The sequence below is a fragment of the Babylonia areolata genome, chromosome 12, assembly GCF_041734735.1.
Source record: "Babylonia areolata isolate BAREFJ2019XMU chromosome 12, ASM4173473v1, whole genome shotgun sequence".
NCBI lineage: Eukaryota > Metazoa > Mollusca > Gastropoda > Neogastropoda > Buccinidae > Babylonia > Babylonia areolata.
Window position 1 is genome coordinate 10227143 of NC_134887.1, and position 66074 is coordinate 10293216.

At 41.2% G+C, this 66074-nt stretch overlaps 2 protein-coding genes across 2 annotated transcripts; both read right to left on the bottom strand.

The window, feature by feature from the left end:
* Nucleotides 1–30245: 30245 nt before the first annotated feature.
* LOC143288281 (uncharacterized) lies at nucleotides 30246–55826 on the bottom strand. The gene is made up of 13 exons (XM_076596629.1): nucleotides 55419–55826; nucleotides 54247–54477; nucleotides 51896–52094; nucleotides 48612–48818; nucleotides 44809–44990; nucleotides 43446–43653; nucleotides 42928–43091; nucleotides 42702–42819; nucleotides 41546–41778; nucleotides 38277–38400; nucleotides 36254–36436; nucleotides 32470–32645; nucleotides 30246–30417 (listed from the first exon to the last, which is right to left on the bottom strand). The coding sequence occupies exons 1-13, from the start codon at nucleotides 55824–55826 to the stop codon at nucleotides 30253–30255; spliced, it is 2598 nt and encodes an 865-aa protein (XP_076452744.1). The 3' UTR covers nucleotides 30246–30252.
* Nucleotides 55827–56013: 187 nt separating this feature from the next.
* LOC143288282 (uncharacterized) lies at nucleotides 56014–56464 on the bottom strand. The gene has a single exon (XM_076596630.1). It carries the CDS (start codon nucleotides 56440–56442, stop codon nucleotides 56014–56016), a length of 429 nt encoding a protein of 142 aa, XP_076452745.1. The 5' UTR covers nucleotides 56443–56464.
* Nucleotides 56465–66074: the final 9610 nt, after the last annotated feature.

Consider the following 66074-nt stretch of genomic DNA (forward strand, 5'->3'; position numbering starts at 1 on the left):
TAAGCCATGATAGTTTTCCAATCATTTTATTGAGCACTGACTATCTGGTCTCTCAGTGTGCTCAATACTCTAAGATGTGTGTAGTATTCTGTTGTAGTGATTACAATATAGTGTTGGATTAATATCAGTTATTGGTTAAAACCATCTGATATGTATCAGTCTGTTAACTAATTTAGCTATCGTGCTTTCTTCTGTATGGCTTACGCCAGTATAGTGCTACATGATAAACTGATTCATTTGAGTCACTTTGACACAGTATGAGCTTTACTTAAATCTATACTGTCAGTGTACTTTCACTAAATCAGCATAGCTTCAATCACTTTAACTACACTATTTAAATGTATTAGAAATGTAATTTGATGCCAGTGTTTGGTCTTCACGCATATGCATCATCTATGTGATGTTACCTACTCCAAATCAAGTGGTAGTCTTTCCATTATATCCATTATATGTGTTTACTATCCACTTGCATTCCTGACGTGTCATACTTATGATATTTTGTTACTTGTGTCTTATCAGTGCACTGTCTTCTTTCTTCTTCGTTTTCTCTCCTTCTTTACTTACTATTGTAATAAAACAATAGAAAAACCCTTCTGTGACTGGCCGTCAACATGACCCTGGGTCGGTGCGTGCATCTTTTCTATCCTTTAGTAGAGTAAATTATTAATTCTTTTGTACCGTCCCCTTTGTGTAATAAAAACCACTTGGGCACACACACACACACACACACACACATATATATATATATATATATATATATATATATACATGTGTGTGTGTGTGTGTGTTTGAGAGAGAGAGAGTGTGTGTGTGTGTATGTGTGTGAGAGAGAGATCGTATATCCATGTATGTGAGTGCACGAGAGTGTGTGTGAGAGAGAGAGAGGGGGGGGGGGAGGTAGTGAGAGAGAGAAAACGGAAGCAAAAATCAACACTGAGCGGTCTTGAAATAACCAGGTGGTGTAATGAAATGAGTTACGTGCATGAAAACAAATGGTATTCTTGAAGAATCACGAAAGCAACAGACTTGTGTGTAGGTATGGTGCCGTTCATGAAAAGAGACTGTAATATTTGCATCTGCACAGACTTTAAGCGTGTGAATGAAAATGTTAAGAGACTGAGATATGATATACTGATGCTTGAAAATACGTTGCATAATGTGTCCAACACAAAAGTTTTTAGTTAACTTGATGCAACACTGGGGTTTCGGCAACTCCTACTTGATGAAATCTGCAAAAATGACGACCTTCAACCCCATTTGGCAGATATTTCTATAAAAGACTGTCATTTGAAATTTCATCTGCACCGGAAAATTTTCAACATACCATGAAGAAGACCCTTGCAGAAGAGCACAATGTGGTTTGTTACTCTGAATATATCCTGGTCTGTGGTCTTTCAGCCATCAAGAGCATACTGCCTGATCCCCAAAGAATTTTGGGAATCATACACTTTCTGGGCTGATACACTTCCAACCTGTAAAAAAAAAACCTCTTCAAGTTCAACCAATGAATGAACTTTTTGAAAACAAGAAAATCTTATCTTGGTATTTATCAGTCAGCAGCGTTGTTGAAAGTCAAAGATTAGTTGTCAAGACTGCCAACACTCGCCTTCTTTGACGAAGCAAAGCCAGCTAACTACTATGAGTTGTGACGCAAGCTCTGATACATCGGAAGCATTCTGCTCCAAGAACATGATGGTGCCATGAAGCCTGTTGCATACCGCTAAAAAAAAATAATAATAATAATAAAAATAAAAATTAAAAAAAGGACAGAACCAGAGCGTAGAAATGCCCAAATCGAAAAAGAATGTTCAGGTGCAGTTTGGACCGGCTAGAAATTCCAAAGGTACTTGATTGGCCGATGTAGTGTCTTCACTTATTGTGTTGTGCGCATTTAAACCTCTCATACCACTGGTCAACTTTCAAAAAGGATCTTCATGAGAGATACCAATCAGATGTCAACGTATCATCAGGTTGATGTGCTTCAACGCAACAACAGCAAAATGTTCCCATGGAAAGAAACCGGTCATTGCCGATGCACTATCAAGGAGTCCACAGCAACACAAAAAAGACAAGAAGAAGTCCAAAGCAAGAAATAGACAAAAAACAAAAGCAGCATCTGATTGATGACGCTGAACCACACATCAACTTAGTCAAATCAACTTGGCCTATGTCTTATTTTGGTTATTTTTCGGTTTCTTCTTCTTCTTTATACAAATATTATCAACTTCTTTTTTTTTAAATATATATAGTATTCTAAACTGCAGGATTACCGTATTATATATATCGTGCACTGCTGCCGCAGGAGTCGGCCCGCTATCAAAACAACCAACCAAAGAACCTGTCATTGCGGTATGTGCGGAAAGCGCTCGCCATGATACAGTGACCTTGGATTTCTTTGACCTCCGATTCAGTAATACTGTAACATATCCTGGATCAGTGGATGATAATAATAATATGAGATTTTGCGTTAAAATCACCCTGTGATTTTACGCCCAGACAATACGATCATAACGCACACCGTTAGATCTAGCATCAAACTAACATTATCAATCAGTTTGGTCGCTTGTGCTATGAAATGTTCCCTCAAGCGGCCGAGTACGTTAAAACACATGATGAAGGAAGCGACAAACAGACCACGTGATGAATTAGAAAAGATGGCGAGCCAAGTCTCAAGTAGTTTTAAAAATTGGTTGGGGGCAATACTAGACTTCGCACTTCCATTGGCTTTAAACACTGTTGAGAATGCACTGCATACTGCATATCATAACGCAAACATCACACACGAAATGTCAAGGATCTTTTTTTCTATCCCAAAATCAGATATTTCTGCCAGGCACATAATAATAAACACCAGAAACCGACAAACGTGAAGCAATATCTTTGAATCCAGCCTACCTTTCAGCGGAATACTGCAACTGAAGAGTGCCGTCGGCGGAAGATTTTCTGATTGCTGGCTGGAGTCACTCCGCGTGACTGGGCGAAGAACACATGAGCTTGAATGGGAATTGTCTGTTCAACTGTCCTGATCCATACGAGTCTATTTACCAGTCTACAGTAAGCTTACAATCAACACAACTGTCACGTTTGCCAACTGGAAGCTGAGAAAATTGACCACGTGACACTGGAGTTCAGTCATTGGCTGGTTGGCTAGTGGGTGTGCGTCTGTGTGTCACTGTGTTTCATGTTCTTGCATGCACACACACTCGTGGGGCAGATCTAGGTAATTTCCTATTTTAGTATCCAGAGTCCAGGGATCTATTATATTGGCAATTGTCGTGCCTGATTGTGACCCAGTCACTGTGATTTTCGACTTTATTTTGAGGATTACTTTTCTTAATTTCATCACACATTTAGCCACCGTGCACTCACGTGCAGCCACCGTGCTAGTTGCTAATCGTCTGCTATGACCTTTCATTTAGTCTTTGCCAATCCGTTTATTGACCCACCCCACCCCCAAACCCACACCATGCAAATTTTTTCTTTTCTTCTTTTAATAATAATAATAATTATTATTATTATTATTATTATATAGCGCTGAATCTTGTGCAGAGACAAATCAAAGCGCTTTCGCACCAGTCATTCACACGCACGCATAACTCTAAAACAGGAAAAAATGAAGACAAGGAAGAGGCAGGGAAGGGAGGCTATTTTGGGAAGAGGTGGGTTTTACGGCCAGACTTGAAAGAGCTGAGTGCGGAGACCTGACGAAGCGAAAGAGGAAGTTCATTCTAGTTGCAATTGGCGCCTTGAGTGTAGATTCGTGTTCATAATGCGAGTAATTTCGCGTAGTTTCTTAGCAGTACTGTTGCTTATAAGGCTGAGTGTCATTTCTGACATGCCTGCACTGCAAGACTCGCGGCAATTTTTGTTCAAATAGAACCAAGAATTCAGGACAGAAAAATTGAAAATTACCCAGATCTAAAATAAACTTCTCAATTCGGCATGATTTGTTTAGAGTGCTTTCGCCTTGGGAAAATTTCCTCGGCTGCATTAGAACATGGGCTCAATGTACACTTTCACATTTTGTGTGCAGTCGCCTTAAGTGTGCTTGTTACGCATGTATGCGTGCGAGTGTGTGTGTGTGTGCGTGTACGCGCACGTACATCTATGCGTCCATGGTACGCTGATATGTCATGTTTGTTTCGATGTGTGTGTCATGTGTGCCTGCATTGTGCATGTGTTGCTATGTCTGTACGTTCTTTTATATATATATATATATATATATATATATATATAGCTTGTCCACGATTGTGATTTTAGATGAAAATCCACCAAAACTCACGCCAAGTGTCATAACTGCTTTCCCTATTCTTCAATTTGCATTATAAAAATAATTATAAACAAAATAAAACGATAAACTAACTACTCAACCACATGAATTACAGCAGAGCCAATGGGGCTCCTAAGTAAACTCTGAACGTAAGTTGATTGTCATGTATAACGTTTACAATGGAAACAGTTGGAATTGCAGATTTTGGAAATAAACGAGGATAAAATGTGTTCAGCAGTTCTACAATAATAGATGATATGCATGGGGGTAATTACATTCCCGCAAATGCTAATCACTTTAGGCGCAAATTTTGTTTTTCTAGCACCCAATCGTAGATATACATTAGACTGGTGAGTGACCTGTTACTGTAATGTCGTTTTGTTTTACTAATTAGAAGAAAACATGTGATCAGTTTTCTGTGAGCTATAGTTAGCATTATATATCCAACAGGGTCAGACCCAGATTTCAGTTTATTGACATGGGTTTGTATGTGTATGTATGTGTGTGTGTGTGTGTGTGTGTGTGTGTGTGTGTGTGTGTGTGTGTGTGTGTGTGTGTGTGTGTGTGTGTGTGCACATGGCTTTGCATATGTATGTGTCATTGAAAACAGCACAGAACTTTTTGGAAAGCAAATTTATCAAATGACATAAATTAACGAGGGTATACTAAATTTCCATCAAAACTGCCTTTCACAAATGGCAACGCTAATTGTACTGTCAAAGATATGCCTGACCAACATCCATATACCTGCAAAACACACACACACACACACACACACATACTGTTTTATACATTATCAATGTGCAAGTGTGGGCCAGAACATGCATGCATGCACACAGGCACTGACACACATCACAAATAAAAGCACACACACACACACAAAGAGAGACAGAGAGAGAGAGAGAGGAAGAGAGCAAAAGAGAGGGAGAAAAAATGATTCACACTCTCACTGTTCCATAAATAGTTCTTTTATTAGTTCTAGGTTACAAAACAAAAGAAGAAAAGAAAACACAGATATCAAACACTGAAACAAAGAAAAGGTATTATTTTCACCCTATTTTCACCTCAGTAGTCAGTGTAAGGTGTGTCTAAGAATGATATGACTGTTGGTGCATACTGGATTTTGGTGTGTGTGTGTGTGTGTGTGTGTGTGTGTGTTTACATATTTAAAAAGTAGAACAGGAAGGGAAAAAAATCAATATCAAAATAAATTTTAAAACAAATATTGCAACAAAACATCGTACTAAAAGCAAACAAACAAACAAGAAAATCAAAACAAAAATTACAACCTTTTGCATCACTGACATGAATCATTCAATTTCTTGGTTGTTTTTTTTATCAATGTTTACAGTCTTTCACAAGGTGTCCATCATGACTATGTCTTGCCTCGCTTAATAAATAACAAGTCTGATGTTTTTCACGACTAAAAACAGATATTGAAAAAACAAAAACAAAAAAAAAACCTAAATAAATAAACTAACTAATAACCACATTCAACACAAAACAAAAACTGCAAAACAATATAGGTCATGACATAATCATCAATTTAATTTATCATCTTTTTACGTTACCTTCAGACTGACATGTTGTCCACTGAATCAACCATCAACCAGCATTGCATCATCATCGTCATCATCATCAACATCACTGCCACCTTGATGACAATGATGAAGATGAAGAAGATGGTGCAAACAATGATGCAGTCATGATATTAACCATTCTTGGTTTGATTCTAAATTCATTTTCGTTTTTGAAAATTCAGGAAACCAACAAAAGTGATTGAAACACACTTAAAACTGGAAGAGCCTTGAACACACATTGTTTAATTTTTATCAATGAAGAGTGTCATCACAAACTGAAGACATGTGCTATATGAAGAAAAGGATGTGGGTTAAACACTAGAAACAAGATGAAAGGAACTTAAGGCATGTACTATTTAAAAACAAAAGAACATAGATAAAACACGAGAAATAAGAAGAAAACTACTGAAGACATGTACGTAGTGCTACACTGAGCAAACGAAGGTAGAGATAAAAACACAAGAAACAAGATGAAAGGAACTGAAGACATGTGCTATTTAAAGCACATAAAGGTAGATAAAACACAAAGAACTGAAGACGTGTTATTTAAAGCAAATAAAGGTAGATAAAACACAAAGAACTGAAGACATGTGTTATTTAAAGCAAATAAAGGTAGATAAAACACAAAGAACTGAAGACATGTGCTATTTAAAGCAAATAAAGGTAGATAAAACACAAGGAACTGAAGACAAGTGTTATTTAAAGCAAATAAAGGTAGATGGAATATAAAAAACAAGAAGAAATTAACTGAAGACAAGTGCTATTTAAAGCAAACGAAGGTAGATAAAACAAAAAAAAAACAAGAAGTAATTAACCGAAGACGTGCTATTTCAAGCAAATGAAGGTAGATAAAACACACAAAAAAAACAAGAAGAAATTATCTGAAGATGTGTTATTTAAAGCAAACGAAGGTAGATGAAACAAACAGAAAACAAGAAGAAATTATCTGAAGATGTGTTATTTAAAGCAAACGAAGGTAGATGAAACAAACAGAAAACAAGAAGAAATTATCTGAAGATGTGTTATTTAAAGCAAACGAAGGTAGATGAAACGAACAAACAAACAACAACAACAAAAAAGAAGAAATTAACAGAAGACATGTGCTATTTAAAGCAAACAAAGGTAGGTAAAACACACAAAAAAACAAGAAGAAAGAAACAAAGCCTTCAAGACACACACATGTGATATTCACTTATTAACCAAAAGCAATTGGTATGAAATCTAAATTTTTAAAAAAAAATCAAATAAAACAAAATAAAGGGCATTTTGTAAAGTTTATCATCTCACAAATAGGACAGTTCTTTAATCACATAATGTTTTAACCTTGACATTTGGCCTCTATAACTTGAAATATATAGTGTGTTTTTTTGTTTCAACCTATCACTGCACCAAGTTCAGTGAAAACTGCATAGAAAACCCAACCTCTGTGAGAACCACTACTCTTGCAATGTCATGACCCTGAACTCTAAGCCCTGACACTGACTCTCCCAAAAGTTTATATGCGAGACTGTATCTCTTTTCTACCTAAATCTTTCCCCTGTGCTCTTTTCCTGTGCCATGTTATGACCTTGATCTCTGAATTGTGACCTTGAATGTTAAAGTTTTAATCATGGGAACACACACACAAACACACAAACACATGGTCATGTGATTACATGTACTCACTTTGTTTACACACATGAGTAAAAACAAAATACCTTGACTTCAAACAGAAAATGGTTGAAATCTAAAGATATATATATGTGTGTGTGTGTGTGTGTGTGTGTAAATGGAGACACAGGTAAAGATACACAAAAACAAAACAAAAAAAACTGGGGAAAAAAATAAACAAACAAAAATGGTGCACACAAAGCTGAAGCCTTGTGGACAAGAAAGCTCTTTACTTACTAAAACTTTTTCATCTGAAATCAAGTTCTTGCATAACATGGTCATGGCCTCTCATACACCTCACCAGCCTCAACACACACATACATAAAGAAATGCAGGAAAACAAAGTCATTATTAAGTGTTAACTTTTCAAAACTTTAAATGACACTTACTTTGCAAAAGAAGACTTTTGAATCTCAAGGATTACAGTACCTTTGAAGATAAAAAAATTGGTCTCCTCTGTGTGTGTGTGTGTGTGTGTGTGTGTGCGTGCGTGTGTGAACATGTGTGTGTGTGTACATGTGCGTGCATGTGCGCATATGTGTGTGTGTGTACATGTATGTGTTATCTGAGTGTATGCGTGCGCATCTGTGTGTGCCTGTGTGTATGTATGTATGACTGCGTACACACATGTGACTGGGTAAGACTAAAACATTTGCTTCATATCTCTCTTAATGTACGCTTCGTAATGGATCACTTGAGTGCTTGGTAAAACACGACAGTTCATAAAGTGTACATACATGCATGTGCCCATATAATGACGCTTCATACGGTGGACCTTTGTGAAAGTTTTCGCACCCTGTAGTTATTCTGCATTTAAATCATACACAAGTCAGTGATTAGTGAACAGCCATCATGTACATCAAATAAACTGTACCTCTCTCTCTCTCCCTCTCTCTCTCTCTCTCTCTCTCTCTCTCAGAAGGAAAATCTGACAAAAGTATCTACGACTGTCCAATTTCTACCTATTAATGGATAAAAATCACATCTGCATTATACATTTTAGTCAAAAGGTTAAGTCATAAATAAATGTGTCACAAGTTGAGCACAACTGAATCATGGGATTTCGCATGCCCATCCCTGCCCCCCCCCCCCCCCCAAAAAAAAATGTGAACAGTGCTTCGACACGATAAGTAAAGTCCCCAGAAATGGTAACGTGTTGAAAATGGTGTGTGCCAGTATGTTGTATGAACTCCACTCTTCTTCTTCTTCTCCTCCATTAACTCAGATGAGGCACTGGGGCGCTACACAGGAGAACTGTTCACCAGGTTCCTGAGCTCATTTAGGTCCATCACCTTTGGTTCTCAGATTTGAGCTCACCTACACACCCACCTAAGCAATGTACCAGCCCATAAAATTTGGGTCACAAGGTTTTGGGTCTAAAGGGATGCTCTAACAATGCGGTAAGTTCAACATAGAGGAGGCTCACGTTTGTGATGATACTATCTCTTCTTCTTCTTTAAATTTTTTCTTCTTCTAACATTATATTTAGGCAGAGTTCAACCCAACTCATCTTAAAAAAAAAATTGGACTTAAGGTTTCAAGAATATGTAAATGAAATGGGGATCGAAAATGTCAGAGTCCTAGTAATGATGAAAAATAATACAAAGCATCAGAAGAGATAACAGAAGAGCAATATGACTAAACCATACGCAATAACTGATGGCAGACAGACAACAAACATAATAAATCAAACAATGACTGCCATCAATATGTAATAACTGATGTTTAATTTTGTTTGACCGTGTGTACATACAACTTCCCACAATAATTTCTGACTGATTATAATTAGTTCACACACATTTGTACTCACTTGTACAATCAACAAACAAAATATGACTGTAGTTCCTTGTGCTTCAATCATTCAGATTATGCTTCATGCCACATGTGAAAGGTCAGTATAGTTTCCGTGATGCTCACTTAATTACCAAGAAATTCATCTAAGAGTACGTGAATACACACGCACACACATGACAGAAAATAACACACAATATCTTTTCAGATAAAACTCTGATTAAAGACATCTATGATTACAAGCAGAAGAGATATGTATATAAACGCTGAAAAAGGATGTTCATTCACATATTATGATATATCATCACTCTTTCACAGCACTGTTGCCGCATGACCTGCAAGCAACACAACGCATTCTGTGACCCCAAGATGGATATGGAATCCACATCGGACATCATGCACAGTCAACGCTACAAACCCACATGCATGTGGGATGTTGGGGGAAAAAACATGAAACCGTCATTTGATTTTAAGAAAATTAAAATAATCAGAGATTATCATAACCCACACACACACACGCACACACACACGCACGCACACGCACGCACGCACGCATGCACACACAATGTGCTATTCAAGATTCCAATGCACAAAACGAACTTTGCATCCAGTATTAGTTATCACGTTTGGGAGTGACTGAGAAGAACACAAGCACTCTCCTCCCTCCTCACCCAGTCTCTTTCCTTCATCTCCTTCAGTCTTTGGGGATTTTTCTGACACACAAACTCTACTGCACTCCAAGACAAAGAAACTTCTGAACACACAACACTGGTGAACCGTATGTACAAATGCATCGCAACTTATCTTCATTGATTTCCTATTAAAACACACACACACACACACACACACACACGCACACACACACACACACACACACACACACACACGCATACATGCACATGCACGCACGCATGCACACACACACGCACGCATGCACACACACACACACACAAAATATTCTTGACTCAAAGACAGTGGATGCAAAACTATCACTCAAACAAGCAAATACAAATGCACAAACATTCACTAGCTCATCCTTACATGTGCCCACGCAGACACACGCACACACACACACACACACACACACACACACAGAAGGGACAAAGAATGGAATAAAGTGATAAACTGTAAAACAAAAAGGTCAAACAAACCTTTTCTCTCACACACACAAGCATGCACACATGCACACACACACAAACACACACACACACACACACACACGTGCGCATCTTTGAAAGATGATATTCATGCGTACGTACTTCAATAAACAACAACAAAACTCAAATCTAAAAATATTATTTCATTATCTTATTTTTTGATAAAAAAAAAAACTAGTATAATTCGTATTTGAACAATGAACAGACAAATGAAGTGACAAAGGATAGAAAAAAAAAAGGCTTTCGCTCTGAAGATCGTTTTCATAGAAACAAACAACTGCACCTTTCTGGAAACCACAAGCGCAAAACAAAATAAAAATTACAACCCATACTATGATCACTAAAAGATAACACTTAACAACAAACAAAGAAGGTTTCTGATCAATCTCCTAGTAACAAAAATCATGATGCACAACACGCTTCCCCCCCCCCCACCCCCCACCCCCCAATCAAATAAATCCAATAAATACACATAAAAGAAAGATCATCATGAACACACTTGAATCACATTTAGTCGCAGTTTTTGTTGCTGTTTTTTAGGGGGGGGGGGGGGGGGGGGGGGGTTGTACCATTTGTAAATCACTTGCAAACAAATTTCAAAAATCAAACTCACTGGTAAAAATTGGGACTCAAACTGTAACTGAAAAGAAATTACCAAGAACTCAAAACGATATCCAACAGTACTGAAAAACAGAAACATACCAATCAAAACACGTAACATTCGGAAATGGGGACTCAAATTCAAGTCTTGAAAAAACAACCATTTTAATTCATCAAAATTCATTCAGAAATGGGACTCAAATGTCTTGCAATACTGTTAACAACGACAACCATTTTTGTTCAACAAAATTTCCATTACTCAGCTGTACAATACTTGAAAGAAAATAACAAGATAAATATAATACAAGAGACGCATGGACCCTGGTTAAACTAAAGCTGTTTTGATAATTGTGTTGGGTTTTGTTTTGTTTTTGTTTTTGATTTTTTACCATGCTAAGCCTTTGGTTGCTTTCAATATCCAATAAACAGACCTAAAGTACTCTTGCAGTTGTGTTTTTATCTTGAGTAAGACTATTCTGACCCTGCCGTGTGACCCTGAACATCATCTGCAAAGTGAATAAGAAAAAGAGAAACAGAGAAACAGAGAGAGAGGGGGTGGGGGAGACAGAGAAGTAGAGAGACAGACAGAGGGAGAAAGAGAGAGAGAGACAGATTGATATATTCCATTTTGTTATGGCATTACTATTGCCCAACAGATATGATAGTCAGTGGTGTCTGACTATGACCATCAGAACAACAGAGGAGGCAACTGCTGTTCCGACTATTTGGGCTAGAATTTGATTATAGTGGAGAGTGTCTTGCCCAAGTTACATCCCCACTCTCTCAGCCAAGAGGCTTTTAGGACAGTCGGCGTTGGGATGGTTCCCAAAGGCCAACTAGCCCACAAGGCTGCAGCGCTAAGAGCCAGTGCAATTTTGCCTCCAAGTTTGAGAGTCATAGTCCTTCACAAAAAGACTAAGCTGTAAATGATTTCACATTGACTGGAAAAACTATTGGTAATACAGCTCTCATTTTGCTGTTGGCCCAAATGTAAACTTATGTCGATCTGTGATATAAGCCGAGTGTTGGGGCCGCATATATCAGGGCTGAAAACTTTCCGGCTAAAAAAAAAAATATATATATATATATATATATACATAACACATCAGTAATGATAATAATTAACCACATCAAACCACAACCCAATCAAAGCTGGAATAACGAATTTAAAAAAAAAAAAAGAAAACACAATGACAGTCACAGTCAAACCCAAACCCAAACCTCTGCCATTAACAAGAGAAAAGGAGAGAATTCAGTCAATCAAAAAGAGAGAGAGAGGGAGAGAGAAGACACACATGTGCTGAAAACAGCATCATTTCATTTCATACTGTTACGAGGAGATGTCAGTTTCCCTTGTAACCTGTCGGCAGTATCATCACAGGTGCTAAACCCCTCCACGTAAACACTGAGGAATGAAATCGAATATATTTCTTGACTCATTCGCTCATTCAAACAGAAATCTAGACTCCCCGTAAAATAATAAAACAAAATACCAAAATGAACATCCAAGTATTCAGCTGTTGTTGCGATGCATGGTGTGTGTATGTAAAAAAAAAAAAAAAGTGTGTGTGTGTGTGTGTGTGTGTGTGTGTGTGTGTGTATGTGTGTGTGTGTGTATGTGTGTGTGTGTGTGTATCTGTGTGTATGTGTGTGTGTGTGTATGTGTGTGTGTGTGTGTGTGTATATGTATGTGTGTGTATATGTATGTGTGTGTGTGTGTGTGTGTGTGTGTGTGTGTGTGGAGTGTTTTCAAAGAGAATGTTGCATGTCAGAAAGATGTACTGGGTACAGAGTATGGTGCATCAATCTAACATTTCATCTGGATTATTTAAAATTTAAAAAAATAAAAAATCAAACATCAAAGTTAAAAAAAAAAAAAAATCAAGCGCCAGTAAGCATCCTTACAAGGAGAAAAAGCACACACACACACACACACACACACACACACACACACACACACACAGAGAGAGAACACAAAGATGTCACAGTCCAAACTGGGTCCATGATCAGTCAGACAAGCATCAACACATCAGACAATATGACCCACAACAAATGTACAACCAGCTGCAAGAAAGAAAAAAAGCGTGTATCTCAAGATCTGAACCTTCCTCGGCCAAGGCAAGAAGAAAAAAACAAACAAAACAAAAAACAAAAACAAAACAGAAAAAATAAAATAGGATAAATAAAAAGTAAATACGAGTAAATAACAACTGACAACTAACAATCATTTTTGTTAACAAATCCCAGAAAGTACGATCTCAAATTACTATCCATCTCAACTCATACATAAAGCAAAACAAAGAATAATGAAAACAACAACAACAACAAAACACGCACACACAAAATTCAGAAATCACTTTCGACTGACACAAAAACAGAAATAAAGAAAATGAAAATAAAATGATGAAAAATCAGATGAAAAAGGCCACCAAAAAATAAAATAAAATAAATAAATAAAGATCTCATCTTGTGTTATCACAAAGAAATTATTTTGGTAATTTGTAAACATCAAAATAAGGCAAATTCTTGACACCATCAAACAGCACCAGTGCTCTTAGAAATAGAAGAAAAGTCACAGAAACAAACCACAGACCCTAATTACTTTCTAACAAAAAAACAAAACAAAAAAAACACAATTTAGATGCCATGGTGAATGAACAAGGTCTATGATGACAGCAGAGATGACGATGATAAATCATCATCATCATCATCATCATCGTCATCATCATCATAACAATACCAGTAATAATATTATAATACTTGTTCAAACTGGCAGTTGCACTGAAGTGGTATCAGAAGGTGTAGTCAGAAAAAAAAAAAGAAAAAAAAAAAAATATATATATATATAAAGAAAATGACAAGAGAAACAAAATGTAAGAAAATGATTAAAAGCAGATTCATCTGATGACACAAATATGTTCTTTTGGGTTTGTTTTGTTTGTTTTTACAACCTGTCCCCAACTAAAGGTAACAAAATATAAATACCCCCCCATCCAATGCCTCCCCCCCCCTTCACCCCCCCACACCCCCCCCCCCCACCCCCCCCCCCAAAAAAAAACAACAACATCCATCTGTACCTGTCCAAATATCATAATACTAAAACACAAGGTCCTGAACTATTCATAAACACACTACCGGTACAAACCAAAGACGAAACATGTGTCCATCAAAAACAAACTTCCAAAATCTGCCCCTTCAAAAAACCCCTCTACCCCAGTGAAAGAGGCATCACAAATGCCACCAATATCCCCAGCACACCAGCGCACAAAAATCGTGAGGAAAATGCTAAACAAAATGATCAAACCATGGGGGGAGGTGTGGGGCAGCATCTGCTGTATAAAAAAAAAATTTTTTTTTTAAATCAACAACAACAAAAAAACAAAAAAAGGGAGCAGATGACTGATCGTCAAATAAATCTGATGTGCTGATCAGCCCTTCTACATTGAAAAGATATCACATTAATGTATCATTATGACATACACACACAAAGCCACAAGGTGTCTCAACAAAAGCCTACACATTTTCACATTCACCATTCTCATCATCATCTTCAGTGTTGACGATCTTCAGCAGGCCACTGCTAATGTATGACTTTTTCAACTCCTTGTTAAATAGTCCACTTGGTTCGCTGTTATAGCTGTTAGTTTTTCATTAGAAATATGTTATATTGTTATGATTTTTTGTTTATTTTTTTTAAACAAAACTTAAATCAATAATTTTCACACACACACACACACACACACACTTTCACTTACTCGTATGCGTACACAGTAATTCCCCGCCCCCCTCTCCCTCCTCCCACTCAATTTTTTTCCTTCCCTCGTCTAATATCACTTACAGTGAAAAGACATTAAACTAAAGAACGAACGAACAACCATTCTCCTAAATCAAACACTAACAGGTTATATATGATTTATGAATATCTACAATAAAGGGGGGTGGGGACATGGGCGTGGGGGGATGGAAAAATCTACACTGTCTGGAAGAACAAAGAAAGGAAGAAGAAGCACAAAAGGCAACTAGTGTCACACCACAAAGCCAGACCAAAAAAAAAAAAAAAAAAAAAGAAAAGAAAAAAACATCACTGATTTTCTTTGCAGCAAGGCCTCTTAGTTAATCACAGTCCTGTCATTTCAACATAAACACAAACAACACAACAACAACAACAACAACAACAACAGCAACAACACACACATACACACACACACACACAAAAAAAAAAACACACACACACACACACATGACTCTGCACAGCTGCGAAACACACACAACCCCACCCCAACCCCCCAAACACCCCGCACCTCCCCAACCCCCACCCCACAAAAAAAACGAATGCAAAACACTGGATTGAACAAAAATCCAAAACGTCTACTTTCAAATTTTGTACTTCAAACGGTCCCACAAAAAACTAATGTCCTTACAGGTAGTGTAATGGAGTAATCTGAGGCGTACGTTGTGTATAAATGACGCTAAAATCATAAAGGTAAGCAAGCATGTCTCTCGTAACGTCACAACTTTTTTTCTTTCTAAAATGTGCTGAAAGATCTACAGACACTTGACACTGAACGCGTGCATAATAAAAGGCTGCATGTATATTCACATTCCATTAAGTCTGGCAATTCATCATTCACAACACTACATACAGAACACTGAAGCCTAGGACGTAAACTCTTGATCTTCAGATACACAGCACTTTTTGTCTCAAACACACTGGCGACAGCTGATATATTCCACAACAGAAGAGATGATACACTGACAAAATTTCAAAACCTATGGACAAATCCTTTTTAAAAGTCTTTTGTCTTCAAGCTAAATGATTCATAAACAATTCGTCTGTCCTCAGCAACTGAGAACATACACAGTATATGTTTTACATACAAACACACACACTCTCTCTCTCTCTGTTTCTCTCTCTCTTTAAAAACAACAACAACTTAAAACAATGATTTGTGATCCATTATTTCACGCCTGGCAATTTTATCATTCACAACACTACAGAATACTGAAGGCGAGGATGTAAGCTCAATCTCTCCCCAAAACACAACACCTTTTCTCTCAAACATACTGGTGGCGGCTGATCTGTTTAAACAGAAAAAGGTACAGATAAAACAGACAAAAATTGTAAAGCCTATCAACAAAAATTTCAAAGCCTTTCTCTTCAAGCTTTTGTAAACACTTCATTGCTGGACATTATGCAGTATAAGCTTCGCACAAGTACACTCACTCACTCTCTCTCTCTCTCTCTCTCTCTCTCTCTTAAAATATACAAAATGATTTGTCTGCAACACAATACAACAGGACCAGTTTCATGTGCACCGAGCTACCATCCAACAAAAAGAAACAAACATCAACAACAAAAAAAGAATCAAACGTAATCGTCAAAGAATAATAAAGAAATCCAAGATTAATTAACTCATAAACCTTTTGGTATTGAAGACTGCAACATGTTCATAGTTATCGATATTTCACAACAAATGACAAGTGAATAAACTACCTCAACACTTTTCAGGAAAAAAAACAAATATATATATATATATATAATGTGGAAGGATGGAAGGGAGGGTGGGGGGAGGAGAGGAGAAGGTGCAGGGGGGGAGGGGTGTGGGGGTTGGACTGGAGACAAAAAGGTGTTATGTACATAAACTTTACAGGATTCCATTTTTCAAAAGGGAGTCGAGTCATGCTTCAATCCTTTGCAACAACACCCAAGTGAATCTTTTATCTAAGAAAAAAAAAAGGGATAACTAAAAATAAGATAAAAAAGAGGCGGGGAGGGGGGTGGGGGGGGGACATAGCACCTAACAGTCCAGAGTCACACTTCAAACCTTTCCAAAACATCCAAGTGAATCTTTTATCTAAAATAATGGCTAAACAACCTAACCAACTGTCCTAGGCCCTTAAAGGCCATGACATCACTATCAGGGACAAGATGAGCACATAAACACACACTTACACATGCACACACACACACACACACAAACACACACAAACAAAAAATATATCACCCACACACACAAACACACACACACACACACAAAATATATCACCGAACAGGCAAACTGCACAACCCTCACAAAGATTTACACCTCCAATATGAAGGCTAAGTGAATCTTTTACCTAAAATAATGGCTAACCAGCATAACCAACAGTCCTAGGCCTTAAAGGTCATGACAGAAATTCAAAAGATAAGTATCAGGGACAAGATGAGCACATGAAACACACACACACACACACACACACACGCACACAAACACACAACACACACACACACTAAAACACACACACACAAATATATCACCGAACAGGCAAACCGCACAACCCCCGCAAAAATTTACACCTCCAATATGAAGGCTAGATAATCGTTATGGTTATCATGAACAGGATGGTTCTATGTACAAAGAGTGTTACTTAAAGGTGCTGATATAGTAACTCCACAAAAAGGAACACACAAAAGGGATGCAGCAAACTCTCCTAGAAACAACAACAACAACAACAACAACAACAAGGATGACCATCACAAAATAACAACAAACCGACCCCCAAAAAACAGCCACCAACAAAACAGTAAGACTTCCTAACAACTGGAATGCTTTCGTACAACCCCTGAAACTGATAAACTTGTGTAAAACAGGTAATGGTGGTATGCAAAAAACAAAAAAAAAAAAAAAAAAAAAAAAAAAAAAAAATCCTGACATTTTAGTAACAACAATGGGGAAAAAAACTGAAATTTAGTAAGGATACATCACCACCAAAAAAAAAAAAACCACAAAAAAATACAAAAAACAACAAACAACAACAACAAAAAAAAGCCCATCTTACAAATCACATAATCATGATAAATATTATTGACCAACATTTTATTCCCTGATGATGCCACGGGATGTGACAACTCTGCTCAAAACCAACAAACAAAAACAAACAAAAAAAAACCCCCAAAATCAAAAAAAAAAAAAAACCCAGCTTTTCTGCCATGTGTTATCTTAGTATGCTTGTTTTTCACAGCTTAAAAAAAAAGAAAAAAAAAAGAAAGAAATGCAACATTGCCATTAACTCTATCCACACCACATTTCTGGGTTGGTGTCGAAACCTCTCTTCCAGTTCTTTCCACAATGGAAGCATAAGCATCCATGAACAGAGCTTTAACCCCTTGACTCCTGCTGACAAATAGGCTTGTCAGTGAAAGGGCTGTTGCCCAGATGTGATAAAAATCGAAGTTAGGGGTCACAATAACGGTCACCATTCTTTGTCAGCACTCCTTCCATTTTACAACTGCATTGCTTTTGTTCCATAAAATCAATTGTATGTATGATAGTCAGTCGTGTCTGACTATGACGATCCGGACAGCAGAGGAGGCAACTGCTGTCCTGACTATCTGTGGGCCTAGAACTTAATCATAGTGATTATAGTGGAGAGTGTATTGCCCAGGTTACATCCCCCACTCTCTCGGCCAAGAGAGTTTTAGGACGAGTCGGCGTTGGGGATAGTTCCCAAAGGCCAACTAGCCCCTCGAGACTGCGACACCAAAAACCAGTGCAGTCTTGCCTCCTATTTTGAGAGAGTCATGGTCCTTCGCAAAAAGACAAAAGCTGTAAATGACTTCCCACTGTAAGGGAGAAACCATTGGTCATACAGAAGCTCTCACTTTGCTGTTGGTCCAACTGTGTAAGTTCATGTCAATCTGTGATGTAAGCTGAGCGTTGGGCAGTGTAAAATTAACTACACTGTGATATAAGCTGAGCTTTGGGCAGTGTAAAATTAATCACGCCATTGACAAGTACGCTACAAGCAGTGACTGCACTTCAAATTCATGACACACTGATTCTGTTCCACCAAGGTTCACCAACCAAGGGGTTAACCTTAAAAAAAAAGAAAAAAAAAAGAAAGAACAATCTCTTTTCTGTCCAGGATACTGAATGCTGAGCAACTCTTCTTCAGTAAAAAGGAAAAAAAATAACAACAAACAAACAACCAAACACAAAAAACCTGATTAAAATGCTTAAGTATAATATTCCTACAACTACTTACCAGGATGACAAACCCTGATTAAAATGCTTAAGTACAATCTTCCCACAACCAGGATGACCCACGGCAATACCTTTGGCCAAAACATTTTGACAACAATTATATGACAAGGATAACATCTCCCCAAACACGCCCCCCCACCCCCTCTCCCTCCCTTACCACCCGTGAAAGTATCAGAGGCCATCATGGTTTAATATAACTTTTGGGTGGGGGTTGGGGTGGTAGAAATCCCAGAAACTGTCTCAGGCCAAAGTACAGTTTGTCTGTAGCATTAATAAATTCTGCACCATGTGTCGAAGGTCAAAACAGTCTGATTTTCCCAATGCCATTTACCTGATCAAATCACAGATCACAAGTGTTCCAATATAGCTGCTGTGTTGGGTTTTATTTTCTCCCTACAGAAGACAACTGCATCTCGCTTCTTCTTTTATCCTTTTCTCCCTTCTCTCCCACTCTACAGGGAGTGAGTTCTACGAAATGGTGGGATCATCGACTACAACACCATCAAAACCCTTAACTGCCGCTCATGAGTATGTTTGTCAGTGAAGGGCTGTCACCTCACTGAGTCAAGACTTGAGCTTGCAGGTCAGGATGTCAGTGAAGGGCTGTCACCTCACTGAGTCAAGACTTGAGCTTACAGGTCAGGATGTCAGTGAAGGGCTGTCACCTCACTGAGTCAAGACTTGAGCTTGCAGGTCAGGATGTCAGTGAAGGGCTGTCACCTCACTGAGTCAAGACTTGAGCTTACAGGTCAGGATGTCAGTGAAGGGCTGTCACCTCACTGAGTCAAGACTTGAGCTTACAGATCAGGATGTCAGTGAAGGGCTGTCACCTCACTGAGTCAAGACTTGAGCTTACAGGTCAGGATGTCAGTGAAGGGCTGTCACCTCACTGAGTCAAGACTTGAGCTTACAGGTAAGGATGTCAGTGAAGGGCTGTCACCTCACTGAGTCAAGACTTGAGCTTACAGGTCAGGATGTCAGTGAAGGGCTGTCACCTCACTGAGTCAAGACTTGAGCTTACAGGTCAGGATGTCAGTGAAGGGCTGTCACCTCACAGAGTCAAGACTAGAGCTTACAGGTCAGGATGTCAGTGAAGGGTTGTCACCTCACTGAGTCAAGACTAAAGCTTACAGGTCAGGATGTCAGTGAAGGGCTATCACCTCACTGAGATAAGACAGAGCTTACAGGTCAGGATGTCAGTGAAGGGCTGTCACCTCACTAAGTCAAGACTAGAGCTTACAGGTCAGGATGTCAGTGAAGGGCTGTCACCTAAAGGAGACAAAACAGAGCTCACAGGTCAGGGTGTCAGTGAAGGACTGTCACCTCACTGAGATAAAAACAGAGCTTACAGGTCAGGGTGTCAGTGAAGGGCTGTCACCTCACTGAGATAAGACAGAACTCATAGGTCATGATGTTAGTGAAGAGCTGCCACCTCACTGAGATAAGAGACAGCTTACAGGTCATGGTGTCAGTGAAGGACTGTCACCTCGCTGAGATCAGACAGAGCTTACAGGTCAGGATGTCAGTGAAGGGCTGTCACCTCACTGAGTCAAGACTAGAGCTTGCAGGTCAGGATGTCAGTCACCATTCTGTATCTGGAACTCTTTGTCCTGGAATTTTGCACTGCTTCTGGTCAGCAAAATCAAAAGCAGTCACTGCGCTTCATAGAACCTGCCACGATGATCTTGTTTCAGCAGCCAAGGTGTTAAGGTTTGGGTCGTAATCACACCCTTTGATGACGCCGATGTCAATGGAAGACCAGGCTGACGGTCTAACCCTAACCCTGATCATGAACCTCTGCTTTCCCCTCTAGGAACGTCTTCTCTGTGGTTCTGTTGCAACAAAATAATTTGAACAGGGACAAAAGTCACCACTGGTGACGAGTGATAAGTTTACAAACCAAAGCCAGAGAATTAAAAAAAAAACAACCAACAGTCCTGTACAAAGCGACATGGCTTACCTCCCACTACAGAAAAGCATACACTTTATCATGAGATGAATCATCAATCAGTTCACCAATACTTTTTCAACAATCAAAACTTTTCCTACAAGTGTTCAGTTTGGGCTTTCTTGAGTGGACATCAATGTTACTGCGCAGCTGGATGTGGCAAAATGTCTGGAATGTGGACAATATATATATATATATATATATATACCTGCACTGAATCTGGAAAAAAAACACACACACCAAAAACAGCTGCCTGGGTTTCCATTTCCACTCTTGAGTCTTTGCACTGTAGCTGTCTGTAGCAGCTACGTTTCCATTTCCACTCTGAATCTTAGTACCGTAACTTAATAGCTGTCTATGTTTCCATTTCCACTCTGAATCTTAGTACCGTAACTTAATAGCTGTCTATGTTTCCATTTCCACTCTGAATCTTAGTACCGTAACTTAATAGCAATGTTTCCATTTTCACTCTGAATCTCAGTACCGTAACTTAATAGCTGTCTATGTTTCCATTTCCACTCTGAAACTCAGTACCGTAACTTAATAGCTGTCTATGTTTCCATTTCCACTCTGAATCTCAGTACTGTAACTTAATAGCTGTCTATGTTTCCATTTCCACTCTGAATCTTAGTACCGTAACTTAATAGCTGTCTATGTTTCCATTTCCACTCTGAATCTTAGTACCGTAACTTAATAGCTGTCTATGTTTCCATTTCCACTCTGAATCTTAGTACCGTAACTTAATAGCTATGTTTCCATTTCCACTCTGAATCTCAGTACCGTAACTTAATAGCTGTCTATGTTTCCATTTCCACTCTGAATCTTAGTACCGTAACTTAATAGCTGTCTATGTTTCCATTTCCACTCTGAATCTTAGTACCGTAACTTAATAGCTGTGTTTCCATTTCCACTCTGAATCTCAGTACCGTAACTTAATAGCTGTCTATGTTTCCATTTCCACTCTGAATCTTAGTACCGTAACTTAATAGCTGTCTATGTTTCCATTTTCACTCTGAATCTCAGTACCGTAACTTAATAGCTGTCTATGTTTCCATTTCCACTCTGAATCTTAGTACCGTAACTTAATAGCTGTCTATGTTTCCATTTCCACTCTGAATCTTAGTACCGTAACTTAATAGCTGTCTATGTTTCCATTTCCACTCTGAATCTTAGTACCGTAACTTAATAGCTGTCTATGTTTCCATTTCCACTCTGAATCTTAGTACCGTAACTTAATAGCTATGTTTCCATTTCCACTCTGAATCTCAGTACCGTAACTTAATAGCTGTCTATGTTTCCATTTCCACTCTGAATCTTAGTACCGTAACTTAATAGCTGTCTATGTTTCCATTTCCACTCTGAATCTTAGTACCGTAACTTAATAGCTATGTTTCCATTTCCACTCTGAATCTTAGTACCGTAACTTAATAGCTATGTTTCCATTTCCACTCTGAATCTTAGTACCGTAACTTAATAGCTGTCTATGTTTCCATTTCCACTCTGAATCTCAGTACCGTAACTTAACTCACTCAGTACGGCCAGTCCTCTCTTCTCCTCTACACAGACCCCTCGGATGTCCAGTGGGTGTCTGAATGACCCCACCTTTAACTTCCGTCGTCAGAATTGTGGTCTTCTTTGTCAACATTCACCTCTTCAGTATAAGAGCCTTCCGCTTGCAATATGTTGATGATGGTAATTGGGGTGAAACGCTGTTAACGTCGTCTTTTTCGCCGTTCGTATGGAGAGAGTTAATAGCTGTCTATGTTTCCATTTCCACTCTGAATCTTTGAACTCCAACTGTTAATAGCTGCCCTATGATTCCATTTCCACTCTGAATCTTTGTGTGGTAACTGATATTAACAGCTGCCTGCCTTTTTTGTTTCCGCTCTGAATGTTTTGTTTGGTAACTTAACAGCCACCATGTGTCTTTGTTTGGTAACTTAACAGCGCTGAATCTTTGTTTGGGTAACTTAACAGCGCTGAATCTTTGTTTGGTAACTTAACAGCCCTGAATCTTTGTTTGGTAACATAACAGCCACCCTGAATGTTTGTTTGGTAACTTAACAGCGCTGAATCTTTGTTTGGGTAACTTAACAGCCCTGAATCTTTGTTTGGTAACTTAACAGCCACCCTGAATCTTTGTTTGGTAACTTAACAGCCCTGAATCTTTGTCTGGTAACTTAACAACCACCCTGAATGTTTGTTTGGTAACTGAACAGCCCTGAATCTTTGTTTGGTAACTGAACAGCCCTGAATCTTTGTTTGGTAACTTAACAGCCACCCTGAATGTTTGTTTGGTAACTTAACAGCCACCCTGAATCTTTGTTTGGTAACTTAACAGCCACCCTGAATGTTTGTTTGGTAACTTAACAGCCCTGAATCTTTGTTTGGTAACTGAACAGCCCTGAATCTTTGTTTGGTAACTTAACAGCCACCCTGAATGTTTGTTTGGTAACTTAACAGCCCTGAATGTTTGTGTGGTAACTTAACAGCCCTGAATCTTTGTTTGGTAACTTAACAGCCCTGAATCTTTGTTTGGTAACTGAACAGCCCTGAATCTTTGTTTGGTAACTTAACAGCCCTGAATCTTTGTTTGGTAACTGAACAGCCCTGAATCTTTGTGTGGTAACTGAACAGCCTGAATGTTTGTTTGGTAACTTAACAGCCACCCTGAATCTTTGTTTGGTAACTTAACAGCCCTCAATCTTACTGCTGTGGCAGTTTTCCATTCAGCTGCCTTGTGTCACTGCACAGCCAAGTGCTGTTGTTGTTTGTATCACTGCATTCTTATGCTCTCTTTTTTTTTCTTTTTTTTTTTAATTCAAAAACGCTTTCTCTCAGAGTTACTCTATGACAGGAATTCAAATAAGCATCTATCTAAAAAGATTGTTTTTAAAAAGCACAACCAAAGAAATGTGACCACCACTTCTGACAAAAAAAGGTTTCTGTTTGCATTCAGAAATAAAAACTTTTTTTTTTAATATTACCCTCCTAAAAAGCACTATTTAAGAAAACAAGTGTATTCTAAAAAAAAAAAAAAGGAAGAGTATGTTTATCAAAAATTTGTGCGTAACTCTCATATGCTCTGTGAAGACAAAAGAATCACTTACCAAAATTTTCAAAACCACATAAAACGCTTTCAATAATTAAATTAACGAACTACAAGAGAGGTGTGAAACTTTTAAATCAGAATCAGTAAAAAAAAACTATCCTTACCCCTTTGAGCCCTGACCACCGCTTTACCGGTGGTGGGGAGGGGTGGCATAATGCCTGGCCGCTGGTTGAGCGGTGCGTAAACACTTGTGTCGTGTTTTGCTATTGGTTGACTTATATTGAAGAGCCAATCAGAAAAACCGTAATATGCCGACGCCAGCAAACGCAGTACCAACATTGCCGCGCCCCCTCACTGTGTTTTGTGCATGTGCTTTGGATAAAAAAGACCGATTTCTGCCATGAAGCATGCAGAGTCTCAACCTGACATGCCTCCTTTGATCAACTGATTCTGCATGCTCAGATTCATTTTCAACATCACTATCTGTAGCAAAATCATCCGATTCGAATTCCAACTCACTATCAGAGTAATCATTGTCATACTCCACTTCCGATAAATCATCAAGCATATCAATTCCTTGCTGCGTTGTGTACAGTTGTTTTCTCGCACATTTTGTCCCTGATTTCTGCCCTGACGGGCCAGACTGAGACTCTGCACGCTTCAAGTGTTTACGCACCGCTAAACCGGTGGCCGGGCATTATGTCATTTTTCGCTGCCACCGGTAAAGCAGTGTTCAGGCTCAAAGAGTTAATTCGTTCACAGCAAAACACTTCACATCCTAGCACAACATCTATTCCACACTAAACTGCGACTAGACCGAACACACACGTTCTGGAAATCCCACCAGTATGTATAATCTGCTACAGCACCGACTGGCTTCGGGACCCAACGCCTCCCAACAGCTGCACTCCCTTCCATGGAGAAGGACCTCGGCCCTCAACAACTTGACACTGAGGGCGTCACGCCAACATGGCGATATAAACTACACCACTACAGCACAGACTCGGGCATCACGCCAACAGGGCGATATAAACTACACCACTACAGCACAGACTCGGGCATCACGCCAACATGGCGATATAAACTACACCACTACAGCACAGACTCGGGCGTCACGCCAACAGGGCGATATAAACTACACCACTACAGCACAGACTCGGGCGTCACGCCAACAGGGCGATATAAACTACACCACTACAGCACAGACTCGGGCATCACGCCAACAGGGCGATATAAACTACACCACTACAGCACAGACTCGGGCATCACGCCAACAGGGCGATATAAACTACACCACTACAGCACAGACTCGGGCATCACGCCAACAGGGCGATATAAACTACACCACTGCTATCTTTCACTAAGAAAAAACAACAACAACAACAACAAACAGAATGAAATAAATGGAATCCAAAGATATCCTTCATTCCCTGAATGGACATAGGATCATTACAACTCGTCCCCTCCGCCCGTCTCCAAAGTCTCACGCTTTGTGGCAACTTTCCTCCGCTGCCTGCACAAACTGTCTCTCCTTACACCGCAGCGCAAACCATGTATTCATCCATTGATTTATCGATTTCCCTTTGCTGCTTAATGCCCAGCCAGCCACAGACAGCCGTCATTATCAGGGCTGAAAAAACAAAGCTGTAAATATTGATCTCATAAAACCTGGAGGGAAAAAGCTAAAAAAAATTTTTTTTTTTTTAAGCTGAAAATATTGATCTCATAGAACCTAGAGAAAAAAAACCAACAACAACAACAAAAAAAAAAAGCACACACACTAGGTCTAGTAAGCCTCCAACCAAAACACCTATGGTTTATACATGTATGCCTGACTGGCTTACTGTTGATGCTGCTCTCCACTTCTATAAAAAAAAATTTAAAAAAAAGAACAACATCATCATCTTTCAGACACAACCGTCAGTATCCATCACACCTAGCACATAAAACTTTTCTTTTCCCCCCAACACAAATGTGATGTGACGTGATGTGACGTGACTGTCCGCTGTACCTCTCTGAGGCAAATCCTCTTCTTCTTCTTCTTGGGTATAGGCAGCCAACATCTACATCAAGACGAATCAGCCGCACTTTTCACTCAGGAAAAAGCTTCCCGCTCCGGTCGGATGAGCGCATGTCATAGTTGTCTAGTCCACAGGGGTATTGCCAGGTCTGTTTCCGAATTGGTGGGGGAGGGGAGAGAGGGGGTGAGGGGGGAGGGGGAGGGAAGGGGTTAGTGGAAGCATGCCATCCTGGCCTGGAAGGCAGCCAGGGATGGCGTCGACACAGTCTCTGCAGGAAGGCTGTTCCACTCCGGTATGGTCCTTGGGAAGAAGGATTTGTGGCGACAGTCTGTGCGGCTCTGTGGGGCGTCGTGGTGGGAGGTGGTGGGAGCGCCTTGAAGAGCAGCAACAAAGAACCACCACTCTTGTCTGCTTTCTGGGTGGGGTGGGGGGGAGGGTGCACTCTCCACACAAAGAATGACAGAGAAATCCTAACCGAAAACTTCCCACCGCACACCAGGACTCCACCCACCTCCCTCCTCCTCCCATCCCAGCCCCCACCCTCAAACAATGCAACCTTCACCGAACCAAAACCTAACCCTTAACAACTTCAACTCAGGGGGCTTTTGACCGATAGGCAGTTCGTTCAACTCAGCTCTAGAGAACTACTACTACACAACACTAATTCAACACTGAGCAATTTGTTGCGACACAAAATAAGACATAATAAACCTGATACATAAGAAATACTCATCTCATCATGTGCTGGGGGGTTGGGGTGGGGGGTGGGGGGGAACAACAATAATGAGGGGTGTGGGTGTGTTTGGGGGTGGGGGGTGGTGGCGGGGCAAGGTAGGGTAGGGAAAGGACTGGGATGGTGTGGTGGTGGTGGTGGTGGTGGTGGTGGAGGGTGCAAGGGGGAAGGGTGAGAACAAGCATCAAGGAAGGGGAGGGGAGGGGGGGTCCACCTGCAGGTTTTACTCTTTCACCCGCGGCCACGCTTCTGTGCTTTGAAAAAACACTCCCCAAGCGCCGATTATTCTGAATACAATGCTCCCAGTCACATGGTTCAGTTCATGTCAAAACAACACACCCTGATTTGTTCACTTTCAAACTTGTTCACGGAGGAAAGGTTTGTCATTGTTCTATTGGGGGTGGGAAGGTGGTAAAGGGGGGGGGGGGGGGGGACTGGCTGCAGCTGTAAAGCTTTGTTACGATATCAAAAATGGTCCTTTTAACATGACCTCTGACGTCTCGACTAAAGCCGCCTGGAGGGGGAGGTGGGAGCAGGGGGGGGGGGGTTGTGTTACTGTCTAGTCGACTGAGGTCGCATATTGGCGGTGAAAAGAGTTTGAAAGGTTAAAAAGTTCAGAGGCTAAAAGTTCTAACGTCCTTTGACAAGTCATGGGGGCGCCGGTACGGGGGATGAGGGGGCGGAGGGTGGGGAGAGCTTGGGGGGTGGGGGGGGCCGGGGGGGACAGTGAGTTCATCACATTCATATTCAGTGTCTAGGGCTTGGTATCTGTCCTCTCTCACTTCGCCAGGTTTTATCAAATCGTCCCCCCCCACCCCCACCCCACCTCCAGACCCCCCACCGTCCCCCCCAACCACCTGAAATCAGGTACCCACCCATTCACACCTGTGGGCAGGGGGATGGGGGGGGGCAAGGAAGCTGGGTGAGCATGGTAAAGCCTTCCCAGGCAGTGGTGGTGAAGGAAGAAAAGTACGAACAGCTGCCTAACTGCCACACACTTAAACATTGCAAAACAATACACACAAAAAAAAACAAAAAAAACACACACACATACAGAGACCAGAAAAACCCCGCTTCCACTACACCAGCATTGAAACGACAGTCTGTATGATTTTCTGAACCTGAACTACCGCCTTAAAGAAAAACAAATTGACAATAATCAATTAAAATGTAAATAACCATTTTTTTTTTCAATAAACAAGCATCATGACTGGCAATGGAGCCCTGACCAACCCCCATCCATCCACCAAAAAAAAAAAAAAAAAAAATTGAGCTGGAGCTGCTCGAGAACAGATACCCTCAACACCCCCCCCCCCCTCCCCCCCCCAACCCCCACCCACCCACCCAAAACAAAACAAACAAAAAAAACACCTTGTTTTGCAGGTAGTTAGTAACCCGTACCACATAACTTCCACCACCACCACCATCATCATCAGTGAGCAAATATATACACACACACACACAACACACACACACACACACACACACACACACTCACACACACACACACACACACACACATGGCACAGAGAGAACAATCACACATCCGTCCACCCCCTCCCTTCCCCTCCCTCTCCTCTCACCAAACAAAATGAGGCCAGCTGTTGTTGTTGTTGCTGCTGTTGCTGTTGTTGTTGTTGTCATCGTTGTCATGTCATTACGGGATGTGGAGGAGGAGAAGAAGAAGAAGAAGACAGTTCCAGTTTCAGTTTCAGTTTCAAGGAGATATCAACGCACGCAGACTGATCCATCAATGAACGCTCACACCACATCTGCTCAAGACAACAACAACACAACAACAACAAAAAAAGAAAAGAAGAAAAAGAAAAAAAAAGGAACAGATGCCTGACTTACACATAAACCCAAAGCACTGGTCAGGCCTTGACATAAAGACACAGAGAGAGAGACAGAGACAGGCTAAGAGAGACACATAGAGAGACACAGAGAAAGAAGAAAGAGAGAGAGAGAGAGGGAGAGAAAGCAAGACAAGACACAGTCACGAAAAGATAGATAGTGAACCAGAGAGAATATAAAACACGTTGACAAGTGACCAACTGACACACAGCCACAGAAAGATAGTGAACCAGAGAGAATATAAAACACGTTGACAAGTGACCAACTGACACACAGCCACAAAAAGATAGTGAACCAGAGAGAATATAAAACACGTTGACAAGTGACCAACTGACACACAGCCACAGAAAGATAGTGAACCAGAGAGAATACAAAACACGTTGACAAGTGACCAACTGACACACAGCCACAAAAAGAGAGACAGTGAAAGAGAGAGAGAATAATAAAAGACGTCTGACAAGTGACCAGAGATTGAGCATACACACACACCAACCACCACCACCACCACCACCACCACCATGGTGTGTTTCTTTGCATCCATACATCTTTGCCCAGGCTTTCCTGCCAGTCTGTAATTAAAAAAAAAAAAAAAAAAAAAAAAAAATTCAAAATAGGTAATAGTATAGGGGGTTGCCGAAAAAAACAACAACAGACAAACCCCCTTGGTCCCCTTTGCTCTTTGTGTGCTGATAGCTCGTTTTGTTTCAGTTTTTACTCTTTATTAACACTTTGTTCCCCCCGAGAACTGGTTTATCCATGTGACACCCAATTGATTCCCCTTGGACCGAGTATGGAGATATTTCTGAACTGCGGTGGGGCACATTCAGTTGTTGGTGGTTTTTGGGGGGGGGTTTGGGGTTTTTTTGTTTTTTTTTTGCTTTATCAATCCGTCATAGTATTCCCCCTCGGTGCTTTTTAAACTCCTTGGCTTTTGTTGGTCTATCTCACACTGGTGTTCGCCGATTGTTTTCAAGGGGGGAGGGCTGAAACATGTTTTAGACGGTGATGCTGTGTGCGGGTTTTTTTTGTTTTGTTTGTTGTTGTTTTTTAAATAATATGGAGTGCAGCTTTGACAGCGCCTTCAGCTGTGTTGCAGGGCTGGCTGGTCCACAGAAGCTGTAGTGCAGCTGCACTGATCGGGTACTTCTTCGTTCGTGGGCTGCAACTCCCCACGTGGTCCACAGAAGCTGTAGTGAAGCTGCACTCATCGGGTACTTCTTCGTTCGTGGGCTGCAACTCCCCACGTTCACTCGTAGGCATGTAACAAGAGTGGGCTTTTATGTGTATGACCGATTTTAACCCCCCCCCACCCCCACCATGTAGGCAGCCATACTTCACGGTGAGGTACAAAAAGTGTTAACTAAAAGAGGTAGAGCACATCTGGTTGGTTTTTTAAAACAAAACCAAAGGTTTGATTTTTTTTAAAATAAAATTCAAATAAAACAAAATAAAGATAAAAAAATATAAATCGAAAAAAAAAAAAAAAAAAAAAAGGCCACCACTCGCTCTTTCCTTGGCAATGAGAGAAGGGGGATGGATGCAGGATGCAGCAAGCAGCAGGGTGTTCAGGTTCTAGTAGAGCACCGTCTCACGCCCAAATGCCTTGATGCACTTCTCAACAATCTCCAAAGTCCTGGAGGCCGCCCCGTTGATGAGGGCCGGGTAGTCCTCAGGGGCCACGTTGGGGATGTTAAGGCCCGACAGCTTGAAGCCAGTCTCCTCCAGTCGTCGCACAACCTGTCAGGGTGGGTGGGTGGGTGTTGGTGTGTGTGTGGGTGTGTGGGAGTGGGTGGGGATGTTGGTGTGGGTGGGTGGGTGGTGAATGGGTGTGGATGGGGGGTTGTGTAGGGGTGTGTAGGTGGGTGCATGGATGTGTGTGTGTGTGTGTGTGTGTGTGTGTGTTGGTGTGTGTATGTGTGTGTGTTGGGCAGTGTGTTTGTTTGGGGTGGGGCGTAGGGGTGGGTGGGGAGGTAGGTGTTGGTGTGTGTGTGTGTAAGTGAGTGTGTGTGTTGGTGTGTGTGTGTGGGGGGGGGGGGGTGTTGGTGTGTGTGTGCGTGTGTGTGTGTGTGTGTGTGTGTGTGTGTGAGTGTGTGTGTGTGTATGCATGCGTGTATGTTGGAGTATGTGTGTGTTGGTGGGGGTGAGGGGGTGGGCAAGAAAGAGACAGAAGAAACAGAGTTTATATTCAATTCAATTCAAGAAGCTGTACTGTCTGCTTTAAACATTCAAAACGGAACATGCTCTTACGGCTTGTCAACATACAAGTAAGTCACATATACATGAATGAATAAATATAACAAACAACCAAATAAATAGACAGATAAATAAATAAATAAATAAATACACACAAAAATTAAATGAATAAGAATGGGTTTTGGGGTTTTTTTGGGGTGTTTTTTTTTTTACAAATTCTCTCCTCAGCAGCTGTATAGTATAAAGCAGACCCTACATTGTACCCTTCAACTTTTGTTTTTGACAACAGGAGTGATGGCCTAAAGGTAATGCGTCCACCTAGGAAGTGAGAGAATCTGAGCGCGCTGGTTCGAATCACGGCTCACCCGCCAATATTTTCTCCCCCTCCACTAGACCTTGAGTGGTGGTCTGGACACTAGTCATTCGGATGAGACAATAAACCGAGGTCCAGTGTGCAGCATGCACTTAGCGCAGGTAAAAGAACCCATGGCAACAAAAGGGTTGTTCCTGGCAAAATTCTGAAGAAAAGTCAACTTCGATAGGAAAAACAAATAAAACTGCACGCAGGAAAAAAATGTTTTTTAATTGGTGGCACTGTAGTGTAGCGCCACGCTCTCCCCTGGGGAGAGCAGCCCGAATTTCACACAGAGAAATCTGCTGTGATAAAAAGAAATACAAATACAAATAACGGCAATGATGACCTAACTCTCCCAACACCTTTTCTGCCTTCCCAACATGTATCATCAAACACCGGTCAACATGAATCATCATCTGCCTTGTTAGACAACGCCTCATCCCCTCACACGCACCCTGTCCCACCCTCCCTAGACAACCCCTACCCAGCTTCAAATGTTCTGATTGTTTTTACAACCCACTTCACTTGTTGATGGGTGATGTTCTCATGTTTAAAAAAAAAAAAAACACACACAAAAACGGTAGAAAATCCGAACCAAATCTGGATAAAAAAAAATTGTTCGTTAAAAAGAACAGTATTTCTTGTGCCAGCTTATAAAGTTATGCCCCCTTGAACAGATAACCTTCTGACACAAGGAAGAGAACTGCTATTCTGGATTGTCAAGATCATTTCAGGATCAGATGGGTTTTTTGGTGTGGTTTTTTTTTGGTTTTTTGTTGTTGTTTTTTTTGTGTTTTTTTTACTTTCATTTTCAAAAGCAGAAGATATCTTTTACTCGGTTGCTTTGACAGAAACCATGGTTTATTTTTCTAATTTTTCCACCCTGTGAAGAGAGCCAAAATTTAGAATTTCATAAATCTGGGTCATTTTTGGAAGACTTTTCAGGTCTTAAAAAAGGCATACCCCCGCACCCCACCCCCACCCCCCTGCCAATAAAATGAACCAAAACTGAGAACTTTTTTTTTTTAAGAAGTCTTTTCATGTATTAAAAGAAGACATATATATATATGTATATATTTTTTTTTTTTTTTTTTTTTTTTTACCTATTTAATAAAATTTAAAAAATCAAAACCTGTATGGGCACACACACACACACACCTTCACTCATCCATTCCCCCTACCCCCAACCACCCCAAACACATCCCACAACCCACCCCACACCCACCCACCACTCTACCCACCTCCTGCCCCAGGTAGCACACTTTGTTGGTGGTGGCGCCACCGGGGCCCTGCCGGCAGCGGAAGCAGCCGAGCGTCTTGTAGACGACGCCAGGGAACTGGCAGTGGTTGAAGTAAGCGTCGTAGTTGACGGCCGGGTCCTGGAAGCCCTGGTCCGCGTCCACGTGGATCAGGTGACCTGCCCCACCGCAACGACGACGACGACAACAACAACAAAGAAAAAACTGGGTCACACACATCTTCATACTTTTGGGGACAACAGATCATCAAAACTAACATGAAAGGCAAGGCCTTCAACCTTCAATACTCATGATGTGTAATTCACACTTAAATTCAAGAAATTAATTAGGGTTTTTTTTTTAAATAAGTTAAATTCTTTGAAAAAAAAAAAAAAGAAAGAAAGAAAAGAAAAGGAAAACACAAAGCAAAAGTGATTATCTGGCAAAAAAAAAAAAAGACACACACTGATGTGATCTTTGACTTCTATATATTACATGTCACTGATGTTTTGGCAACAACAACAAAAAAAAAACCCACTAAATCACAATATGGTATACCATATTACTGAATTAAATTAGGATTTTAAAAAACAACAACAAAGTTCTAGTGCTTTTACAGTTTCCTAACTGGCCGTGTTGTGACGATGACCTTTTAACCTCTCACCTTGTTTTTTTTAACAGTTTTGGTTTTCACCACGACCAATCATGACGCAAACCTGTATCGAGATTATGTACAAGACCTCTCTCTTGTACATAGTATTTTTTATTATCTATTTCATTATAACCTCTGATTCTGAATTTCTTTAGGGATCATGCTGTACCAATGACCACACAAAATACCAAGTTTGATTAAAACTGGATGGAACGTACAGTCTCTAGCAAGCTTTTTCTATTTTTGCCAAATAATGACCTTGACTTTGACCTTTGACCTCTCCTTGTTTGCCATATAATCATAAAGGTGTCAACTTCAAAGACTGGTCATCTATTTGTCGTCTTCAGGTTTAAGAATCGTTTGGGTACTTTTAGCCTTATTTTTTTTATGAAGATTCATCCCCTATCTACAAACAACAACAACAGGTATTTATAAATAATGGGCTATACCTCCTTGGCACAGGGACCTAGAGCACTGAAAATTGACATCATGGGGGTAAAAATGGTCACAAAAATCAACAAAACACAGCACCATAATCAAAGACTTATAAGCACGACAAATGGAATGTTTCAATGACATATAGTACACACACACCCAGGCACACACACACACACACACACACACACACACACGCGCGCACACACACACAAACATGCACACACACACACACAAATGAATACAAAAACACCCCAAAATGATTTCAGGGTAGCTATAAACACAATCACATATACACACACTCTCTCTCTCTCTCTCTCTCTCTCTCTCTCTCTCTCCCTTTCTCTCTCTCTCTCTCTGACTCCCATTCTCAAAGACACATACAACTTGAATACAAAATGCCCCAGAATGATTTCTGATTTTCAAAACACACACACACACACACACACACACACACACACACACACACACACACACATTTGAGTGTTGTTGATATCAACACAAAGTCAACAAACATTCAATGAAACATTCATTCCACAAACATTAACTCTTTCCATACGAACGGCGAAAGAGACGACGTTAACAGCGTTTCACCCCAATTACCATCATCAAAATATTGCAAGCGGAAGGCTCTTATACTGAAGACGTGAATGTTGACAAAGAATACCACAATTCTGACGACGGAAGCTAAAGATTGGGTCATTCAGACACCCACTGGACATCCGAGGGGTCTGTGTAGAGGAGAAGAGAGGACTGGCCGTACTGAGTGAGTTAAGGATTCACTCCACCACCCTCACAAAACCTCTGTATACTGATAACACAGCAGAGAACAACGAACTTGTTTGATTCGCAATCTCAACTCCACACACAAACATGAAGAAACTGGTACCTTCCATCACCAAATAAATCAAGAAAAGAGGTTAGATTAAAGATCTATAAAAAAATAAAAAAAAAAAAAAATTTTTTTTTTAAAACTGACTAACTAAATAGACAGATAAATAAATGTGCACAATGGATGAACCATATATTTGTTTAACACAGTCCCACACTGCAAAGCCCACAAAGTCAACAAAAAAATATGTTTCAACATAAAAATGAAAAGCAAAGAAGGAATTAAACACCAGTATCATGCAAAAAATGTACCCCCTGATTTTCTTTTTAAAATCCCAGACACCCCCCCCCCCCCCAACCCCCCCAGAAGAAGGCTTCAAAACATTTGGTGCTATATAATATAATGTTTGAAAAAAACACAACACCTGGTATGTACCCATGTCCGTATCTAACATTTTTGTACCAAAAAAATCCCCTGTTGTAACAGCAAAGAAGCAAAAAAGAAAAAAAAAGGCCAAAAACATTTGGTGCGATATAATGTTAAAAAAACAAAAAACAAAAACACAACCAAAACTGGTAAATACACACATCCATGTCTTTTTTCTTCTTTTTTTTAAGTTATAAAGAAACAAACAAAAAACCTGCTGCAACAAAAAAGAAATAAAAGAAAAGGAAAAGAAAAAGGCCACAAACATTTGGTGCTATATAATTAAAAAACAAAACAAAACAAAAAAAACTGCTAAGTACCCACGTCCATGTCTAATATTTGGTTAAAAAGACAAACATCTATTGAAACAAAAAAGAAATTCTAAAAATATGATTAAACAGACAAAACAAATCTTAAGAATTCAACTCTTTTTTTGTGTGTGTGGTGGCGGAGGTGGGAGTAGTCTTTCCTTTAATCCCCTGCTATAAAATGAAAGGAAAAGTTCCCCAAAAGCTTCCCTCTGCTGTTACCTCTCCTGAATCTCATGGTGACTATGGCCATGGTCTGAATCCATACTACAGCATAAACATAGCAGAAAACATGACATGATACAAGAATATTCCACATTTATAACACTTTCATTTTCCCCATTACCTGCTAAACTTAAATCAATATCCAAGCATGTGCTAAAATGAATTTAAAAAAAAAAAAAAAACAACCACAAGTACACTTATGTTGTGTGTTGCTGTTGTTTTTCCAAACTGCAAAACTCAGATTTATCAAAATGTCGATGACTGTGTAAAAAAAAAAAAAAAAAGAATACATGAAAACATCACAAACACGCTGCAAACTCCAGTACTCAAATGATTTCCTTGAGATTGTGCTGGAATAAATGAATACATGAACAAAAATGTTTTTAAACACTGAGGGTTTTCTTTTGTAAGCAAAGAACAAAAGTATCAGCAGCACTCACTCATCACACAGTTAAGAAAACAATACCACCAAACTGAGGCTGATCTATTTAAAAAAAAAAAAAAAAAAAAAAAAAAAACCACCAGCTTGTGCACTTAACGCATTCAGTTTCAAGGAGGTGTAAAGTGTGTGGACAGACCTGTATTCTCTGCACCACATCTGCTTTGGAAAAGACAAAACAAAGAGGGAGCAAATGCCTGACCCTCATATAAACTCAAGTTTTGAGAGCCTCCCCTAGGTTTGTGTAATGACATCGATGGCAAATGATTGACATACAATAAGAAGAATAAAAAAAAATGGGCCAAACTCTGCAAACTTGTGCGCATCTACAGATGCATGCATACTCATACAAGCGTGCAAATGCACGCACACATACACACACACACAGATATACAATGAGTGATACAAACACACCGAAACACACGCGCACACACACACACACACACACACAGTTTGACCTTGACCCTGACCTTTGAAGCCACGGTGAAGGTCGCTGGGCTTGGAGATGTGGCCCAGCCACCACAGCAGCACATACTCCAGCTGCACCTTCTGAGTGCGGTCAAAGGCCACGACCTCCGACACAATGCGACCCAGCGGTTGGATGATGAGGTCGGCTCTCTTCATGACCTTGGGGGTTGGGGCCACGTACAGCCCTGATTGACAGTAATGATAACGATGACGATGACAGCAACAACACCAATAATAATCATACATGTTAACAATTACAATAATAATGATAGTAATGATAGTGTAAAATCCAGACTACAAGCTGCAACTTTTCCCCTCAACTTTGACCCCTGCGGCTAAAACGACAATTGCGGCTTCTTTGCGGATTTTCCCAATTCCGCGTTTCACAGCATTCTTGTATTTGTTTCTTGCCACATTCTCCATTCTATTCTTAGCTATTCTCAGCTTCACGTTTGTTTGGTTTTTTTAATAATCCCAATTTTCACACAGTGAAACATTTAGTTCTGCACTGCTTTTGCCCACCCATACACTTCCATCATGCTGAAAACGCGACAAAATGCTGCAAACTGAAACTGAAGGCGATCAACCCAGCCACTGAAATAGGGGAACAAAGCCGCTGCACATGAACTCGAGATGAATGAATCTATGACTTGACATTGGAGAGAAACCAGCTGGGAGCAAGGTAAAACAATTTTTGCTGTTGTTGTTTTGTGCTATGCGCGCATGCGTTGATTTCCTGTGGCGAGGCTAGCATTTTATTATGCACAGTTTATTTTCGTAAGTTTTTTCATGTGAATTTTATTTGTGTATAATATCGGCAGCTTATAAACCACTGCAGCTTGTGTAAAAAAAAAAATTTTTTTAATTCGCATTTCATTTCTTAAAAAAAAAAATTTAGAGGATGAAGGTAATATACAGACGCTCTCAACAGACCAAATATTACAGTAATAATAATAAGAAGAAGAATAATGAAGGCATTTCTATAGAGCTGAATCTTGGCACAGAGACAAATCCAAACGCTTTAACGCCAGACATTCACGCACATGCACGACTATACTTGTAAATTCATGAAGACAGAAGAGCTGTGGAGGCATAAATCTGTGTCGAAAAGTCGGCTGGAGAAACTCCGAACAGAAAGAGAGAAGGGAAGGGAAGAGAGGATGGGGACAGGCGGGGAAGGAGGGAGGGGGGGTCGGGGGGGGGCTATTTTGGAAAGAGGTCAGTTTTATTAAGGCTCAGACGGGCGCAAAAGGCGAGTGGTTAAAGCGCTGGACTATCAATCTGAGGGTCCCAGGTTCGAATCATGGTGACGGCGCCTGGTGGGTAAAGGGTGGAGATTTTTACGATCTCCCAGGTCAACATATGTGCAGACCTGCTAGTGCCTGAACCTCCTTCGCGTGTATATGCAAGCAGAACATCAAATACGCACGTTAAAGATCCTGTGATCCATGTCAGCGTTCGGTGGGTTATGGAAACAAGAACATACCCAGCATGCACACCCCCGAAAACAGAGTATGGCTGCCTACATGGCGGGGTAAAAACAGTCATACACGTAAAAGCACACTCGTGTGCATACGAGTGATGTGTGAATTAAGGCTCTAACTTGAAAATGCTGAGTGTAGTGATTTGACAAAGACAAAAAAAAGGGGGGGTGCGGTGGGGAGAGATGGTTCCATGTGTAACGTCCAAGCAATGACAACACCTGTCAGTGGACGTGTTCATGAGGTGAGCAAAACAGTGGTAAAGAGTGGAGCGCACAGGAGTGAAAATACCATGCTTGCGCTCTTGCTGCGATGCGCAAGCAGGGGCGAGCGAGCAAGCAAACGCAAATATGCAGAGGAAACACCGAGCACACACACACACACACACACACACACACAAGAACACGTATGTATATACACACTGAGACACAGACACACACAGACACACACAAACACAAGCACACACACGTACACACACACAGAACACACACACAGAACACAAACACACACACACAAGCACATATTAAAATTCACACATACACACCTCTGAGTGTGCCATCTGTCTCCTTGAGGATTCTGAAGGTTGAGTGCCATGTTTTGTTGGCAGAAAACTTTTCCACAATTGACGGCGTCATAAACCCTGGTACTGCAGGTGGTGTGTGATACAGCTGAAAAATTAACAATCAGGCAATTAGCTGTCTGTTAATCAACAATCAGGCGATTAGCAGTCTGTCAAATAGCAATCAGGCAATTAGCAGTCTGTCAATTGACATTCCGGCAATTAGCAGTCTGTCAATCAATAATCAGGCAATTAGCAGTCTGTCAATTAACAATCAGGCAATTAGCAGTCTCTCAATCAACAATCAGGCAATTAGCAGTCTGTAAATCAACAATCAGGCAATTAACAGTCTCTCAATTAACAATCAGGCAATTAACAGTCTCTCAATCAACAATCAGGCAATTAGCAGTCTGTAAATCAACAATCAGGCAATTAACAGTTTCTCAATCAACAATCAGGCAATTAGCAGTCTCTCAATTAACAATCAGGCAATTAACAGTCTCTCAATCAACAATCAGGCAATTAGCAGTCTCTCAATCAACAATCAGGCAATTTCAATTAACAATCATGCAATTTCAATTAACAATCAGGCAATTAGCAGTCTGTCAATTAACAATCAGGCATTTAGCAGTCTGTCAATCAACAATCAAGCAATAAGCAGTCTGTCAATTAACAATCAGGCAATTAGCAGTCTGTCAATCAACAATCAGGCAATTATCAGTCTGTCAATCAACAAACAGGCAATTAGCAGTCTGTCAATTAACAATCAAGCAATTTGCAGTCTATCAGGCAATTAACAATCTGTCAATCAACAAACAGGCAATTAGCAGTCTGTCAATTAACAATCAAGCAATTTGCAGTCTATCAGGCAATTAACAGTCTGTCAATCAACAATCAGGCAATTAGCAGTCTGTCCTCAGGCAATTAGCAGTCTGTCAATCAACAATCAATCCTCTCCTTCCACCGTTTTAACCTTCCCCTACTGACTGACTGACATCAGGTTCCCATTCACAGCTTAGCAAAAAGTGCCTTTCCATAGGACACAACATCATGCTGAAACAGGGCCTCAAACTCTGCTCTCTGGTGAATCCAAACGCTATCAACACCCAGCCAATTCTGCTACAGCGCTTCTTCAGAGACAGAAAAAAAGCAAATGGAAGCACAGCAAAAAAAAAAAAAAAAAAAAAAAAAAAAAAAAAAAATCTCCAGGAAAGGGGATTCTCCCAAATACACAAAAACACCATGCTGAAACAGTGCCTTGACTCAGATCACTGGTGATCACTGGTGCATCAGAAGTCTGGGCGCCTAAACAATTCTGCCACAGCCCTGTCCAAGGTACCACCACACAAGGAGAAAACAGTAACTACCTCTTTACAATACAACACAATGCAACTCATACATCTTCACTGATCTAACTGGAAACTACATGTGCATTCACACCCAGAAATGCCAATCCCTGTCATGTGTTTGTAGGAACAATCAGAAAATTTGGCAGGAACATTCTGAACTTGGTTGGAACACCCCAACTGTGTAGCCACATCAGCAAACCGGTACAGACGCTGTTTGACCGAGACGCAACAAGACTCAGCCACGTTCTCCCTTGTTCGGGCAAACGATTAAGCTGAATGGTCCGCTTCATGCTGTTTCGATGTAAACACGCACGCAATCAGCTGTGCATCATCATGTGACACCAAGGTTGGTAGTTGTGACTGCCCTGGCCTTTTGATCAATGAGTCTTGAGCGTCTGGGTAATGTTATGACAGGAAAGCATGCGACCATACTATGTAGCAGAAAATGAATTCCGTGGAACAATTTTGACGCTGGTGTAACGTCATAACAAATTGCGATCAAGCATAACAAAATATTGTATTACTCTTTTTTTGTTACAACAGATTTCTCTGTGTGTAAATTCAGGCTGCTCTACCCTGGGAGAGCACATCGCTACACTGAGAGCGCCACCTTTTTAAAAAAAATTTTCCTGCCTGTATTTCTTAAAAAATTTGTTTTTCTATCAAAGTGGATTTTTCTACAGAATTTTGCCAAGGACAACCCTTTTGTTGCCGTTGGTTCTTTTATGTGTGCTAAGTGCATGCTGCACATGGGACCTTGGTTTATCATCTCATCCGAATGACTAGCGTCCAGAGCACCACTCAGGGTCTAGTGGAGGGGGGAGAAAAAATGCTGGCGACCGTGCCAGGATTCGAACCAGTGCGCTCAGATTCTCTCGCTTCCTAGGCGGACGCGTTACCTCTTGGCCATCACTCCAACACGGCGAAATCCTAACAGCTGGCATCTCTGCACACCACCACACACAGTCTCTCAGCCCCTACAAGCACTGACTATTAGATACGTTCAATTCTGTGGATGATAGGAAGCTGTCCTCAAGACTAAACATTACTAAACATTGTTTTATTTTATTTTATTTTTATTTTTATTTTTTGTTTGTTTGTTTGTTTGTTATTTTTTATTTGATTTATTTTATTTTATTTTATTTTATTTTATTATTATTACTTCTTTTTTTTCTCAAGGCCTGACTAAGCGCATTGGGTTACGCTGCTGGTCAGGCATCTGCTTGGCAGATGTGGTGCAGCGTATATGGCTTTGACCAAACGCAGTGACACCTCCTTGAGCTACTGATACTGATACTGTTACAATCTGATTTTGAGGATGCATTAGATGGACAGAGAGAGAGACTGAAGGGTATAGGCAATAGGACACACATGCAAGCGTGCGTAAGTATGTATTTGTTGAAATGTGTGTACCTGTATGTTCGTGCACGTGTGCAGGCTGGCATGTATGTGAGAATTATATGTATAGAAATACACGTGAATGCATGTAGAACACAATTTTCTATTCTTTGATCCAACTTGTTTTGTGGGGAGTGGAGCTTCAAATGAACATGTATATTTATTCAATAAAATGTCGTCGTGTCATTCCACTGAGTGACAGCCAAGAGGTAACGGATCCGCCTAGGAAGCGAGAGAATCTGAGCACAATGGTTCAAACTACGGCACAGTCGCCAGTATTTTCTCCCCATCCACTAGACCTTGAGTGGTAGTCTGGATGCTAGTCATTTGGATGAGACGATAAACTGAGGTCCCGTGTGCAGCATGCATTTAACACACATAAAAGAACCCACAGCAACAAAAAGGTTGTCCCAGGCAAAATTATGTTAAAAATTACTGCAGGCAGGAAATTTTTTTTTTTTAAATGGGTGGCGCTCTCAGCCCCTGGAAGCAAGTCGTCTTTCTCACCCCGAGCAGGCGGTCGATCTCGTAGACGAGGGCGAAGGCTGCGTGGTTCTGCTCGGCACCCTGCTCCGCCAGGAACTTGGCTCGGGTCACCGTGGAGTGGCCCGGCATGGAAGTGTTGAACATCACCACCATCGACCCGCCCTCCGACCCCTGACCCGACAGTCGCCGCAGCTGGGTGAAGCTGGCCACGCTCTGCGACCGGACTACCCGCTTCCAGTCCTTCTCCAGCTTGCCTGGTGGGTGATGGAGCAGGGGGGTGGGGGTCAAGGTTAAAGGTTAAAGGTCAGACATGACATGATCATGTTCTTCCTACACTAACCCCTTTACTGCTGAACCTCAGTTTAAATGAGATTAGTGTGGCTATGAACCTGAAGTGTAATTACTACTACATCTTTTTTATTTTACTGAGCACCCTCAAAAATGGAGTATGGCTGCCTATATGGCAGGGTAAAAACAGTCATATTCGTGAACCTCAATGAAGGAAGGTGACAGATGTACTGATCTGTCATATCAATCTTAGCTCAGTCAGATGACAGCCCTTCACTGAGTAAGCATACTCATAAGCACCAGTTAAGGGGTTAAAAGTGAAGTATTAAACATCCATCCTTAGAGGACATGAACATATCATTCATGTATATTCATTGTAAGAGTATTCTGGGGGGAAAAAACATCAATCAAAAAAGCATTGAGCAGCATAAACATAAATACATAACCCCCCCCCATCACCACCCCACACACACCCCATACACACACAACACACACACACAACCAACACCACACCTCAGCCTACCCAACACACACACACACACACACACACACAAACACACACACACCCAACATAAACCACCCCCAACACACACACACACCCCAGCACCTACAAACACACACACCCACCCACCCACCCAACACACACACACACACCCCAACACACACACACCCAACACACATCCCCTCCCCCAATACACACACATCCTAGCACCCCAGCACCTACACACACACACATACACAACCAACACACACCAACACACATACTCAACACATACACCCAACACACACACACACCCAACACACACACCCCTACATCCCCCCCTTCCCAACACACACACACACACCCACACCCCCCATGCCACCTCCCCCCCCACACACACACAAATACCTTTCAGCCCCATGTGAGCCATCAGCCGCCTCTCCCGGCTGCGAAGCGCGTCCTCCTGGTTGCCCTTGGTGCGTGTCACGCACTCCCGCCTCTCCGCCTCCTCCCTCCCCTCCTCCCCTTCCTCCTCCTCCTCCTCCTCTTCATCCAGCCCCTCATCCTCCTCCTCCTCCTCCTGAGCAGCGGCAGCAGCAGATAACCGCGAGCGGCGGGGTTCGTTGTCGCGCACGCCCTTGTTGACGATGGGACGGTCCATGTCTTCCTCTTCCTCCCCTCCTGCTCCTCCTCCTCCTCCTCCTCCCCCCCTCCTCCGGCGGCTGAGGAAGAGGGTGGTGCCCAGGTTGACGCGGGGCGAGCCGCTGTTGCTGCTCTTGAAGACCACCGTCATTCTGTCTGTGAGCAGAAACATAAATTATTGTAGGTTAAAAAAAAATAAAAAAAAAGAAAGAAAAAAAACACGAAAGGAGGGGCGGGGAGGGGTTTGGGGGGAAGGTGAGTGAGTGTGTGTATGTGTGTGTGTGTGTGTGTGTGTGTGTGTGTGTGTGTGTGTGTGTGTGTGTGTGTGTGTGTCAGGAGAATGTGGGGGTGACAAACTGAAACAGGCAACAACAAAAAAAACCCACAAATGTACACACACACACACACTCACACACACTCACACACACACACACACACTCTCACACACACACACACACTTACACGCGCGCACACACACACACACACACACACACACACACAGAAACTCACTCTCATCTTCCGGCTGCGGGGAGAAGACCACGAAGGACTTGCACCCTGCGTCGGAGTTGCACTGGTCCATGGCGGCCGACAGGGTGTCAAAGGTCATGACGCAGCCCCACAGGACCCGGGAGTCCGGGCACGGGTAGTCGTACTGCCCCGGGAAGTTGGACGAGTCCAGCCGCACGTACTTGTCTGGCTGTGGGTTCTCCCCCAGAGTCTGTCAGCATGACGAATGATGCAAGGGAGGAAGTGTTGTAATAAATAAAATAATACTAACAGAAATCGTAATAATAATGATGAAGATGATAACAGGTACAACGATAATAATAACAGTGACAAGAATGATAATCAGTTTCAGTTTCAGTTTCTCAAGGAGGCGTCACTCCACTCAGACAAATTTCCCTTAAAGTCTGTTACTCAGCGTCAGGATGTGCAAGGAAGCATAGTAATAACAAACAAACACAGAAATCATAATAACAGTGACGATGATAAAAATTAAAATGATAACAGTAATGAATATAACGATAATAATGACAAGAATAATAATCAGTTCCAGTGTCTCAAGGAGGCGTCACTCCTTTCAGACAAATTTCCGCTAAAGTCTGTCAGCGTAAGGATGCGCAAGGATGCGTAGTAATAAAAAATATATATAATAACGGAAATCATAACAATAGTGATGAAGATAATAATAATTACAATGATAAAAATAATAATAATAGTGACAAGATTAATCATCAGTTTCAGTTTCTCAAGAAAGCATCACTCCATGTACGCAAGCAAGGAAGCATTGCAATAAAAAAAAAAAATAATAATAACAGATATCATAATAACTGTGATGAAGACAATAATGATAATAGTAATAATATTTACAATAATAATAATAATAATGACAAGAATAATAATCAGTTTCAGTTTCAGTTTCTCAAGGAGGCGTCACTCCATTCAGACAAATCTCCCCTAATTTCTGTCACTCAGCGTAAGGATGCGCAAGAAAGTGTGGTAATAAAAAAAAAAACAATAATAGAAATCACAATAATAGTGATGAATATAATAACAATAATAATAATGATACCACTACCACTTCTAATAATTATAATAATGACAAGAATAATAATCAGTTTGTTCAAGTTTCTCAAGGAGGCGTCACTCCATTCACACAGATCGATAAACATGTGCACCGTATCCTCTGGGCAGATGCCTGACCAGCAGCACCACTCAATGCCACACAGTGCCACTGTCGCTCGCTTCCAAATCTGGCACATTACCACAAGGCCAAGGCTAGTGCAAGAACTCCCCCCCCCACCCACCCTCTCCCCCCCCACACACAAATCACCCCCCCCCCCCAACCCTCCCCACACACACACACACTTACATGTCCACCACCGTGTTTGTCCCCCCTAATCCCTGTGTCTCCATTTTCATCGTCTTCCTCCTCATCCTCGTCCTCGTCCTCTGCCTCCTCCTCCTGGCGCCACTTGTTGCTGAAGCGCTTCCTGGCCCTGTCCTTCAGGCGTTGGTACCCCTCTCCGTCCTCACCGCCCTCCTCCATAACAGCTGTACACAGGGGGACAACATACAATACTTAATACTCTCTGTCCTCACCACCCTCCTCCATCACAGCTGTACACAGGGGGACAACATACAATACTTAATACTCTCCGTCCTCACCACCCTCCTCCATCACAGCTGTACACAGGGGGACAACATACAACAATATTTAATACTCTCCGTCCTCACCACCCTCCTCCATCACAGATGTACACAGGGGGACAACATACAACAATACTTAATACTCTCTGTCCTCACCGCCCTCCTCCATCACAGATGTACACAGGGGAACAACATACAACAATACTTAATACTCTCTGTCCTCACCACCCTCCTCCATCACAGCTGTACACAGGGGGACAACATACAACAATACTTAATACTCTCTGTCCTCACCGCCCTCCTCCATCACAGCTGTACACAGGGGAACAACATACAACAATACTTAATACTCTCTGTCCTCACCGCCCTCCTCCATCACAGCTGTACACAGGGGGACAACATACAACAATACTTAATACTCTCTGTCCTCACCACCCTCCTCCATCACAGCTGTACACAGGGGGACAACATACAACAATACTTAATACTCTCTGTCCTCACCGCCCTCCTCCATCACAGCTGTACACAGGAAACAAAATACAACAATACTTAATACTCTCTGTCCTCACCGCCCTCCTCCATCACAGCTGTACACAGGAAACAAAATACAACAATACTTAATACTCTCTGTCCTCACCGCCCTCCTCCATCACAGCTGTACACAGGGGGACAACATACAACAATACTTAATACTCTCTGTCCTCACCACCCTCCTCCATCACAGCTGTACACAGGGGAACAACATACAACAATACTTAATACTCTCTGTCCTCACCGCCCTCCTCCATCACAGCTGTACACAGGGGGACAACATACAACAATACTTAATACTCTCTGTCCTCACCGCCCTCCTCCATCACAGATGTACACAGAGGAACAACATACAACAATACTTAATACTCTCTGTCCTCACCGCCCTCCTCCATCACAGATGTACACAGGGGGACAACATACAACAATACTTAATACTCTCTGACCTCACCACCCTCCTCCATCACAGATGTACACAGGGGGACAACATACAACAATACTTAATACTCTCTGTCCTCACCGCCCTCCTCCATCACAGCTGTACACAGGGGAACAACATACAACAATACTTAATACTCTCTGTCCTCACCGCCCTCCTCCATCACAGCTGTACACAGGGGGACAACATACAACAATACTTAATACTCTCTGTCCTCACCGCCCTCCTCCATCACAGCTGTACACAGGGGGACAACATACAACAATACTTAATACTCTCTGTCCTCACCACCCTCCTCCATCACAGCTGTACACAGGGGGACAACATACAACAATACTTAATACTCTCTGTCCTCACCGCCCTCCTCCATCACAGCTGTACACAGGGGAACAACATACAACAATACTTAATACTCTCTGTCCTCACCGCCCTCCTCCATCACAGCTGTACACAGGGGAACAACATACAACAATACTTAATACTCTCTGTCCTCACCGCCCTCCTCCATCACAGCTGTACACAGGGGGACAACATACAACAATACTTAATACTCTCTGTCCTCACCACCCTCCTCCATCACAGCTGTACACAGGGGGACAACATACAACAATACTTAATACTCTCTGTCCTCACCGCCCTCCTCCATCACAGCTGTACACAGGGGAACAACATACAACAATACTTAATACTCTCTGTCCTCACCGCCCTCCTCCATCACAGCTGTACACAGGGGAACAACATACAACAATACTTAATACTCTCTGTCCTCACCGCCCTCCTCCATCACAGCTGTACACAGGGGGACAACATACAACAATACTTAATACTCTCTGTCCTCACCGCCCTCCTCCATCACAGATGTACACAGGGGAACAACATACAACAATACTTAATACTCTCTGTCCTCACCACCCTCCTCCATCACAGCTGTACACAGGGGAACAACATACAACAATACTTAATACTCTCTGTCCTCACCGCCCTCCTCCATCACAGATGTACACAGGAAACAACATACAACAATACGTAATACTCTCTGTCCTCACCGCCCTCCTCCATCACAGATGTACACAGGGGAACAACATACAACAATACTTAATACTCTCTGTCCTCACCGCCCTCCTCCATCACAGATGTACACAGGAAACAACATACAACAATACTTAACTATCTCTAAAGATACAAGAATACTTCATTATCTCCAAAGATACAACATATAATACTTCACTATCTCTAAAGATACAAGATAAAAGAATACTTCATTATCTCTAAAGATTTGAGATGCGGGAATGCTTAATTTTCTCTAAAGATACAAGACTACTTAACTATTTCTAAATATGCAAGATACAAGACTACTTAATCAACTCTAAAGATACAAGACTACTTAATCAACTCTAAAGATACAAGGTAAAAGAATACTTAATCAACTCTAAAGATACAAGGTAAAAGAATACTTAATCATCTCTGAAGATACAAGGTAAAAGAATACTTAATCAACTCTAAAGATACAAGGTAAAAGAATACTTAATCATCTCTGAAGATACAAGGTAAAAGAATACTTAATCAACTCTAAAGATACAAGGTAATAGAATACTTAATTATATCTGAAGATACAAGGTAAAAGACTACTTAATCATCTCTGAAGATACAAGGTAAAAGAATACTTAATCAACTCTAAAGATACAAGGTAATAGAATACTTAATCAACTCTAAAGATACAAGGTAAAAGAATACTTAATTATATCTGAAGATACATGGTAAAAGATTACTTAATCATCTCTGAGGATACAAGGTAAAAAATATTTAATTATATCTGAAGATACAAGCTAAAAGAATACTTAATCATCTCTGAAGATACAAGGTAAAAGAATACTTAATCATCTCTGAGGATACAAGGTAAAAGAATATTTAATTATATCTGAAGATACAAGCTAAAAGAATACTTAATTATATCTGAAGATACAAGGTACCAGAATACTTAATTATCTCTGAAGATACAAGGTAAAAGAATACTTAATTATCTCTGAAGATACAAGGTACAAGAATTACCTCTAAAGATACAAAGTACAAAAATACTTAACTATCTGTCAGGATACAAGGTACAAGCATGCTTAATTATCTTTAAAGATACAAGGTACAAGAATACTTTATTATCTCTGGAAATACAACGTACATGAATACTATATTATCTCTAAAGACACAAGAATACTTAATAATCTAAAGATACAAGAACACTTAATAGTCTCTAAAGATGCAAGAATACTTTACTATCTCACAAATATCACCACCACTCATAGTAGTTCTTCACCAAAAAGCTGACCAGTTCACTGGAGTGGACCTCCACACACACACACACACACACACACACACACACACACACACACACACACTACACCACACACACACACACACAACACCCACCCTCCCACATCCACCCCACTCCCATCTATACACACACACACACACACACACACACACACACACACACACACACACAGTATATATATAAAAACAAATTTTTAACAACAGAAAAGAAAAAAAAAAACACTACTCACGGTACTTCTTGACCAAGGCGTCCAGGAAGTTGACCAGCTCAGTGGAGCGGACCTCCAGGCGTCGGATCCTGCCCAGCATCTCCTCCACCCCAGCCTTCTCCTCGGGGGGTGCCTGCCTCAGCACAGGGTCCAGCACCAGGTTCCCCACCACCCGCAGGTTGATGCGGTGGTTCAGACCCACGCACAGGCCCAATTCGCACTCTACGCCTGTTAAATTCATTTTGAAAAAAAAAAATTTAATTTCTTAAAAGGGTTAAAGGTTCCCTAAGCATTTTTTTTTTTTTTAAAGATCACCTGCACCAGGCATTTTAAATGTTTCCTTGTCTGTGTAAAACCTCATTTTGAGAAATGAACATTCGACCATCTGATATCTGTAAATATGAAAGGTTGATGCGGTGGCTGAGACCCACACAAAGGCCTGATTCGCACTTCACGCCTGTAAGTTTATAAAAAATCAAGAAAAGATAATAAATAACACTAAAGGTCCTTTTAGCCTTTATACATCACCAGTCGTTTTGAATGTTTCCTTATCTGTATCCGATCTCGTTTTGAGAAATTCTTCTTCTTCTCATTCTTCTTCTTCATTCGTGGGCCGCAACTCCCATGTTCACTCATATGTACACGAGTGGGCTTTTACATGCATGACCACTTTTACACCGCTATGTAGGTAGCCATACTCTGTTTTCAGCATGTGCATGCTGGGTATGTTGATTGTTCTTTGTTTCCACAACCCGCCAAACGATGACATGGATTACAGGATCTTTAACGTGTGCATTAGATCTTCTGCTTGCATATACACATGATGGGGGTTCTGGCACAAGCAGGTCTGCACATATGTTTAGCTGGGAGATCCAAAAAATCTCCACACTCTACCCACCAGGCGCCATTACCCAGATTCGAAACTGTGACCCTCAGATTGGAAGTCCAACACTTTAACCACTCGGCTATTGCACCTGTCAAAAAAAAAGAAAAAAAGAAAAGAGTTATAAGTCCCTTAGCCTTTTTACATCACCAGGCATTTTGAAGATTTCTTCATTTGTATGCAACCCCATTTTGAGAAATGAACATCACCACCTGACGTTTGTGAATATTAAAGGTTAAAAGGTCTCTGCCATCGAGGCAGTAAATTGAAAACCCACTGTGTCCAGGGCTCGGTATAGGGAGATGGGGCCCAATCCTCTTCTTCCATCACTTATATTGTTATAAATAACCTTCCCCAACTGAAGTCGGGTACCTACTCACACCTAAGTGAAGTGCCTTTCCCGAGGGCACAACAACACATTCAAACGGGGCCTCATACTCTGATGAATAATGAATACTGGATCAGAAAGTCCAACAAGCAGAACTAAGCAGTTCTGCTACAGCACCTCGTATTTTTGGCTCGAAATTTGCACACACTGATGACTTGTAAACAAATCCAGGAAAGCACAAAGAGTTTGAAACAGTTTAATTTCAGAATGTTATAGAGCCACGATAGGGCCCCTTTATCGAATTCTATTGTCTGCCTTGTGACTGAGACGAAACTGGGTCAGACGCCATTGCTGACACGCACTGTTCACGTGAACCAGTCACCTCGAAAATAACTGTCCTGCTCGCGAGCACAGCAACACACACTTCATTTATTGGTCACAGTGGAAAGCAGAAAGGTCAGTTAAGATATTCTTAGCTCATAACGTCATTATGGAAATTAGATGCCACTCCAAAAATTCAAAACTAACTAAGGCCCCAATCAGGGCCCTTCGTCTGAAACGGTTGTAAACAGTAGGGCTCCGAATGGGGGCCTTTCGTCTGGAGTGAGTTAAGTTAAGTTAACCCACCAAGCGCTAATCCTAGGATCAAACTCAAGGGTTGAAAATCCAACACACTCATAACCACTCAGGCCATGGCACCACAGTCGTTACTGTTAATGAGTGACTCACTATGTGTCAATTCCTTGCAGCTGACAATCCTTTGTCTGGCCGTTATGTTAAACAGCTACTCACCTAAGTCGATTCCTTGCAGCTGACAATCCTTTGTCTGGCTGTTATGTTAAACAGCGACTAACCTACGTCGATTCCTTGCAGCCAACTATCCTTCGTCTGGCCATTATGTTAAACAATGACTCACCTACGTCAGTTCCTTGCAGCTGACAATCCTTTGTCTGGCCGTTATGTTAAACAGCGACTAACCTACGTCAATTCCTTGCAGCTAACAATCCTTTGTCTGGCCGTTATGTTAAACAATGACTCACCTACGTCGATTCCTTTCAGCTGACAATCCTTTGTCTGGCCGTTATGTTAAACAATGACTCACCTACGTCGATTCCTTTCAGCTGACAATCCTTTGTCTGGCCGTTATGTTAAATAGCGACTAACCTACGTCGATTCCTTGCAGCTGACAATCCTTCGTCTGGCCGTTATGTTAAACAGTTACTCACCTACATCGATTCCTTGCAGCTGACAATCCTTCGTCTGGCCGTTATGTTAAACAGTGACTCACCTACGTCAATTCCTTGCAGCTGACAATCCTTTGTCTGGCCGTTATGTTAAACAGCTACTCACCTATGTCGATTCCTTGCAGCTGACAACCCTTCGTCTGGCTGTTATGTTAAATAGCGACTAACCTACGTCAATTCCTTGCAACCAACTATCCTTTGTCTGGCCGTTATGTTAAACAGCTACTCACCTACGTCGATTCCTTTCAGCTGACAATCCTTTGTCTGGCCGTTATGTTAAATAGCGACTAACCTACGTCGATTCCTTGCAGCTGACAATCCTTCGTCTGGCCGTTATGTTAAACAGTTACTCACCTACATCGATTCCTTGCAGCTGACAATCCTTCGTCTGGCCGTTATGTTAAACAGTTACTCACCTACGTCAATTCCTTGCAGCTGACAATCCTTCGTCTGGCCGTTATGTTAAACAGTGACTCACCTACGTCGATTCCTTGCAGCTAACAATCCTTTGTCTGGCCATTATGTTAAACAGTGACTCACCTACGTCGATTCCTTGCAGCTGACAATCCTTCGTCTGGCTGTTATGTTAAACAGCGACTAACCTACGTCGATTCCTTGCAGCTAACAATCCTTTGTCTGGCCATTATGTTAAACAGCTACTCACCTAAGTCGATTCCTTGCAGCTAACAATCCTTTGTCTGGCCGTTATGTTAAACAGCGACTCACCTACGTCGATTCCTTGCAGCTAACAATCCTTTGTCTGGCCGTTATGTTAAACAGCTACTCACCTACATCAATTCCTTGCAGCTAACAATCCTTTGTCTGGCCGTTATGTTAAACAGCGACTCACCTACGTCGATTCCTTGCAGCCGACAATCCGTTGACTGGCCGCACTCCCTCTCCCCAAGGATGGCCTCGTCCAGGTCGGTAAGTTTGACGGACCTGTGGTTGACCAACACAAAGTCCTTCAGCTGGACGCGCGGCAGTCCCACGCTGCCCAGGGGAGACGACTGCAGGTACTCCAGCAGAAAAGCCACGTCCAGGGCCAGCTGGAAGGGAAGGGCTTCAGGGAATAAGAGAGGCCAGTCTCTGAAGGACGGCAATGCAAAGGAATCTTGTCAAATAACATGACGGTTTATCGTGCAAAATAACTGGTGGTGGGGAAGGAGTAGGGAGAGTGGGGGGGGGGGGGGGTACTGTAAAGTAGATAATTCTGTGACAGGACATTTTAAATTGCTTGTTGTTGTGATTGTGGTCATGATCATTATCATAAACCATGCGCCTTTGAAAGTGTCTCTGCTCTTGCATGTCATGCAATAACCTATCACTACACCATGCATAATGAAAAAATCCAATTCATCCCCATCATACTCCTCCAATTCTCCAGTGTGCTTTTACATGGTTGACATGCTTTCACTCTGTCATTTAGGCAGCCACACCATTTTTTTGTTGTTGTTGGTAGTGGTGATTGTTTTGGTTGTTTTTTTTTGTTTGTTTGTTTGTTTTGGGGGTGTGGGGGGGTTGTTTGTGTTTCAACAACCCACCTTGAACTGACATGGATAACAGGACCTTTAACTCTCTCCGGACAAAGGAATGCTCACGCATTCCTACACAAAACGTATTCGGATTCGGACGAAGGAATGGAATAGCATTCTCCGAAAGTAAAATTCCATCATGCGCTGTACACGTGATTTTGTGATTAGCCAAGCAGAGTGCGCTATTCTGGGTCACTCCACAATCGAACAGTATGACTGGTCAGCCTGGGATGTGTGGCCCGTCTTGCACACATGCTGACAAAGCCACTGACCGGTCGTCTGCTCGCGTGCCAGCCTGTTAACAAAGCGGGCTCTTCTCAGAATGTTGTGAAGCGAACAAGGCAGTGACGGCAACGTTTTAGGGTTGCCAAAGTACTTGAAATGCTACAAACTGAAGGGTCGGACATTGAAGAGGTGGATGATGACGAAGAAGAATGCGAATTTAATGCAGAAAGCGACCAAGGGTATGGTGATTCGGGGTGAAAAATTGGCAGTATTTTCTACATATGGCAAAACTGTAAAAATAAGATGAGAAATTTGATTTTTTTTTTATATATGTAATAGCTCAACACGTAATAAACCAGTTCTGAAAGTTTCATTTTCTTACACAGTATTTTGTATTTTTTGTAATTTTTTTTCCAAACCCTTACAAATGGGCCGTCTGTGGGGAAAAGCAAGGGAGAAAACTTGTCGTCCCGAGTGAGTTAACATGCATTTTCTTTCTTTTTTTTTTTAATCTGCTACCTGTCTGTGCTCTTGAAGGAGATTTACGAAGGTGGAAGCAGGTCTGCATAATTTTCTGACATGAGACTTCAAGGTACGGCTGAGACACATACTGACAACTCAGAAATGTGAAGATTTGGATCTCCACAAACCACACAAAGATGCTTGCCAAAAAAAAAAAGAGCAGAGTAATATGTAATGCATCCATCTCAGGAGCAAGAGAATCTGAGCGCACGGGACTGAATCCCATGCTTGTCGGTATTTTCTACCCTTTCACAAGACCTTGAGTGGTGGTCTGGACGCTAGTCCTTTGAATGAGATGATGAACCAAAGTCCCGTTTGTGGCATGCACTTAAGGCACGTAAAACTATCCATAGCAACAAAAGGGTTGTCCCTGAAAAAAAAAATCCTGTAGGAAAATCCACTTGGATTGGACAACAAATACATTTGCAGGCAGAACAAAAATTCTAAAATGGGTGGCGCTACACTGTAGCGATGCGCTCTCGCTGGGGAGAACAGGGCAAATCTCAAACAGAGAAATCTGTTGTGACAGAGAGTAATACAACACAATAAGTCTAGCGGTAACATTAGCGAAAATCACGTGTTTTTCAGCTGTATTCCTTTGCTTCTGTTCCTTATCTATTTTCAATCCACCATCATGTGAAGACTGGCTACTCAAAGCAGTCAGCACACAATCAGAGCTTCTGCGCATTTCTGAATAAACTTTTAATGATAACTATGTTGTGTTTTCTGTACGCATCAGAATGACTTGTGGTCTTTCCAAAGCAAACACCGACGCTCCCCATAGATATATACATAGTCTCTGTCTCTAACACACACAAACACACCCACCCTACCCTCCCGCCCCCATCCCTTCCCCCCCCCCCACCTCCACCCCCCAAAAAAGGCCTCTCCCCTCCCCCCTTGCCTCCTTCCCCCTCACCTTCACCCGGCGGGCCCAGCTGAGGGAGGAGAGGGAGGCGGGGGTGAGGGGGGTGCCGGCCTCCATCACCATCACCAGCCCCTTCTTGCGCAGCTCCATGGAGACCTGGTCCCCGCGCAGGCAGTAGCCCAGCAGGCCAATCAGCCCCGGGTGCCGCAGGAAGCGCAGCAGGAAGATCTCCCGCATCAGCAGGTAGTTGCCCATGGGCCCGCAGAAGTCAGCGTCATACACCTGTGGCCAGCACACCAGGGAGTCATACAGGGTAGGTTGTTATTCTGTGGGGTTTTTTTGTTGTTGTTTTTTATATATAGTTTGTTGATTGGGGTGATTTTTTTGTATGTGGGGTTTTTTTTGTTTTTTTTTTAATAGTTTGTTGATTGGGGGTTTTGGTGTTTTTTGTTTGTTTGGGTTTTTTTAGTTCAAATTCCACCCATGACTTTTTTTCTTCTAAAAACTTTTCCGTGACATTTTTCTTTTTCTTTTGAAATTTCCATGAGTATAAATCAACTAGAAATGTCCTTAACTAAACTACTTTCCTCGCATGCTGAAAACAATAAAAATAAGAAAAATCAAAAATCAAATAAATAGAAAACATGCACACAAAAAACCCAATTAACAAAAAGAAAAATTTAAGTTAAAAAAAATTTAATAATAAAAAATTAAGAAATAACATTAATAACAAGAAAAAAAAAGTATTTCTCCTGTTACCGAAATGGCCATTTGGAAACAGAAACTTACAAACATCAAAGTGCCTTAGTGGAGCAGTTTAGAGAGACACACTTTATCATAAAGCAACACATACCTTATACACATGGTTTGGGTTGAACACCACAAATGCACACATTTATTGTCCTTGGATGAAACCATATAAACCATAAATATACTGACACTATACAGCTGATAATGGTCACAAGTTGTTAAAATATACTTTAGTATTTTCTTTTTGTTCATTCTTCAGTCAATGTAGCATTTGTATTTTTGTTGTTTGTTTTTTTTGGGTTTTTTTGTTTTTTAAGGTTTTATTCTTCATTCCATGCCTTTTGCATGACTTTGACCATAATGCCATGACTTTCTGATCCCGGAATTTTTTTTTTTTTTTTTTTTTTTTTAAATTCCATGACTTTTCTTCCAGAATTTATTTACATGTTCCTATATATATGGACCCTGGTTACCTGCTTCATGCAGGCGATCTTGGTCTGCACGTCCGACGCCTGGCTCTTCACCGCCATCAGCTTCCGATGACGATGACGCTGCTGATGCTGGCTCAACCCTCCTCCTCCGTTGCTGTTATAGCTGTCGGCAGCGCCATCCTCCGGCTCCTCCAGCTTCTCCACAAACTTGCGGCTGGACTGGCCCAGGGTGCCAAGGATCTGGAACTGGTTGATGTCCCGGCAGGACAGGTTGCTGGGTAGGTCCAGGCTGAGCATCTTGTCCTTCAGGAGGATGGCCGCCTCGTCTGGCTCCTTGGCCGACCTCCAGCTGGCCGGGTACAGGAGGGTGATCACCTCCCTCACATCCGGAACCTTGATAATTAAATAATAATAATAATAATAATAATAACTGACATTTATACAGCGCATGTTTTCCAGAAATACTGCTCAAAGTGCTTTACATTTTGTTCCCCTCCTCCTCCCACTCCATAACACCTCCCCCCACTACACACACACACACACACACACACACACAAACACACATGCCAGAATACAATCGCACATTATTATAGAGATAAATACTTGTACATATGCATGGAGATAAGTGAACGGTGCGTCAGTTATTCATTTTTTTGCTGATGGGCATTTTGAGTGCTCGACCCAAAAAATTTTTTCTGTTTTGGTTGAAGCAGATAAAGTATTTTGAATTAAACTGAACTGAACCCTCAGAGACCTTCAGACCGGAGTTGAACTGCTGCTCCAGAAAGCTCCGCATCTGGTTGCGGTCGACGCCGCCACCGCCACCGCCAAAGAAGAGGACGCTGTTGCCGTGTTGCTGCTGCTTGGGGTGCTGCTGTGCAGCTTTGTAGCGGGGCTTCCGCTTCTCCATGGAGGGCAGGGAGGAGCTCCCTGGGGAGGAGGACCCCGTGTCATGGTGGCTGAGTGTGCTGTAGGTCACGAAGATGCCCAGGAAGAGCAGCGTCACCACCAGGAGGGCCAGGGTCTTGGGGGTGCGGAACCGGTGCAGGCGCCGTCGGCAGATCATGGTGCTGTGTTGTGTTGTGTTGTGTTGTGTTGTGTGGTGTGGTGTGGTGTGGTGTGGTGTGGTGTGTTGTGTTGTGGTGTGGTGTGGTGTGGTGTGGTGTGGTGTGGTGATGGTGGTGGCGGTGGTGTTGCCTGAGTTGCTGGCTTTAGTAGGGGTTTTGGGGGTTGGTTTTTTTTTCAAGTTTCACTACTTTCCTTATGTTTGTGTGTGTGTGTGTGTGTGCGTTTGTGTGTTGTATTGTTTTCTGGGTATTCCGTTCGGTTTCTCTCTCTCACAGGAATGATCTGCCACTGCTACTGCCACAGTCCCTGCAAAATATAGAACTTTTTTTTTTTATGAACTTTCAATGATAATGATAATGATCATCAGCATCACCATTATCATCAATGTATCTATAAGTTGTTACATCTTGTGGGGAAACAAAATGAAGCCCTTTCACACTTTACTTTTAAAGGCATGCATGGAAGACAAACTACACACATATAGGTATAAGGCTAGAGAAACTGTGGACAGAAAAAGGGAGAGTACAGAGGACCTACTTTGGAAAGAGGTCCCTCTAGACAAAGCTGAGTGCAGGGATTTGACAAAGTCAAAAAAGAAAAATATTTCATTCCAAAATATATTTTCTGTAATTCTCTCCATCACCATCCTTCTCTAGATTTCTCTCTCTCTCACACACACACACACAGAACATATGCGCATGCACACACACACACACACACACACACACACACACAATGTGTGTACGCAAGCATCAGACCTGAGCCCTCTATAAAAACAGACACACAGTGCACTTTTCTGGCCCACCAACCTCCATCAAAACAGAGAGAAAACTCTCAACACAATTTTAAAGCAAGCATCGACAAGGGGGTCCAACCACAAGGCACAGTATCCGTTCTACATGCATGTGTGAGTCACCACACAATTTCATTCAGTTGTTCACTGGATGGAGGCGGATTGGCAGGGTCGGGTTTGGCGTCGGACTTCTGGACTTTCACCAGTGATCAGGGTTTGAGGCACAATTTCAGCAAGGTGTTGTTGTGTCCATTAAGAAAGGCATTTTATAAATGTATCCACAAATCTGCCCCTTCCTGTCTTTGTGGCTGCCTTCACCTCTACACACCATCTTGCTCTCTACGATCGGCTTTGGATCCACTCTGTTTACCCATACCCAAATTCAAACACTCCACTGTTGGACGCCGTTCTTTCTCTGTCTCTGGACCTTGCATTTGGAATGAACTTCCTCTTTCGCTTCGTCAGGTCTCCACACTCAGCTCTTTCAAGTCTGGCCTTAAAACCCACCTCTTCACCTCCCCTACCCTCTTCCTTGTCTTCAGTTTCTTCAGTTTGAGAGTTATGGCATGCAAGAGTTCAGTGAATGACTGGTGTGAAAGCGCTTAGATTTGTCTCTCCACAAGATTCAGCGCTATACAAATACTATTATTATTATTATTATTATTATTTACCCTGGTTTTCCTCACTCCACTCTGGTGTGGACAGGTACCTGGAACAGTTGGGGAAGGTTATTTAAAGCAGCAGAAGGAGAGGACTGGACTGGGGCCACACCTTCCTCTGTCAAACGTGAGACACAGCGGATATACATATATATGAATTCACTGCCCCAGTGGCCTTAAAAGGCTACCAGACCTTTAACCGTTAACGCCGGATGAGTCACGCAGAATCTGTAATTTATGTCCAGCTGTAATGTGGTGTATCCACTTCATGAATTCATCTTTTTCTGTTTATGTACATGGCCTGTTGTTTTGTGTTGACATGTTGTTGTTCTTTTCTTCTCCTTCTTCATTTGTGGGCTGCAACTCCCACGTTCACTCGTATGTACATAAGTGGGCTTTTACGTGTATGACTGTTTTTACCCTGCCATGGAGGCAGCCATATTCCGTTTCTGGGGTGTGCATGCTGACATGGATTACAGGATCTCTAAAGCGCGTATTTGACCTTCTCCTTGCGTATACACATGAAGGGGGTTCAGGCACAAGCAGGTCTGCACATATGTTGACCTGGGAGATCCGAAAAATCTCCACCCTCTACCCACCAGGCGCAGTTTCTGAGTTACTGAGATTCGAACCCGGGACCCTCGGATTGAAAGTCCAACACCCCCGAAAACGGATATGGCTGCCTATGGCAGAGTATAAATGGTCATATCAAAGCCCACTCGCATACATGCGAGTGAACACAGGAGTTGCAGCCCACGAATGATGAAAGTCCAACGCTTTAACCACTTGGTTCTTCTTCTTCTTCTTCTTTCCCTTGACTACCGCCTTCATCATTGTGAAGATTCTGTAGACTATAAGGGGGGTTTGCGTGTTTTTGAGGTTTCCTGAGGCAGAGGTTGATAGGCCAGCTGGTTATTGCTCCCGTCGTTGTTGTTCAAATCCACGCACCCTTGCTTCCTTGTCAGGTGTGTAACTACTAGGCAACTGCTCCACTGAAGCGCTTGACTGAACCTTGGCTCTGTAGATGGCGAGGGCTTTCCGTGGACCACAGCTGATGTTCAGCCATGCCTCCTTTAGCTCTGTGATTACAGTGGTGTGGTAAATTCAGATCCATCACCACTCTGATTAATGACAAGGGCTCCCCTCCCACTCAGCATTATGAACTTACCATTCATTTTAACGTAGACTGAGTTGTGTAAATTTCTAGGGAAGAAAATGAATAACAGTCTAAGTTTAGATGCACACACACACACACACACACACACACACACACACACACACACACACACTGAAGCAACTTAGAAGAGTTTAAGTGTCACACACATTCACTGGATCAAGCTAGCACATATATATATATATATATATATATATATATATATATATACATATATATATATATATATATATATATATATATATATGTATATATATATATATGTATATGTATATGTATATGTATATAAGATTTTACCAGCAGTCCATCAGAATATATATATGGACAAGGATGACACCATAGCCCGGATTTATTGCTGACTATTTTTGCATATATATATATATATATATCCTGCACCAACCAGTAAGCCCTTCTGGCTTGAGTGGCGTCTGGTTTTTAATCTTGGATTTTTTTTTTGTTTGTTTTTCTTTTTGGAGGTCTAATATTAATATTAAGAATTAAATGTACATCATGTATGGATACATGAACAATGAATGTACCTGTAGATTCTCTGGATGTATCAGGACTACATAATGTAGTCCTGATACATCCGGAGAATCCAGCATGCATTCTCCGTTCAAAGTACATATGAGAAACATGTGTACACATAATAAACTCTCTCTCTCTCTCTCTCTCTCTCTAGTCTATCTCTCTCTGTTGGTGGAGACCATAGCATGAGATTAACAAAAAACCAACAAACAATCACACACAAACTGTGCACAAAGGTTGCTGGTCAGCTTATCTACAACCCTCCACACAAGAACAACAATGATACACAAACTGCACACACAGGTTGCCGGTCAGCTTATCTACAACTCTCCACACAGGCCTCACACCCGAGACCCATAAATAAGAACAACCAGACAGCCTGGAGCTCTCTCCCTCTCCCTCTCTCTCCCTCTCTCTTCCCCTCTCTTTCTCTCACTCATCTTCCTCTCTCTCTTTCAGTACACACACAGACACATGCAAATATGCAAGCACACACTCACACACACATACGTACCATTTACAAACACACACACACACACACACACACACACACACTCAAACACACGCACAAACACAAAATGACGTGTGCACATGAGCACACGCACGCACACGCACACACACACACACACACACACAAACTACATTTTTATCTTATTGACATGTGTCCTACTTTAGATCCTTATCTGCACTGACACATGCAGCAAATTTACTTCCTTTTAAATGCTGTCAATATATCTCTGCCCCACTCACAGACTGTCAGACAAAAACACAAACGAACACATGTATGCAAACACACACAGACAGTGAATATTTGTTAAATTTTTGGGAGTCTATCTTTCTTCAAAACTTCCGTGGAATTATCATATTGACTATATATTAAATAATGCAAGGAAAGGTCTAAATTTCCTTAAAATAATTTGTAAATAGCACTGGGGGCAAGATACCAAAGCGTTAATATCTCTCGCTACTTCCCTTGTACGTTCACGCTTGACATACGCTCAAGAAGTATTTTTCAGCGCTCCACTGCAAAGCAGTGATTGTAAGGCGTATAAACTCGTTCTATTCTTACATCAAATTTTGGAACTTACAGAGAAGCAGGTGTTTTATCTCTTGATGAAAAAAGGAAAGCTTCAGCCGCAAAATTCATTATCAAATCTTCCGCTTATGAAAGCTTTTCAAAAGAAAAAGCTAATTTGAGTTCACAAAAAGATTTTGCTGAAAGAGCTAAGACAATACAGTCTATGACATCCATTAATACATTTGCATCAGATATCATTAGTGCCACAGAAACAAAAGACAAGCAAATTGCAAAAATACCTACTTTTTCACCAGTCCCTGAATGGAAGCAGTGTAAAGCTACCTTTGACATAGATTATACAGATCTAACCAAGAACCAGTCACCATTTCTGTTAAAACCTGAAGTACTCTCCCATAAAGAAAATCAATGTTCAAATTATCTAAAATTATACACAGATGGATCTGTTCTAGAAAATGGTAATTCAGGAGCAGCTTTTGTAATTCCTTCATTTAGAATAGAAAAATTAAACTATATTGGTAGACAATATTCCCATTTTCACAGCTGAACTTATAGCCATGCTTATGGCCTTCAATTATAGTTCAGACATTCCAAAAACTGTATGTGAGATTTTATTATGTGTAGACTCGAAGTCAGTATTACAAACTATAGAATCTCGGAATTCAAAGAAGCGAATTGAGATGACAATGGAAGTAAAACATATTATTCATCAACTGACAAAACAGGGCATTAATATAACTTTCTGTTGGGCACCTTCACACTGTGGAATATCTTCTAATGAGTGGGTAGACCAAGCAGCCAGAAGAGCAGCACGTAATTTCAAAGGAGCATTACAACTTGACATCCAGTTAGATCTACATGAATGCTTTAGTATCATAGAAAATATATCTAGAAATCAATTTAAGAAATTGCTTATAGATTCAAATAATCAATATTACCAGTATTGTGTAAACACAAAGAATGCAGCTAATCCCAAACTTTTTCTAAATTTGACACCAACAGCACATTCAAGACAAATTACAAGTCTAATGTATAGAATTCATTTGAATGCCTTTCGTACCAACTTTTCTAAAAAAAATATAAAATCTATGTGCGGTAAGCAAATAACTGTAAACCATCTACTCATTCATTGTCTTCATTGTCCTAGCATAAAAGAGTTAAGACAAATAATTCCAAAAGATGTAGTTGATGACTTTTCTACCAATATTCCATCAGCCACTGAAAAGATTTTGAATGATTATTCATTGCTTAGAATGTTTTCGGAAATCTTAAGCTCCAGTCCAGTTGATATCCTCCTTTGATGTATTCTAATTAATGTCGCTATTTATATTTACATTGTTGTTAAGTTAATATTTGTTGATATGCATACACATATTCTCCTTACAATGACACCTCATTCATTACATACCACTCTTTCAACTTTAATTTCTTATAATGTACTTTTCCTCTAAATAAGTCTAATACATAATATGAACACTTTCTTACACTAATATTCAAATGCATTCCCTTTCCTTTATCCACTACTTTTCTCCCTTCCGTCTAATAACACTTATAGTGCATAGACGTTAAACTGAAGATAACACAGACAGTGAGACACACACACATTACACCAATACAAATACACACACAAGATTCAATATTCAATTTGCTTTCAACCTTTTCGTGGTATCTTGGACTGCAACACACACACACACACACACACACACACACACACACCACACCACACCACACCATGCAAGTGTACAATCTCTCTTTCTCTCTCTCTCTCTCTCCTCAGCAGGAGACCACGAAGACTGTAATGTGCACACAGATAGACATATATCATTTTTTGTATTCCTTATGAAGTGCAGAAGAATGTTGTGAAAAGCGTGAGTATGTACACGGAAAGGAGGGAGAGTAGGAAGGAAGTGTGTTTTCCACTTGGTGATAGAGCATGTTTCTTACATCATTAAACCGCTTGAGTCTTGAGACAACGAGCATGTTTCTTACGTCATTAAACCATTTGAGTCTCGAGTCTATGAGCATGTTTCTTACGCCATTAAACCATTTGAGTCTTGAGTCTATGAGCATGTTTCTTACGTCATTAAATGATTAAACCATTTGAGTCTTGAGTCTATGAGCATGTTTCTTACATCATTAAACCATCTGAGTCTTCAGTCTCTCTCTTTCTCCACCCCCACCCTCTCTCTCTCTCACTCTTTCCCTCTATCTCTCTCACACACACAGACACACACTTTATCTCTATATTATCTCCCTCTCACATAAACACGCACACATGTATGCACACACGCACACATGTGTACACACACCAATGCAACTAATGTAGGTCATCAACAAACCTCTTATCAAATCTGCACAGGTCAACACACATTGTTTATGCTTTTCATATCTCATTATCTCTCTCTTACTCACAATCACACACATACATGTATGTACATATATACATGTATGCACGAATGAGCATGCAACACAATTCAAATTAGCAAAGTCTTGTGTACAGGCAGAAACGCTGTTACAACCACAAAATGAGAACAAATACAACTGAATGAATCATTAATTCAGCAAAGAGCCATTGTGAACACAAAGGCTCTTGTCACAAAAATGCATGCACCATCGCACAATCCAATACTGACTCAGTGACTGTGGAAATGGAGGCTCTACATATAACGACTATGTACAAATTGTGTGGCATTATATTAATCAATATTATCATCCTCAGCTGCAGATTTTTCTGCATGGACTTTGTGGGCTGTTAACACCAGGGACAGCTTGACACACAGCACCACCCATTTTCTTCTAGGGACAACGGTCTTGTTTCCAGCGGTTCTTTTGGTACGGGCACGTAATGCACACTGAACATGGGGACCTCTGTTTATCGTCCTCATCTGAAAGACTAACACCCAGACCAGCACTCAAAAGTCTAGAGGAAGGAAGAGTTAACATTTAAATCCCAGTCCTTGCTGGACCTGAACTCATGGATACTCACTTTCAAGGTGGGCGCACGACACAAGGCAACTGCTTCACAAAATCTTTTTTCTTTTTTTTTTTTTTGGGGGGGGGGGGGCCCAGGGGGGGGGGGGGGGGGGGGGGGGGGGGGGTTATTTTAGGACTGTGCAACACACCAATGTTGCAGCCATGCAGGCTCTAAAAATGGCCCATAAAGATGCAAAAAAGCAGGCCTCCATAGTATTAAATTTCCTTATATGGGTCAGTCTGCTTCTAAATTTAATACCAGCATATGCTGTCTGCTGGATCAAAGGGAATGGATTCAGTGTTGCATGAAATTCAAGAAAACTGATTATTCCAGCACGATCTGATTTGTCTAAAAAATTATGTTGTCCTAAAACTTCAGAAGATAAATTATAACACGTACAGTATACATCATGTGTGTGTGTGTGTGTGTGCGTGTATGTGTGTCTGTTTGTGTGTGTGTGTGTTAGCATGTGTTGTCTGCTAAATCAAAGGGAATGAATTCAGTGTTGCATAATATTCAAGAAAACATTATTCCAGCACAATCTGATTTGTCTATGATCTCATAAAACTTCAGAAGATGAATATGTGTGTGTGTGTGTGTGTGTGTGTGTGTGTGTGTGTGTGTGAGAGAGAGTGTGTGAGTGTTGTATGAGTGTTAGCATGTGCTGTCTGCTAAATCAAAGAGAATGAATTCAGTGTTGCATAAAATTCAAGGAAACTTATTGTTCCAACACAATCTGATTTGTCAAAGAATTATGTCATAAAACTTCAGAAGATGTCTTTTTGTGTGTATGAGTGTGTGTGTGTGTGTGTGTGTGTGTGTGTGTAAGTGTGTGTTTGAGTATGTGTTGTCTGTTAAATCAAAGGGAATGGATTTAGTGTTGCATAAAATACAAGAACACTTATTATTCCAGCACAGTCTGATTTGTCGTTATAAACTATATTGTTGTAAAACTTCAGAAGATAATGTGTGTATGTGTGTGTGTGTGTATGTGCGCGCGCACATGCCCGCACACGCAAACATGTGTGTTTGCTGTTTTAGTTTGTTTGTTTGTTTGGGGACGGGGGTGGGGTGAGGGGGGTGGGGGAGGCTGGGGAGACTGGGGGGGGGGGGGGGTGTAAATCAATTAAATCCAACATTTTTTTCAGCCTGTTATAGTGTGGTGATTTATGGATTTAAATATATATCATGTGTGTGTGTGTGTGTGTGTGTGTGTTAACTATGTGCTTTGTGTCTGACTGACGTGCTACTGCAAAGTACTTCTAGAGGTTTCAAAGTGTTACTTAAAGTTAAATGTTCTATTATTTGTCATAGTAGCAGCAGTGTTAAGGATCATCATGGGGGAAGTTAAAACTAATCTCTGGGCTATACATTAATGGGGTATTTGTGCAGTTTGAATCACTTAATCTTTAGTAAATTCAGCACACCATTGCTGGTGCTGTTTCCAACATACACTACAACAACAAAAGGCGAAAAAACATTTTCTCATGTCCCATCCTTCCCATGTGTGACTTCTTGCAATTGTATGATTAATCATGGTACTTATGTGGTAGATACATCCAGATTTTATCATGCAAAAACAGACTTTCTATGTAATTTTATTGGGTTTTTTTGTTTATTGTCTGTTGTTTTTTGTCTTTCGCTTTTTTGTTGTTGTTGCTGTTGTTTTGTTGTTGTTGCTGTTTATTGTTCTGTTTGTTTGGGTTTTTCAGGAACATTCTTCAACAAACAAACAAAAAACTGCATAACAAAATAAGATAAGCAATTAGCTTACCTTAATCTTGGACAGAAGAAAAAACCCTGATGGGAAAGGAAGAAGTAATCTACGAAAAGGAAGTCTTTTTCCGAAACATAAAGCAAACCAACCAATGATTAGTCGCTCAGTCGGTGTGCACAACCTCAAGTCAGTATCAGTAGAGCACCGGGTCAGTTCTGCACAGGTAGATCTATCTCTTCAAGTTGCTGCCGTGAATGCTTCATTCCTTTCATCATCAATCATTTGTTCAAAATAATTACAATCATGAAGTATCTAACTCACGCAGGCGCCGATGCCATAATCCTGCCTGGTCCGACCACGTACAAAAGCCAACCGTTGACACACATAACACACGACTCACGCACCAGTGCGCTAAGGTGGTGGTGGTTCCAGTGGGGAAGACACCTGAAAGATCCCCAGATATGTTTCAGATCGGTACGAACCGTTTAACAAAAAGCTGCTACACATCCACGTGAGACAACAACTACAATACTCACTTAGTAATAAATCGGAAATATTGAAAGATCTACCGTGCTCTCTTCACTTAAAACAAAAAGACATCCTCTCGTCCGAATATTTTTTGCAGAAGAGCAAAGAAACGGATGTTTGGATGAAACGCCCAGAATGAGTTATCTACCCTGTCAAGGAAGAGAAGCGGAGTATGAAAACACGATGTTGTTCAGTTGAAAAAACAAAATAAAAAAAAGAAG

Bases quoted from the DNA above. Each gene is read 5' to 3' on its own strand.
- LOC143288281 (XM_076596629.1), bottom strand. From the start codon at position 55,826: ATGCGCTGTATAAATGTCAGTTATTATTATTATTATTATTATTATTTA. The intron at 38,401-41,545 runs GTGAGAAAGACG...TTAATTTTTCAG, and splicing joins AGATCGACCGCCTGCTCGGG to CTGTATCACACACCACCTGC. The intron at 32,646-36,253 runs GTCAGGGTCAAG...GCGGTGGGGCAG, and splicing joins CCTTCACCGTGGCTTCAAAG to GTCACCTGATCCACGTGGAC.
- LOC143288282 (XM_076596630.1), bottom strand. From the start codon at position 56,442: ATGATCTGCCGACGGCGCCTGCACCGGTTCCGCACCCCCAAGACCCTG.